Genomic DNA, 72,089 nt, shown 5'->3' with positions numbered 1-72,089 from the left:
AAAGAACAACTCGGCCAATCATCAGATACCACTTAGTTCCTTGGAATCTTCTTAGAATGTTGGGGGGAAGAACCAAAAAAAAACCAACAAAAACATACCAACAACAAAAAAAACCCCACACACCCCCAAACAAAAAAAAACCAAACAAAAACCACAAACCCAAAACCCAAACCAACCAAAAAAAAAAAAACACCAGCAAATGACCACACACACATATCAACAAAAACACACCAACCTCCCCCCCAAAAAATAACCCAGAGAAAAAGATGGCTTTCTAAACAAGCCTGTAGAGGTTCTGAGTAAGCGTGGAACTAGATAATTTAAAATTCAAGAATATATGCTATCAGTTCCTTCTTATTTAAATATAGAATCTATAGATAAGTAAGTCTGCTCATCAGTGGATAAGAAAATGTTAAAAATTAAAATTAACAAATTGAGAGTTTGTATGACTGCCACGAGACAGCTTAATGCTGCATTTGCTCTACTACACTTGAAAATCTGACTTCTCTCAGTAGAAAAAAATAAGACATATGTGGATGGTTTCCTGTTCTAAGAGAAGAACACAAGAATAGCTGTGCTCGGTCAAACCAAAGGTACACAGAGCGCGATGTCCAATTTCCAGCTCTGACCAACATCAGATGCCTCAGCAAGGCTAAGAACATGGCAAGCACATAGTGATACTTCCACAGAAATCTCTCTTGGCCACAAGCATTTTGTGGCTCAGAAACCAGAGGTAGTGACTCTACTTAACAGCTCTGTATGTCTCTCCAAACTTCTTCAGTAATCTTTGAAAATTTTTAAAATTTAGTACCTACAGTGTCCTTTCGTGCTTAATAATATTGCATGAATAGCCATTTTTATTTTAGTTTAGTCTAATCTGATGTTCTGCTAGCCTTGCTTGCTTGAAAATTAGGGAATAGCCAGAGAACTTCTTGTAAGATATATATTCTTGCTATAGACAGCTGAAAAGTTCTGTATATTAAGACATCTTGTGAACAGACAGCTCTTCTCTCAATACAGGTTTCTTTTCCCGATTCTGCGCATTTGATATTTCCAAACTAATGGAGAAGAATTTCCATTTTCTGGATTCAATATTTGCAAGTTCTCATACTATAACCAAAACTTTTAATAGCACTTTTATCACATATTTTGATGTTAGACTATACTTTTCTGAGAGATGATTTAACAATACCATTTAGCCAAACAAAAATCCCCTGTCCTACCTTTCTATATATCACCATAATAAAGAGCTTTGCCTGCAGACCAAGATACAGAGATGCACATTTTAAGTGCATCTCACTTATCTCAGTCCTTCAACAAAGCAATCACACCTCACTTAAACTCAGTCCTTAAGCAAAACAAACAGCTCAGAGGTTAAAGCAAATAGCTTTTCTCAGTAGCTGTTCACTCTGAGGCACTGTCAGAATACAGCAATTTAAATTCAGCTCTTCACAGCAGCCCTAGTGGGAGGAACACAGGCAGAAAGGTCAAATAAACCCGTCAGAGAAGCAGAGCAGCTCTGATCCACAGCCATTTTTCAGGATTCACCTAGGCCTCTTAGCAGAACTATTCCTTTTCTCATTGGGATGGACTGCTAGATTTACACACACGTTCTCTTAAAAAAACTTGGACATTCACAATTCTGTCTAGAAAAACTAGAGAATAAATTGTATAGAAATGAATCATCCTGAAAACAAAGGTCATTTAATGGAGTGACAAAGTGTTCTGCTGCCCGAGGTGCACAGACATGGTCAGTGTGTTACCTGCCATGCAGGGAGGTTCAATCAACTAGTAATCAAATACCATTAGAATGTTCTGGTGCAAGTCAACTACCACAATATAATATCTTCCTGCTGCTACCACTGCTGCCCAGACTTCTGCTCTACAGAACCAATATTGGTGCTATCAGCAGAAGGATTTATTCCCTCCTTGATTACTTAGTTTCTTAGAATCCATATTTTACTGTACAACACATAATAGAAAAACCACTTGGAGTTAGATGGTCACCTTGATCCTTGAAAAATAATTCTGCCTCCCAGCAAGCGTGGGAAATCTTTCACACCAGGTTACTTTAGATATGTCACTTCTCAGTGGCACAGTTACTGCACTGCTCCCAAACACCAGAGTGGATTCAGGAACAGGGTTCTTTAAGTCTGAAGTATTCGAGCCCACCACAAATTATATGCTGCATATGAGCAAAAGGTATCACCTGAGCAATATATACACCTTGCCTCATGAACCAATGTCTAAGTAACCACGTATTAGTGCCTGTTGGTATTCTCATCACATCTGAAATATCAACAATAACTAGAAGTGCATATAAAGTTTGTAGCTGGCATCCAGTACTTTGAATCGGCTGCTTCCAGTGAACAAGCGACTGGGACTTGTTTTCAACATCGTTACTTTTCTATCACCCTTGGTGTTATCTCCCCCACACAACTAGGAAGTAGTACAGAAACTTGACAAACAGTTATATTATAAACTAACAAAATATGACAGTAAGAGTAAAAGCTTAAAACTAATCTGATTGTATTAACTGAGAGAGTGTCTTTCTCGATATCTTACCCATATCTTGTCTCACCAATATCTTAATGTGTGGTGGGAAGGAATGAAATGTGTTGCCAGCTGAATGACCTGAAAGTGTTGTGAGCAATATTTGGACTAGATCAGTCAAACAGAAGACATGCAGCCCACCCAGAAAGACCAAATATCAAGACTGGCCTCCAGAATATTCTTTCTCTTTTGTGGTGCAAGGTAATAATTGGATCAGAGTTTGGCTTTAACATCTGCTGCTGGTTGAGATCTCTGACTGGCCTTTCCAGCTTCAATCTGAGATACATTTTGAACATTATTAATTCCCGTGACCTAGTGTCAAAGTCTGATAGAGAAAGTGATCTGGTTGTGTTATCTTCCAGTATTTAATATTGGTTCTGGATAGAAACAGCTGGAAACAATATCACTTTTGCTACAATAAATTTTCAGAGGAATTTGTTGAAAATATCTCATATCTATAAAGAGCTGGTTTCGAAAATAGACTTATAAATCGAAGGTGTGTAGAGGAAAAGCCACATGAGCAAACTGCTTGAGATGAGTATCTGACCACATTATACAGGACACACTCAGAAGTAAATTCTCAGCTTAAAAACTCATGTGGAAGTCTTGAGTACAATTTCATCCCAAACTCTGAACCCACGTTTTCTAATTAAAATGAAGTAGAGTCAGATTATCTCATACTTACTATTTATTACTCATTAATCTGTGGATGGGTTCTGCAATATCTCTTCATGTGCAGCTGTCATTGATTTCAGTAGATGCTTAGCATGCAGAAACTTAGAATGAACTCTGAGTCTGCTCTAGTATTATGCACAAATTGTACTATATAAGCTTTTACTCTGCTGGGATTTTTCCAACTTAAGTGAAAGCATTTAACTCTTAAAACTGTTTTTGATTTAGAACCCGGAGTACCTAGGCTGTCATTAGTTATTGCAGCATGCCATGAAATAACCGCAAATGAAAGTAAGAAATGAAGAATTACTAACAACTGAAAGCGAGGCTTTATTTATAATTACCTAGTCAAAAAAGTATGACACGGTTTTGATGGGTCAAGTCCCCCCTGCTCCTTTGATGAGATGAGGCAAAGGACTGTTGCCCGCAGCTCTCGGAAATCCCCCCGCAGTGTGTGCACTGTCAGAGATTACACGGTGCGTGAACGCTTCCAGAACCTCCCCGAGCTGCACTTGCATGCTGGAGAAAAAAGTCTCTCTTTATTTTCAGCTAGGGAGGTACTAACAAAATATTGCAACAATCTAAAGCAGCAGATTTTAGGGTATAGAAATGGACAAAGTCCAAACAAATAAATTTGGAAAATAAATTTGCTCTTTTTTTTTTATTATTGGCCGTGAAATAACCTATATAAAGTGCTTTGCATATTTTTGCATGATAGAAGAATAAAAGCAGTGAAGATATGTGTATTCTTTCTTTCTGATTAAACACTGCATGTAACCCTGTGACTAACAGCAGGAATGGTACTGGCAAAAAGCTGATGCATTTTTTACACGGTGGCAAACTTTTTTATATGGGAGACTTGGAAAAAGGTGAGTGATATCTTGGTCATTCAAATTTGTGCATATATGCAAAAACCCCACACCTCTAAATACAGGTACAGAAATTCTGTTCCCCATTACTGCCACTCATATCTCAAGAGACTTTTGAGTGAAAGTGCAACTTCCAAGAGGCTTCAGGAATTCAGCTTGCTTCCATTTTTTCAATAAACGATGAAACACTCCGAGGCCTTTCTATTCTCTGAGGCTATTTGAGGCGTAGAAAGAGGAAGGAGCTAAGATTCTGGTTCTAATTATTACAGTAATTTTGAATGAACAGCTATCAGGTGATGAGGACCTGGTAGCACTTCAATACATTCCCTGATTTTTGAAGATGGAAGCAGAAGAGAACTGGTGCCATAGCTGGAAGTCAAATCTTTCTAAGGTATATTTTTCTTAGTCAGTGTAAACACCTAAAACTACTTAAAACTGTTTCTTTCCAGAAAGTGTTGATATATAAGATCAGTTTTTCCAGACTTTATAGAATTTCCTCTTTCACAGTAATGGAAAGTCTGCTTTTCTTTTTTTTCTCCCCATCTGCTTGAATGCCAGAAGATAGTTTATCATTCCTAATCCTTAATTTATTAATTACTGCTCTAATACAGCAGTCCGAGCGCTTTTAGAAGATCACCATCAGAGGAAGAGTTTGTTAAAAATATGCACTCCTGGGATGCATCCAAGTTGAACACAAACCCAGCCACAGTATTTTGAGGGTCTGACACTTTGGTTCATAAGCAATTACTTTCTGAATACAGACTCAGCATTTGAGCAAAGACAACGTGTACTTGGTTGTCAGTTACTGGTTCTTATGCTTGAATCTAAGACTAGGTGTCAAACAAAATATGGATTGTACTTGTCTTCAGAGTAAAGGAAAAACATTTATTATAAAGTTAATGAGCAAAGATTTACATTCCTGCACATGACAGTATCTCTGGCAGCAGCTTTGTTAGTGCAGTCCTATAGTTATTGCTGCTTCTAAGTGGAGCGGAAAGTTAGAACTGCAATACTGCCAAAGACAAACAAAAAACCACCTATCCCCTCTTCTAAATGTAAAGCTGCATCTTGCTTTTGATCACTTGAAATACAGAAACCTGGTTTTGCTTAATAGAAATTACTGTCGTGAATGAGGGTTATGAATGGAATATCATTTGAGTTTTACTCCTTATCTCTAGTACTGCTCCCCAAACTGTACCATCAATTGATGGATTAGAACACCCAAATTCCCAAAACCTTTTAGTCCAAAATTGCAGTAACAGCAGAGAAGGAAAGAATGATTGACTTTTTTTTTTTTTCTTCAATGAATGGTGGTTGGGAAAGCACCACGCAATCCCAGTCGCTCAATACACTGGTCCCTGTTGCCCCGAGGCACTGGAAATCCATCTCCATTTAAAAAGCAGCCTCGTTGCCACACACACAAATGTATTCTCAGAATAGCAGAAAGCTGGAACAGGTGCAGTCAGACAGGGAGCTGCATGTGAACACAGGCATGTGGCAGAGGATCCAGCAAGAGTCCAGCTCTGTGGCATCAGGACTCCCCTATAGTTGGAAACTTGATCTCCAAATATTTCATTTACACATCATCTGTTTGCAATTAAAAATAATAATTAAAAAAAAAAAAAGAGATTAAGTCAAACTCCTAAACTGATTCATCTCTTCAAGAAGATGCCAGAAAAATTTAATCTGTCAAGGAATACAACTGACTGAAGTCATATCAGCCCTAATTCCTTTGTCACTCTTGTGAATAGATTAAAACAACCAGAAAAAATCAAATAGAAAAGCTGCATTACAGAGTCTTTAAATTGTGAGCAAAGAAAAATGTAACATTTTAACTTAGATTTCCCTTGTTAGAAAATATGGTCTAAATATACAATGAATTCTGAATTAACTTGAATTTCCTTGGATTGAGTAAGAAAACAATGCACTGATTTTAGAAGGTCATTCTGTGATAGTGTTCAATTTTAAAGCAAATCTGGACTACTCCAAGAGTAGTTAATCTAAAGGGATTGATTTCTGACAGCTGTTATTGTTTGAAAAGTTAATATCGAGGAATTTTGTATTGGTTTGAAAAGGCATCTGTTTCTAGAACGTGTAAAGCTTTGATAAATCAGAGATAATTTATCTGCTTTCACTTTGTACAATTAAGCTGCTTTTAATATTCTTATCTTATAATATTAGATGCTAAACAGAGTGACTTTATCATGCCATCAGTTTTTAAGCAAAATCATTGAAGTCAGGTGGGTTTTCTGTTCCAGAATGGAGGAATTATGTGACCCACTATCATCTTACTTGTAGTGAGAAAGAAACCCAATGAAACAGAAAAGGCTGCATTGTGCCACCAATTTATTAAGTTTGCCCACTGAGAAAATGAGAAATTTTACTTTATAAACTATACCTAAATTTGTATTTCATTGTATCTAACTACTTGGAGAAAGTGAGTTCACACCAAATATTTCTTTCAGCTTCTCTCCTACCCACCATGCAACTCCTCTACTCGTTTATTCAGCAAAATTCCAAATTGGCGTTATGCACACAGAAAGAACAATTTTAGGAAACCAGACATTTCTTAAGCCAAAGGAAAAAGTGAACTGGCTTCCATAAACAAGACAGTAGCATCTTCCAAAATAGAAGGTGGAGCTAATGATTTTTATTGCGGAGAAAGGGAGGGGAAGTATTCTTATAAAATTTGGCAAAAAAAAAAAATCTGCTCTAGTATTGAAGTCAAGGAGAGAGTTGTGAAAAAATACATGCTTGAGCTGCAAGTAACTGGGCAATATGTTGGGGGCGAGGAGGGACATAAAAGTAGTTCCTAAAAGTCACAGAAATTCCATGACTTCATCATTTACTGAGCCTTTATCCCATTCTAGGAATGTGTTTTATTTAACAACATATACACTGTTCCTAAGTACATATACACAGCAAACTGAACAGGTATGTTCTTTTGGAAATAGTACCCAAAAAAAAGGAAAAGTATAGTGACAAGAGGGGAAAACTGGAAAGTGAAATGCACACTCCAGACACAGCCTCAGCAGTTGCTCTCATTCTGAAAGCTCTCACAGTGAGCTTTTCTATGGCTGCATCATTTCACAGCCATGGAAAATGTGCATCTCTGCTTTGTACCTCACTTTCCCCAGCTCTGATAGTGATATTTCCATTTATCTACCCCTGAGACGAGTCCATATCTACCAGGAATGCAGCATCAGTACAAACAAGAGCAAGGAATAGCACTTGACAATGTTATGGAGAGTTTCTCTTGTAAATAGGTAGCTGAAAATATAACATTTCACCAGTCTAACTAACCCCATGTTTCAAGATGCTGGAATAAAATTATTCAAAACATCCCATCTGCCAGCACAAGGTATATATATATATATATATATATATATATATATATATATATATATGTATATATACACACACACTATATATACACCCTGCACTTGTTCTTGGTTTATTTAAAAATGCAAACCAAAAACTTTAGTGATGAGAGATATTGTAGCTCCCCTGCTTTAAAGCACAGTCATTGGATATCCCTGACCTGATATTCTGACCTTGAGCACAGATTATTTACAGAAGTTCAGACACAGCATTTTAAAAGCTGAGCTCCTCTGAAATTTGCATTGCTTTGCTCTGGTGTTTTACATAATCTGCTCTTTTGGAACTGTGAGAAAAATAGCTTATTTTATTCCAAAGGATGAAATCATGGAAGTGTTAAGATATTAATCCATTCATCAGTTGTCTTCAGATAGGAAAGTGAGCTGATAAAACAAATTAAGAGCAGAGTTTCTTAGAGAACTAGAGAAACCTACTGCTGAGGTAATTTGTACACCTCCTCCACACTCTCCTACCAAGAACACAGACCTTCAGGAGAATTTCACTAACAGTGACTGCAGTTACCACGCTCTAGAGCATAACCATTCCTACTTGAAAATTGAATTTGCAAAATTTTAATCATCCTGCTAAGAACGCCAGTCCTAATTTGACCATATCAATGTTAAATTTGACCATACCAATATTAAATTTAAAATATGCCACAACCTACTTCTGTGAGAAACTTTGCTGAACCAGAGTTAAGGGAGAAGCAGGTATATATTAAAGAGACTGTCCCAAGAAATATTTTGAAGGCTGAATAAAAAGTTTAGATAGACTACTCTGTTATCAGAGCTGTCTCAGTAAATAGGAGTGTGTTCTCCTCACCTCTCAAAGTTATTTCTAAAGGACAGCTTCTTCAGTTGTTCTGTAATAGTGTGGAAGCCTAGTCTGGAGATGGCATTACTATGACGTACTTTAAGTGGCAATGCACATATGAACGTGACTGAGTTTCACTTTTACAGAACTGCTAAATATGTGTTAGTTAAACAATAGCAGCCTCTCCTCTTTGTTGCTGGCTCAGACCAAGGAAAGAAATATAGAAAACAAGTCCTACCACTTGAAGGCTGTTTGGCAACCCATCTCAGTTCAGCTGCTAGCACACAGCTCTGTAATAAAACAACCACTGTTGCTTTCTGGCGCTCTCACCGTACAGGCCAAGTCCTGAATCAACCAACAAAGTACAGAAAAACAAGGGAAAGACCTCCAGCCCTGTCACCTCCAGATGCAGAACTGCATCAAATAAAAGGCAGAACAAGTTTACATGTAAACTAGCACCGGGGTTGTTTTACCAAGTCTTTGTCTGCTGATTGCTTCAGTTTGCACAACTGTCAGTTTTGCACTTTCCACAAGTACTGAAATGCTCAGACACTTCAGAAAACACAGGAATTCCTGACAGTTCCAAGGGTTCGCCTACGTGGATGTCAGAGATTTCTGTTATGAGGACCCAGGGTGAGTTTAATCTACAAAGAGATCAGTTGGCCGACATCATTAACACACTTCTACAAACAGTGGATAAAACAGTTTTAAATTACCAGAAGTTGCATCATTATGGATTATTATTTTAGCATTGTTAGCCTTCTATAATATGATGTTGCTCCCACTGGAATACTGATTAAAATAGGAACCAGATGTGCTTTTCATGACCAGATTGAAAAAGATAAACAACCAGAAAATCAATTCAAATAAAAAGGATGCCCTGGGGGTGTTTCTCGAAACTGAAGAAGGAGAGTATATGTATCTTTTAGAAGGGTGGAGTAAAAACTGAAAAACATTCAAAACCAGAAATCTCCTTTTTCACAAAAAAAATCCCTAAGAAACATGAAACAATCTAATTCTTCAGACACCTATTTTGATTATATTCCAATCCATCACTATATTAAAATTGTGTGTACCAGCCAACACTAAAACAAAGAAAAATCAGTATTTTTAGTTTTGCTCATAAATCCATAAGAAATAAAGCTCATAGGAAAAAGACTAATTTACATTTAGACCTCAGTGTTTTATGAGAATATCACTTTGGTTTATTGGCCTGTAAGTATGATATGAAAGTTCAAAAAAAATTATCTATCTTCTACTCCAGAGAGCTACGAAACGGAAGTGTTATCTTTGTGCCACTCCTGAGGGAGCTGGTTTTGTGCTAAACACAGACCAGTGTCTGCAATCTTGAAGATCGAGTATGACTGAATGTTTTGCAGCATAGACCATCTGTTTCATTACATGGAATAGAAAAGAGCAAAATTTCTAGTCACAGAGGAACAGAGATCACAAACCACAAAGGAAATTACAGGACCAGTCCTTAACACCACAGCCTCTACTGCAGATATCAGGGTGGACCTATTGAAGCCAGATTTTTTTCCCTTGCTTCTGTACATCTAGGCCAGGAACCAGACCACTGAAGAGGGTGGCAGTCTCCTTTGGCCGGCATGGAGAAGAGTGGATTTCTTCATTAGGTAGATCAAATAATAATGTAAAAAATAGGAAAAAAAAAAAAAGTCTCACATATCTACCTTAATTTTAGAAGAGCTAGAAGAGAGACTAGGTTAGCCCTGCTCAGCACCAACTCTAATGACTACTGACCCAGTTGCATCAGGTCATTTTGCTGCAGTTGAGTGTCACTTACAATGGGAAAAGCATAAGCCACACAATCAGGCTGCAAAACCTGAAATAGCACACCATATAAAGGCAGAAGAGATAACTTACTTCCAGTTTTCACAAACTAACACTTTTAGATATCAGCATCTGATTTTTTAGGTGAACAAAGCTTTGTCACCATGTGGTACAGCAATCACTCCATCTCTAGAAGTCCTTCATTGCAGACTACCAAAGCCAAAACACAAACTTAGAAATTTAAGATTACATGCAGTACAGCCTAATACACATTTGACTTGCCAAATGATATTATTTTTCTTAGATATATTTTGAAAAAGCATTAGACAGAAGAAGAGGGGATTAATATGAGAAACTCCTCTATCTCTTCCTTCTTAAAATGACTTCCAGGGGTCCCCTATTTTCTAGCTCCTATTTCTTCTGACATACTGCTTACATTAGGAACCTCATTACTTTCCTCTGTTCTGTCTCATATCCCTCTCCCTCTGTCTGGGAGTTTGCCAATTTTTTTCCATTATTTCTTGTCTCCCACAGTTTATAATGCTCCTAATTTTCCTCTTCCCATAGCTGGTTCTCCTTTCTCTTCCATACGCCAGCACCTGCTTGTACATTTACAGGCCTCTTGGGATACTTCAGGAAACATATCACTATCTTCATGCAAAAGTTTACTGAGCTTGGACACTCAGACAATGACCTGCCTGAGAAACAGCATTTGTGGATGTTGAGAGGCTGGTATTGGATCAAAGTTCCATTCTTTGAGACATCCTCTGCTGCATTTGAGATACTGGTGCCAGCTGCGTAAATCAACAGTTACAACTATAAATTACTCCAATATCAGAAGAAAATTAAGATCATGAAGCCAAACGCTCTGTACTTTGGAAACACCAGAATGAATGCTGTTCATGAAACATTACTTCAACTTGTGTGTGTACATAGGTGATCTTTCTTTGCATTATCACTTTTTTATTCACAGCTGTACAACTTGAGACTGCTATAAGAGATATTTTCTTACTGCTGTTGAAGTAATGACTATCAAAATCACACTGGTATTGGGAGTTAACTGATAAAACCTCACAGAAGAGTCTCAGAATTGTAACAAACCCCCAGATTTCAGGATACTTTAGGAGAGCCATCTTTTCTTCCATAGGGAACTCAATCAAGAAAAGATACAAAAAGCTTTAGTCACCATCAGGAACAATCAGGAAGGGCACAGCAGATTAACTCAAGAAAAAAAAACCTAATTTGTAATTTAAGATTATAGAATACATGTTCAATTTGATAAACTATTCACCAGAGACCTTTTAGTGACCAAGAATTCATAGCAGGCACTGCCAACACATTGTTCCTGTCTAACAACACTACGAAACAAACAAACAATGGCGTGATCTTCAGAGAGGAATTTTATTGAAATGTGGTTAACTAGCAAAAAACTGCCTGTCAAAATTCTTTAAAAAAATTGCTTTTCAGTAACTTCCCCTAAATATTTATATCTTCTTTTTCTGGGGCTTTCAGTCAACTGGATTGAAAACACCCACAGAAAGTTGTTCAGTTGAGTGCCGTGTCAAGGGGCTGCCACATTCTGTACCTCAGCACGATGCAGTTTAGCACAGTAACTTCAGCACTGGAGCCAATACACAGACTCAGTGTGAAAAAAGTTTTCACAAAGTCACATCAAGAAAAGTTTTCTACAACAGAAAAGGATTCTCTTGCAGTAACACACTGTCAAGTATGGCAGAGATGCAAGAGGTACACAAACTAGACAGATGCTACAGATGCACTCAACCCAATATCATAAAAGGCTGATAAGGAGAATTTACCACTTCACTAGGCAAATTCCTATCAGGGAATCAAATTTTTCCTCCTCTTTTATGGGGAGAAAGGAATATACAGATCTTTAGTCCCAGCTTTTCCCTCCCTCTTTCTTTCTACCACCTCCCAAATGTTCTGCATTCCAGTTTCACCAAACAGTAATATTTAGGTTTGTGTGAAGAATACTTTAGTTGCAATGGACAGTCTTTGTCAAAGGTGTGAAAAACTAGCAACTGGAATTGCTGTTAAAAGGGTAGTAATGTGATAGTTATGATAAGCAAAGTAATGCAGGAGTAAGGAGGCAGATCAGAACAACATCAAGTTTGATAACAATCTGTTCCAATGCTTGACCCTCATCAGTCGCTGACAAAATTCAATCCTTGCTGATGCCACAAGCCAGGCAAATGATCATCCAACAAAGCAACAGCTGCAGAGACATTTAGACTCTTGGAAGCACAGCTGTTCACAGAGAGAAGGGATCACTCCTTCAATCTGCAGAACTATACATACAGAGCAGCAGGAGAGTTTATATTGCAAATAAATAGCACAGTCTGGTAATTCTCAGTCTAGGCATCTTTAAATCACAGCCAGTTTGAAATCAATAGTGTCCCATCTTGCTTAACTTTTACAGGAGCTCTGAAAGAAACTGGAGTTTTCACATAGTCTCAATTTGCCCTGCTGCTTTGAATGTAAAGGTATTTTGACACTTTCTTTCCTTCTTTTTATAATTAGAAAAACTGGCTCACCAGTCCATGCCCACATCAGATGCCTCAGGAATGATGTTGACATGCTAATTCTAACCCTGCACTTGATATGGTGAACTGCACTCCAATCCTTAGCACTTTACATCCTTCTTTCACACCCTCCCCAGATTATCAAATGACTATTCTGGCCTGAATTTACATAGGATTTAGTAGGATATCATGGACTTCATTATCAGTAAGTGAGGGAATGGAAAAAGTGAGGAAATGTAGTGGAGCTCGCTCTGAAAGCCGATTACTAACACAGATTCTCTGCTAACAACACCCTTTTATTAGATTTCCTCAGTTCAGCCAATGCTTACCTACCATTCAAATGGTCAACAGCTGGAAAACCTTACATTTTTGTGACTAAGTGGTGTCCCTGTTTCTGACAGATGGGTAATAAATAATGCAATCATTACAGGGAATTGCTCTTACTCTGAATCTACTGGTGAGTTCTGAACTCTACAAGGAGCACGGCTTTACAGGGGAATAGGGCAATTTTCCCCTACATTATTTTGCTTTTAAAACACATGTAACAATAGCCCATATAACTAGATGGAGGTTAGGAAAGGTCTTACTCCAGCTGCTTCCCAAAATCAAATATTAAATACGCAGTAGTAACCCAGTAGCATTTCTGCCATACACGGTCCCACATTTTGTTATTTTGCATTTGTTTGCACTGATTATACCAACCTGCTTTATTGCCTGCTTTGTACAGAAAAGAAAAGCCACCGAAAAAATGTCTAGTTAAATCTCAAGACTTAAGATGCTTGTAAATAACACAGAACCAGGAATCTACATTAAACCCTGGGTGAAATCCTGGACTTGCTAAATTTATACAGAGATGCCAAGAGCTTTGTTTGATAAACATTGGTTTGGGTGACTCTGTGACTATGTACTGTGATAAAGACCTTAAGTTTTATCATCACTGTGTTCTTCACAATTTCCCTCCCTGACTGAATGCATGAGATGGATAACTAGAATTTGTGCCTTTTGCATATTTTACCTTACATCATTAATAATGTTTCAATGTATAGTGTGTATATATGTGAGCCTAGGTTTTTAGAATCAATCACAGGAGCATTTTGACATCTACAGTATGCTAGAGGGGCAGTAAATATTGGATGTATCACACCTATTTAACTGGATAAGCTCACAGGTGTAGAAGGTGGATCTAAGCAAACACATTCCACAAATCCAGGTCTTAAAGCTGATTCTTATTCAAGACCTGTGTATATACAAAGATGCTACACATCTTTTATTTTGTAAAAAGAATATATTTAAAATCAGGCAGAAGAAATGACTGCATGGTGAATATTTTGGTAAAACAAAAATTTGACTACAAACAGATGGATCACTTCAGAAAGAGAGACCTCTGAATGTCATACCTGGTAATAAATGAGATAAATCAAATGGCTCTCCTCAGTATTTTCTCATATCAGCTCTCTATTTTTCATATCTCCAGCAAAAATATACTGTTACAATTCTGCAACATCTTATGATAAACACAGCCTGAGTGTCCTGATGTCATCACAAGTAGGATCACCTAAACCTGAGGGTTATCAAGCTATATATTAATTATAACAAGGAAATCTATCATAACCATATACAGTGTAAACTCCATTTAGAAAAGAAGGGTTCCTCTGATGGCCATTGCATTCTTTTCTGTCTCCTTTCAAAGTCAGTATCATGATACTCCACTGTCCTAGTGAATCAAGCCTGGATGAGTTTATCTCTGAAGTTTACTACTGATTGAACTAAGGCACTCCCAGTCTTTGTTTTCCCTAAAATAAGCTAAATAAAACACATTTGCTGTAGTTAATTAGCAAAAAATGAAGTAGTTATGCAGTTGTCAACTATTTGATAGTTTTAGGGGGTGTTTTTCAGTATCTACTGCATCCCATTCAAATTTTCCTGTAGAATTAAATCAGCTCAATATGATCCTGATGAATAGGAGGAAACAAAGAAATTAATGATGTTGAAGAGATCTGTTTTGAAAATTGCTAGGAAAAAATTATTGTTGTCTTTTCAATATGATTTTAATAACCCACACCAGTTACCAAAATAACATTCTGATAGTCAAGGAGACAAAAGATCCATAATTATGGTTTTTAATCTTAGGTTTACAACCTGAAAAGATAAATCCAAACTGAGGTGCAATATTCCTCATCTCTCTTGTTTTCTGCCTCGCTATACATTTATTTTCCATGCATTTTGCAGCCTTTTTCAGATACTGCAATGCTGCCCAAAGATTTGCACAAACTGTAGCACCTTTCTCGGATCTTTTTCACATAGCAAAAGTCAACCTTGAACTAATCCTGATTTCCAAGATCTGGAAACTACGGACAAGGATTTAACCAAAGCAAGATTTAGCACCTTCACATCTACAGCATTTTTTCCATAGGCCCTTCCAATCTCATTTTAGCTCTTGCTGCAGGGCATTAAAGCCCAACAACTTGAGTTTAGAGTCTGATACAGAGATTATTATCTTCCTACTGTCTTAAACTCTGGAAGTTCTGGAAGATGTTCTAAAGCAAATTCAAAATGGATCAGGGAACAAGGAGGAACACAGTGATAGTTTCTTAGCAGGTCTGTGTTGCCCTAAGGGTAAACTGGACAAAAAGGAGGGTTTTTTAAGTCACACTCATGACCCAGTGCCAGACCTGGGCAGTAGATATTACAGCAGGCCAGCCTGGAGGTGAGGAAAGCACGGATCCTTAGTCATGTTTTCGTCTGAAAGGACAGAAAGTAATTTCCTATGTAAGGAAAAAGGGAATAAACTTTATTAAACTGTTTCTATTTGAGCTGGAGGCCTATGTACAGAATTCATAATCACAAGCAAAGTGCTCACAATTTATTTCCACTTTTCAGCACTTTGTGCACTGCAGCAATGCTATGGAAAACTGTCCTATCAACCAGGAAGCAGGAACCAAAGCATAGGCTAACATAAAGGGGGCAGGGTTAAGCACTGAAGGATGGCTTACAGCATATGTGTTTTGCACATTTTCCTATTTCCTGTGTTCCTGATACCTGAACACATTCATTCAAATACAATATTGCCAAAGAAACAGGAAATCACAAGCATTTTAGGTGGACAATTTCTATATATCATTCAGGATTTTCTTGGGACTGTATTTGCATAGCTCTGGTCATGCACGTAAGCAGATAGAGGACGAAGCGCCAGACAAGCTAAATCTTCTCTAAACCTAAACCAGTTCAATTTGAGAGAGATATTAGTTATGCTTGGTTTAAACAGGTGCACGTTGGATCATTCCAAGGATCAGAGATATGTGCAGAGAAGCCTGATGTGCACATGCAGACCAAGCTGGCATCCTCCCACTAAAAAATATCCAGTTGTACTTGTTGTATAGCAAGACATAAAACTGTGTGATTAAGGAAAACTGCAGTTAAACCATGGTGGAAAGACATTATTCTATAATTATAAAATACGAGGATATTAAAGTAACCAACAATAATAAAAGAATAACTGCGTTGTTCACCAACTAAACTTAGAGCTCATGCCTTATTTAAGCTGCTTTGCATTTATTCTTAAATACAAAACTTCACAGAAATTTGAACTGAGGCACCACTTAAAAAACACACTTACAGCAAGTGATTTATTTTTTCAGAGCCAAGAGAAATACATGCCTATGCCTGGACCATGAATAGCTCCAGCTTTCTGTAACTGAAACCTCAGGTATGTATTTTTTCTCCTGTTACTAACTGTCAGAAACAATAAGTTAGCAAGGAAAACGAAAAATTAAAACCAGTATGGATCTGAAAGTGCAAGTTGTTATTGCACATAAAAGACCCAGAATATTTACAAAAACATTTCTACTTGCATCCTATTTTGCTGCGTAAAGCACAGATTACCTTTTATCCTTGATTGCTTTCTCTATAATACACAACAGATAAGCCTTTTGAATACCACACATTTTTTTCATTGCTATCATTCTGAATTGAGACTGTGGAATGGGCCAGAGAACATACTGATACAAATCCAGCCAATGTACTGGCAAAAACCGCAGCGGGGATAAATCACTTCAGTCCCCACTTCTTGTCAGAACGGTGGTCACGGGTTGGCAAGATACAAGTCAAACTGGAAATAGCCATAATCACAGTTCACAAGAGTTAACCTAATGAAAACCACTTCTTGGTGTATCAACTGCAGGCATCCAGCCTTTGAAAGCCCTAAGCACCATACCTTTCATATCAGAAAGGTGCATATATTGAGTCTTTTGCTGAAACAGAAAATTAGGCTGAGCTCCAGAATATGGGAAACAGCCCAATGTGCTGAAAGAGCAATAATGACAAGAAAAATTGATCAACTTTGGACTTTGAGTGAAAACAGTTAAAAAAAGAATGCAAAGCAAGTGACAAATGGGATCAATCCACAGGAACGCTGAGGAGGAAGCCGACAATGTCAAGGAAGGAAATTGCTCATTCTCTTTGTCTGTGCATAGGAAGGGCTGAGCACTACAGGCTTGCCTGGTGCCATACGCCTTTTTGCTCTTTTGGATCACTGCAGGGAAACACTCTGATTTAGTTCTGTCCCCCCTCACCACAAGGTGGCACATATGTACTCCCTGGGATTTTTAATTGCCCCTACAGTTCGTTTTAAAGAAGTAACTGTTATCCAGTTGTAGAGTGAGGAAAGGAGTGCAAGTGGGATAAAAGCAGGGAATGATAATCCGTGTTATATTATCAAGAATAAACAAGTAAATGTAAGTAAACTATTCTTAATAAGTGGATTAATTCCAAATTCTCCTTGTTAGTATTATTTACTAAAGGGACTGAGGTGTACTCACATCAACAGTCTGGCAATTAAACAGGATGAGGAGCTATTGAAAAGTTTGCTTCAGTATGTTTTACAAATACATTCACCAGAAACTAGGCAGAATTTACAGATGAAATGCAACATGGACAGACTGGTGCCGGAGATGGAAATAGGCACAGAAAACCAGGTGTATGTGCCCATGATTTTGATTTTTCAGACTTTAAGCCTGCTGTCCACCATTGGCTGTTATACCGTATTAGGGGTGTTCTTACATTGCTGCCACTTTTCATTCTCGCTCTGTGAGTTTCAAGAACCAACCACACGTGCTAAGGAAGGCTGTTCCCTACGAGCAATTTTTCCTTTCTGCTGATAAAGGCTGTGTTTGAATGTCAGACTTTGAAACCTCCAAATATACATCCTCATTTTCACCTAGCGGCCGATGAAATAAAAATCTCAGCGCAGTACTCCCTCTTTTCAAATTCATGATATGAAAATATACTGTGTGATCTACAAGGGCCACAGCACACCCTTCTCCACAGCACATAACAGACCCATGTTTCATGTATCCTTTAGAAAGGCACTAAGCAGACTGTGAATACACCAAACTGCAGAAGAGATCTGAAAGCAAACTGAGATAAGCATGTGAGTACGAAAGAGAGGAGGAGGAATTTTTTAAGGACAGCAAAATACTAACCTAAACCAAAGCACAGAAACACTGGCTGGCACACGAAGCAATTCTATCCACGCACCACGAAATATATGTTTTTAGAAAGTAGATTCTTGGAGATTTAAAGCATAAACTATGTACATAGCTCCCTCTGATGACCATTGGACACGATACAATGCAAGTCTCCTTTTACTTTTGTTCGTGCACTCAACTGACAGCTGACTGGTTAAATTCTAATTGCTTCCAAGTGAGGTCAGCAAAGGTATTTATCGAAAAGGACTGAACAACAGGCTCAACACACACATGCACGCGCACGCACAAGCACATACACACCATCGCTCCAGCCTGTTGATTTATGGAAACAATTACAACTCTGGTGGAGCCTTTCTGAGCTGAGAAAGTTTGTAGCTACAGTAGAGTGTCTCATGTTGCAAAAAGCAGACAACAGAAATGGAGTACTTGGGCATCCAGCTCTTATCAACAGGAACAAGTAAGTTATCTGTCCTTTACAAGAACAGTTTCTAACAGCTGATAGCTTTTATCTTCATTTGTATACGCTCGATGCTAAAAAAAGAATTAAGAAAACGATTTCTACTAATAATCTGAAAAGGGTAGGAGTGAAAATACAGGGCTAAAGCTATGAGGTCTGTTTTGAAATCTCAACTAGCGAAAAGTTAAATGATAGATTGTGCTAATAGTGACTATATAGATATGAAGTAACAAGGAGAATTTTATCATGCATGAGAAAGTAGTCGAAGTGAATCAATAGGAGATTTTTGGAAGGACTTTAAACTGAAGACAGAACTCTATTTACAACCAGGGGAAATGTCTGTTTGTGTAAAAAGTTGTATGAGATATCTGTTGTATATACATTTGTATATTGTTAAAAATCAGCTCAGATGTCATACGTTTGTGTGCAGTACTTTTCATTAGCATAACGTAACCTTGCGTGTTTGTAACAATTGAGCATAAAGACTTACACATGCACCTTTTCTCACAGATCTTTTATTTTCAGTGCAAGCAGCAAATTCAAGTAGTAAAGAAGGTCACGACAACAGAGGTTTTTATAACTTGTGTCTTTAAAGGATATTCTGACTGAAGAGATATTTAAGAAGCTCTTCTATTTCGCCATTAACTATTAAGGAATAACGATCAGAATTCTAGAAGAGGGAGCAATCTCATTTAAATGAATCTGTAACTCATAAAGACAGAAGGCAGGTCGGTGACCTAAGAGCAACAGTCTACTTGAGATTTAATTTTCATTATGTTGTTCATGAACACCCAGAACACTGCACTATAATGCACAAATGGATACTGACATGGATCCTGCCAATTTTGCTCTACAGATCATACTTTTACATTATCTTTCTAATGGGCACTATATCTTTAGCTTGCAATGACATGACTCCAGAGCAAATGGCTACAAATGTGAACTGTTCCAGCCCTGAGCGACACACCAGAAGCTATGATTATATGGAAGGGGGGGATGTAAGAGTGAGAAGACTTTTCTGTCGAACTCAGTGGTATATGAGGATTGATAAGCGAGGCAAAGTAAAAGGGACAAGAGAAGCAAACAACAACTACAGTAAGTAATACTTTTGCATTTCCTATTTCTAAGGTTTCAGAAATCTACACATCATTGTTTCCCATTCCTTGATTTATCGTCATTTCAGAGGAATTTTGTATAGTGAACTGACCATTGTGTAGAACAAGTTTGCCAATTAATCGTACAGCAGGACATTTGTTATTGATTTTGAAATGCGTCATTTTAAATACTACATTGTAGATCTGCTAATGTATTAGTTACAGCTGGAAACTATTAGCAAACAGAGAGCCTATTTTAACAAGTGAACTAAGGTTGTAAGTATGAAAATGTATAACCACCAACTTTGCTCATAAAATACCTCTGAAACATTAAACCACGTTTATATAGTCCACAAACTACCTAAAGGTTTGGTTTGTTTGAGTTAACAATTAAAACATATGCAATACTAGAAAGTTCAATGGAAAGAATTATGTAAACTCTCTTGCAAAATCTTTTAGATAGTTTGCCAAGCCAGGAACAAAATCTATTATAGTTTCTGCAGTTCATTATTACAATGATCATGATGCTGAAAAAATATTCTCTCCCCTTTCTTCCAAAACCATGACTCATCTAGAGAGAATGGACATATAATATTTTACAAAGCTCTACCCAATACAATTTCTGGACTGGAAAAATAATTGGTGCACTAATCTGTGTTTTTCACACAAATACCCATATATGTTTGATTTACACTTGAAGGCATCAATTTTTGCAGCCACTATTTTGCCACATTTTCTTTCATGTTGTTGGAAATATATTGTTTATTTAGAGAAACATGGCATCTACTTGAAAGGACATTACTTTATTAAGATACAACAGGAAAATACATAGGATTATATTGCATATTTCAAAATAAAATCATAAGCAAAAGGGGCCAGGGACAAATAAAAGGACAAACATATTTCCAAGGATGCTGTTAAATACAGTTTTAATGTAGGTTGTATGTAGTATTGTGCTTTTTATAACGGCAGCAGCAGCAAAAGAAACCAATAAATCAACCTTCAAGAACCGTTGGTGTGATTCAGCTTTTAGCTGAAGCTGCCTGCTTGTTTTCTATAAGAACAGCACTTTCCATGCTATAAGTGCCTGCCTAGTGGGCTGCATCATTTATTTCTTTACTTCAGGACTACATTAAGTGCTTGGCAACTTGTGTGGCTAAAACTGCATTGACTAATGTGACTGTTTCTTTTAAAATTTGTTTCCATATGTCTCCTTTCTTCCTACACTATTACACAGTGAATAACCATATTCCTCTGAAAGACAACACATGGCCAGCAGCCAACTAAGTTATTTGGTCCATATTCAAGAAGACTCCCTTTGAGTTTCAGGACATTGCTACAATACAGATCCATAGGGCTAGTTTTGAAGTGAAATGTTGTTCCCACAAAAATCACTGAAAAAAAACGTTACTGAGCATTGAAACAGAATCTTCTAAATTAATGTAGATCAGTGAATATCCACAGTACCCAATTTTTTCTTTTGTTATTTACAAACACCTTAAAGAAATTATGACAGCATATGAGTTGAATAATTATATACATTTGTGCTTTTTTTTAGTTGAATGATGCTGAAGTAAAAGCTGTGTGAGCAATTTAGCATTATTTCAAATTCAAGTAAAGGTTCTCAGTTCTCTGCAGGATTTCATGCTGCTGAAGCACATTAATGACACCTTGAAACATTCTTAGTGAGACCACTAGAGAATAATAGATCATCTTGTGCTAATGATGTTCAGAAAACTACAAGAGACTACATTTTATGATTATTTAGTGATGGTAACTAACTATTACAAACTCCAGAAAGGCAAACTTGAGCCACTAAACCCTTACATTTGTATTGCAGTGAAAAAAAATTTAATCCTTTTTCTGGTAAATTAAACGAGTATCAGGAGAAAAACCAATCAAAAATCGAATGGTTATTTGGTGACTGATGTGTGTTTTGATGAACTGGCTCCACTAAATTTGACTGAAGTATGCAAGAAGTCTCCCACCATCTTAAGTTTAGGTCTCTTACTGTAATTTATCTATTGTATCCCAGGGAATAACATCCAAATGCTTTTGTTGGACAAGTAGAATAGGCAAAAATAGACAAAGACGACTGGAAAAATGTGAACACTTATAACTTGGATTGTCTGAGAAACTAAAAAAATTAGTGTTGTAGTATTATTATAGAAACACTTCTTTTGTCATATCCTCTGCTCAACAAAAGATGCAAGCAGCCTTTTTGAAGATGTGCTTATGGTTCTCTACTAAAATACCTATAAAGAAAATAATATTTTATAAGGGGGGATACAAACAAACAAAACAAAACAAAAGCAAAACCAACCAACCAAAATAATACAGGAATAAAAATCCCCACCTGGACTAACACCCTTTCCCTTTTTAACATCAGGAGACTTAAAAGGCTATTTTTATCCAGGGTCTCTGAAAAACATGATTTTAAAATCATACCCATGACAAAGATGTATTAATGTGTGTGTTCAAATATTCTCGTTCCATGATTTCCAGTTCTGAAAGTTAGTAAAAGGTAGATCAGACCTGTTTCTTAGGGTGCAATCCCAGAACAGCTGCAGTCAAACTAATCAATGGATATGAAAAGCGTTGCTCCAAGACATTTCTTCTTCTTTTGTCCTAATTTTCCACTTACATAATAAATAAAAGGAATTCTTTTCCCTTTTGAATTCACTAATATGTGCTACTAAAATAAAAATAAGAAAAAAATCATATTTTTACCTGTCATAACTTAGCTTCATAAAGGAAGCTGCCCTGACAGTTTCATAGACAGAATCAACTATTTGCTTTCAGCCCATGAATAGGGAAGCATGAAAATTGTTAAAAGCAAACTTCACTGAGAAATGTCTGTAGAATGATAACTTCATCACCACTTTGGCAAGTGCCAAAATTCACAGAGGTTTTCTCATCAGTTGGAACTATGAATGCCAGAATGCCAGGATGGTGAGGAATTAGGGTCTTTGCATTTCAAACTTCTCTAATTACAGAGTAAAAATATATAATAACATACTATGAAAGCAACAGCAAAAATAATGAAAGTGTTAAAATTTCCTAAGGTTTTAACTTAACAGCCACTGTATTAAATGTATGTGGATCCAAATTTCATGAATGCTGAACCAAATCCTCATTCGCCAACTATAATTAATCTGTATTTATCATTCACTTGCTTCAAGACACATCAGAAGTTAACTGCTTAGTTCAAGAAATCTGTGTGTGCTGCCCCAGTGAAAGGGAATTGTTGAATCCTGTTTACAACAGTGATGACCTTGTTAGGTACCCAAAGAACATGGTTCTGTGCACATTTCAGAAAGCAGCAGAGCCTTCTGGTGGACATAAAGGTGATAACTCAAGAGTGAACTAATCAAATCAGAGGACAGTGATCTCCACTAAGCACAGGAAATCACTTTGCACCTGACAGCTTTGCTTTCAATCTGAAGGCTAAAAGGCAGAGTGAGAACTGAGAGTCACACACTGAAAAACTAAAGCAAGAATTAGGAAGCAGCCAAGGGATTAGGTCACCCAGAAAAATCTGTCATTATTCATAGAAAAATTTCTCTTTGACAAAAACTTATTATACTTTGTCCAAGCCTAAACCATATGGTTTATATTGAAAAATAATTTTTTATCTTGTTCATGGAAAAGAATCTAATTGGGCACACAGAACACACTCTTTGAATTCTTGATTGTAAAATGTGAGATTGACTGAACAAGTCTTGGAGATAACATGGCAATTTGTTAACTCAATCTCTGATAGAAAAATAAGCCTCTCGTTATCACTGTTTACTCTTTCCTTCAGTTCAGTTTGTGTTTATTAATTTTGCCATATTTTACTTCATTTTGTTCAGAAAAAAATGCAGCAAAAAATCAGTTTATTTTGACTCTATCCAAGAGGATTTATAACTACCACTGGATGATGCTTTAGGACTTTCCACGCTCTGTTGCCTTTGGAATCTCATTTTAAAGACTTCAAAGGGTCTCTTAGTTACTAGAAAAGCCTTCCCGGAACCTGAATCCTAAGATGTCTGATCCTATCATATTCCATGTGTGCTCTAAACCCAGAAAGTGCCAATTTCCTCTTCTTTTCAGTGGGTAAAACAAAGCAAACAAAAAAAAAGTAGAAAAAATAATCTAGTGAGATCTTGACACAAAATGGCTGAAACCTAGATTAAAACTTTTATCTTGGAAAACTACTTCTATTTTGACCAAAATCTAACAAGTCATAGTTTTCAGCAATATTAAATGAACTCTAACTCAGTTTTGTTCAAACCTAAACCCTAACTGATGGCAAAATACACTTTAAATCCATCTTAGTGGTGAAACACTCAAACTTGCTTAGAAATCAGAATTATTTCCAATAGCATTTTATATATGCTTCTTAGCATAAAACAAATGCTGGACTATGTATGCTGTGCCACCATATAAATTTTATTTCTGTTGATTAAATACATATTACATAGAGACCCAAGAAGATTTGGTTCCTGAAAATCAGATGTTTCAAGGCAGGTATTGATGTACCAGATTCAGTTAAGGGTTATGTGTGTTTCAAACAAACAGAAAGTCTGTCTTTGCAACTGCAGTCTTGATTTTTCAAGAGGTTGTTTGTTCAACCAAGATTTTGGTGTCAGGAGAAGACAAACCTTTCAACCAAGATTTTGGTGTCAGGAGAAGACAAACCTTTCCTAACCTGAAAGTGCTCTTGTTTTACATTAGTACTCTGCTACACTTTTTAATTATAACAGAAAGAAATTTAATTTAAATGGAAATATATATGTATCCCCTCAAAACCTAGCCTACAGTGCCAAGGATGACTTTCTCTCCTACAGCAATTAATCAGACCTAAATAACAGATTTCCCTTCTCCCTCTCCAGTTCTTTGTCTAGCACTAGTTGTACAAACCACCCCCCAGGTTTCAACTAGCAGAAAGTCTCCTTGGCTATACCTCAGCCTATACTTTATCACAAATCCCAGGTTTTCACTCTCAGCTGTGGATGAAGATGGGTTTTAGCAAAGATTCAGATATCAGAAGCAGCTGTACTTGTCTCACAGATTCTAATGACTTTTTGGAACTTTGTGGAAGTGAGGAGAAAGCAGGGAATAAAGTCCTGAATCACTGCAGCAAGATTCTTCAGATCTCATGTCCAGATCAGTGCTCAACTGACACAGGATGACAGGGGTGCCACAAAGCACAATTAAAACTGTTTATTACTTCTGAATATACCTCCTGACTCTTCATCACCTTGTCTATTCTGAGGCATTTACCAGCTGAAAAGTATGTGGAAAGCCAGACAGTAGCAGTTTATACTCACTTTCTTCTCCCTCTGAACAAAAATGATTGCATAAGCTCTGTGAGGAGAGAATCAAACCTCTGGGCTCAGACCCAGGCAGCAGCTTCACAAGCTAATATACACCAACAGGGCTCTGTCTGCCAGGGTGAGCTTCAAAACTGAGCTAAAATCAGTATAAGCAGTGAAAGTCACCTAAGCTGAGTCTAAACACGTTGTCCTTAAACTGAGTCATTTGACCTTGATACACCCTCATAATTCAGCTGTGGCAGTTTTTCTGACTCTCTCAATACTGAGATTTATCAGAAATGAGAAACAGTGCATTTTTATGGAACCATCACTCAAATTGAGCAGCCAACTGTGGAAGCAGTTACAGGACACATTTCAAAGATAAATTGCAGCCCCTTCTCCCCCACAGCTTATCCCCCCTCAATTGTTTACAATTTCTGAATGTTCAAAAAATTCAGTGTTGTATCATTAAGCATGTTATTGCTCCATCCCAAAGAAAATGTGCTGAAGTGGCCCTGACCTGAGACTCAAGAGACTTGAGGCTAATCCAAACTTTTAAGAAATTTGCTTACAGACTTTGGGAAAATTCTTCAGACTCCCTGTGTCTCTATGAAAAGAATTATTCACCTCTCTGTAAAGAGCTTTAAAAGTATTAGTGGAAAAAACTTCCAAATCTCAAAAGAATTGTGTGTTACTGCTACAAATATTAAATAATTTTACTATAGAATATTGACTAATAGAAAATGAACTAAAATAACTGAAGTCAGTAGCTAGACAGAAAAACACTGAGCTCAGATGAATCTTAAAGAAGTAATTTCCATATAGGCACAGAGAATTTGGTAGAAAATTTAATGCCTTATACAGTGAGTCTTGCAAAAAAAACCCTAAATCCAGATATCCCCCTTCACAGCTTCCAGCTTTCTGTATTGTTTGAGTATCTCAAAGAGATTGGTTTAGATTTCTAGGATCCTGGAGTACAGAGCAAAGCTGGTTTTCTCCTCCATCTTCCTTAAAGCTCAGGAAGACCGAGACATCCCAGAGCATACAATTATACTGTTCCACACTACAAGATCTATCAACTAGTAGTATATTTTGGAATGCTTTTCTCATCAAAACAGAAGAAGTTTAGGCAAATGAAGGCTGTTACTCTTCGTGGGTGGCACAGTGCTTTCATTGCATAATTGACTGTCTATGACTATATTTGGCAACTGCATTTCAATTGTCTTCTTTGACCTTTGACTTTATTTTTAATTTTTAATTCTGGATATGAGCTGACAGAAAGGTCAAGTTAGCCTTCTGGTGTATGTAGTTTAGAAACATGATTATTAAAAAGTTAATAGTGAAAATTCTTATGGTAGAAGCATAATAGAGGTTAACAATCCTAGCACTGAATTGTCACACTCTAAAACTTTCATAACACATGACATCATTTATACAAATGGAAAAAGTTCTTTGTTACAACTGGTGTTGAAAAGTTAGAAGTGGATAATCACAGATGTGGCCCACAACTTCATGAAAACACACCAAAAAAAGCAATAAAAATACCGATGCAATCAATACGCTCTCTTGACTGTTATTTAGCTTTTAAAACAAAGAATGAAACCAGGATGAAGTTATTAAAAGGTCTTTTTCTATTAAAAGGACAGATATTCTGTTAAAAACAGAATCCTTCAGCATCCAGACTTTCAAAACTACGCCCGGTCAGAACATGGATAGATCAACTCAAAACTATAAATGACAACAGCAAAAATGACCATTTCGTGGCATTGTTAACCACAATAACTTCAAATGGGATCAACAAACACCACTCATCTCCATCACTCCAATAATAACACTTTCTGAATACCCCCATTACCAGTGGGATTTTCCTGAAGGAGTTTCCTAGCATTAATACTTCCATCTTTGGTAAACCCGCTTGCTTCCTTTTAAATGGGTCAATAGACACTGGGAGGTGCTATAGACTATAAAAAGAAGGTGATCAGACTTGTTCTTGGCAATTTTGATACCTTGGAATTTTGATATTTGTCTTACTAGCAGGTAATGTGTTTCAAAACAGAAAAAATATCACCACCTGTTAACAAGAAGCTTTTTTTCATTAATAACCTGTGCTAATTTTATACATTTTATTATAACCTTTAAATGTCATGTGGGATTTGATATTTCAATCAAAAATGAATGTTTACAGTAAAAAGAAGTACACAGAGAAGTTCATGATTGTTAAACAGAGAAATTATTATAGATGAACATACATATTATCTAGAGCTGAAAAACACTGGGGGGGGGAATAATTACAATCAGCATCCCATTTGGAGAAGGTTGTATGTGAAACTGTGCTGCAGTCCCAGAGCTGCTCAGGTGAACTGGTGGAATCCTTCTGGGGGGGTTTTTGTGCACAGCTGTGAACAGTGTAGTGGCAAACGGGGAGTTTTACATGCCAGGTGTGTGGGAAGGCTCACAAGAGCTGTCTGGTTTCTTACATAACATGTGCCCAGCACTGCATGGTGACCAGATTTGCCCCTGGAGTGTTCTTTATGAACTCTGAGGGGGGCAATGTTCAGGCTCTCTAACTGACCATCAAGCAGACGGATTTGGGAGAAAATGCAGATCTAGTCCAGGGAAGAAGGCAGTGGAGAACAGACTGATTCCATCCAGTGCTTGTGTAGCTTCTTGTGAAAACAAGAGTTGTTCTCCCTGACAGAAATTCTGAAGCAAAATAGAAAGGATAACTGAATCCTGAGAGTGCAGCCAGTACTGACACAGTTGGAAAGTGCAACTTTCACCAGCTTTCAAAACCAACTTTAACTTCTCCATGCTAATTTATTTCCTTAGGAAGAGCCTGGGCAGCCTGGGGACTGCACATAATGTGCAAGATGATATGTAGAAATCCAAGCAGTCCTTGAGTGCTTATTGGTGAAATTTTACAAGGATTTAGGGAATCAGCTATGTAAATCCAGCACATAACGATTCAAATAATGAGACTTGCTTGTTAGTGCTGCCTTGCAACAAGAGACAGACTTACACTGTGGGAAAGGCCAGCACAAGATCTTCCTCAGCAGCATTCCTTTATGTTTGCTTGTGTGAGGCAACTGCACCTGAGAAGCCTTGAAATCATCACAGTCATGTCACTTTGCAATGCTACCACAAAACACTGGAGTGTTACCTTTACAAAAGGCCAGGGACAAATACCTGTCCCCAAAGTGAGATTCATCCCAACTGAATTCCCCACCCAGCACTATTGCCTGCATTAGTTTAGCACCATCTTACCCATGCAATGCAATAACACAGCACACAAAGAAACCTCTGCCGTGTACTAAGCCCATCTCTGACCACGCGTGAACCGCAAGCGTGACAAAACTCAGTGCTCTGCCTACAAATATTGCTACTAATCAAAACCTGAATTGTATACAAATACAAGTACTTTCAAACTAACTGGTGACAAAAAGCCATTCTTTCAACAAAGACTGAGAATCAAAACCAAATAACAAGGTATATAATTTCCAGGGCAAGCAATTTCCTTTGAGCGCTCTAAAATACTGCATAAAAGTCAGAAAAAAAGAAACTTTCTCATGTCCAAATTACGATTCCAGAAAGACCATTCAGGAAAGAAATACTACCACCTACCTCATCAGGGACATCATAAGAACTGTGGAGAAAACCACAATGGGAAACACATGGAAAGCCTCTTCCCTGCAAGGAATCCTCCTTTCACACTACTGAGCAGCTACAAAGGCCTGGCTATGCCCTCCTTCCTTTCACTTAACAAGGGAAGCAGGTACACAGGTGCTTTGAGTCTCTTGCTCTGCTGTGCATCCTGCCTCCCCTGCAGCACTGGCACTGGGTTTCCAAGTGCTGAGCATTCTGTCTGAGCATCTGTTTCAGCAGCCAAGAAGGAAGTTTTCTTATGAGGGTGTAGAAGACAAATGGTCTGGCACGTTTTCCTACCTTACTAGCAGTGTAACAGCCATATATTTGGGTGAATTGGTATTGGACTTCATAGCAAATATTTATTAGTTCAAAGGAAATCAAATGTTACATCAATTTTGAGAGTAGCCTTAGGAGAGTCTGCTCAAATTATAAAGTAAATGGCAAGAGTCCTAGGCCACTTATACTTGTCCCTTTAAATGCCTTTTAAGTTGAGCAATGAAAATAATACAGCTATTAATAAAGCCAAGCTTTGAGATTATTATAAACCAATTTCAATCAGAATGTTCATATTAGCAAACTGGTGCCCAGGCTACTCGATTATAAATAGCAAACTAAAATTATTTAATATGCCTTCATTTCTGATTGTATCCTTATGGGACTTGGAAAATTCAGTCTATATTACTGAAGATTAATGTCATGCAACTAAATTAAAGCAAAAAAAAAATTACCACATCTTTCTAGGAAACTATTACCACATATTTCACGGAAATCATGCTCTGTTAATTTTTAGCTAAGTAATCCAGTGTCTAGAATTTGAATTACTCTATTTTAATAACATTCTTCAAGGACACACTCGGATGAGAACTTATGAAAGGGCACTTTCATCCAGAAGGAACACTGGAAGCAAAACTGGTCTATATCAAAATCACTGAGTTATCATTAGACCAAATCAGACCAAAAGCAGGATTTTTCAGATAATTCATAACATATAAAGCAGACCCCCTAATTCAGTACAGAGATTAACTGCCTAGCTCTGATCCAAGCAGATTATTTAAGAGAATGTGATGAGTTCCAATGGCTATATCATTTAAGCAGAAAATGATCAAGTGATAGAAGGTATATTTATCATAATTACAGTGAGAAATTATTGGAGAAATTATCCAGAACTGTTTAACATCAGAAATGTAATAAATACCTATCTTTGCCAAAATAAGACTTTTTCCTTCCTATATAACAAAATATTTCATAAACACAAGTAGGTATCTGTAGACTGTCCTGTTCAGATAGGATCTGCAGACAACCCAGAGACAATTTTCTATAAGTGCTGACAAGTACTCAAGGGACATTTCAGTTACCTTCACAAAGGGCAATACTTAAGCCTAAGCCCCATAGCGTATGTATGGTACTTCCATTTCTACATAACTTCAGGTGATGCAAAAATGTGCAAGTAGCCACTGTTAGGCAACTGTGTGAGACAAAACCATGAGAACTCATGTTTCCTGACTTGGTCCTAATCATTGTAACTGATAATCTTGCATGCATAAAACATAGACACTTTTCTCCTGCTAGGGCTCAATTAAAATGTACGACTGCCACTATAAAAATACTTTTTCCCTTTCTTCCTCTTCACATCAGTTGTTCACCTTTTGGTGCCTGTGATAACAATTTTCTTTGGGGCATCCTTATCCATATATGACAAAATTTAACAAATATAAGTTTTGTACAAATTATTTCCCCGACAAACTGCCTGGGTTCCAAAATGAGAATGCAGGTGCTCACCCCTTTTTAGGTGATGCAGGAAAACGCAGAATATTTCGGTCTGTATACAGCACTGTAAATATTGAAGATTTTGGATCACAATCTCTTATATTGTCTTCTTGTCCAAACTTCAACTATGCATTTATGGATGTTTTCAGCTGAACTGAGCTGAGCAAGCAGAATTGCCAGTTATAGCACACGCTTCCATGGGTTTACTCTTTTCCAACACCAGACCTGTCACAGTTGGATGGTTTCTTTCTTTGTTTTCCCCTAAAGAGCTGTCTGGCAGCTGCACCCCAAACCAGCCTCTGTCAGTGGATTCCTAAAGAATTATACATACATCATCTAATGGAATCACATGTGCTGCAATCTACAGGTGGCACTGTACAAAAGAGTCTGATCTGATCCCTGTCAGACTGTGCCATATTTGTTTCATTAACACAGATTTCTACATGAAAAAAAATAATTCCCACTCTCTGTGCATGGCATTTGACTGAAATGCACTCTCAACAACACAGAGAGGTAATCACCATGAGAAAGTAATGGTTGAGAAGTATAGCATTGGCTCTTTTCAACATACAGTCAAAATATGGCTTTTCTATTCCTATTGACTTAGGGATCAACTGTGGCAAACTATCATTAATAGTCTAAGTAGTTGCTGTTGAAAGCAAAAATACTGCACAGCTGTGGAGGAGTTAAGTTACTGACTAGTGGAAAAGCTATCTAACCCTGTGATTCATTAGGAAAAGTTTGCTCAAGAGTTGAAAGACCCATATTAGGAAAGAAACAAATACATGCCATTTGTAGAAGTCTGGCTCTACTGCAATCAGTAAAAGTTTTGTTGTGATGCCTATCCATGGCTTGAGTTTACTTAAAAAAATGCCAGATAATAACTACTGCTTCTGCAAATCCATGTGCTTTTACTTTAAGATACAGTTTCATAACATTGGTAATAAATACTGGATGTAAAGAAGAATGAAATTCCTGTTCCACCATTAATCTCTTCCTGACTTTCAAGTCAAAATGACTTATCTATCATAACAATATCAATGTAGGAGTAATGTTTCTATCTCTATTCTACTCAATACATGGGCTTAAGAGTCCAGTACAGCAGAATATACCCAATTCAGGATACTCAACTTGAAAAATAGTTAGCTATTACTTTTCCAATATATGTGCAAATTTATATTTCCATATGAAAGATATAAATGGAGGTTTATTCTAAGTTTTTCTGACCTATATTAAAACCACAGACCCAGATTTCTATACTAAAAACTGATAGCATTTTTTTATAGTGAATATATATTTAATAGTAAAAGTGTAGTCTCATTTTGTAATTTTTTTTTTGACATTTGCATTTACATATGAATCAAGAATACCTTGATAGTCATGGGAGAATTAAGGTGGCACAGAAAGATCTAGTTAACAACAGCAGAATTACTTTGTCTCATTTTGTGTGGTAAAAAACAATTACTATCTCAGTCAACTTTGGTACTGTTTCTCCAGCTCCTTGCTGCAACACAGCTGAAGTCACAGATATTCCATGCAAAGAAAGAAAAGGTTTCTTTACCACTTTAAGTACTTGGAATAGCCATAATTGTTTCAGTCAGAGCAAAAAGCATAGCAAATCCTTTACCAGGAACAGGTTTTCCATATACATTTTAGAACACACCCCTATGGGTACAGCCAAGCCCTGTGCTGGTTTAACTACACGGTTTTCAAGGCAGTTTAAAAATTTCCTGCTCAGTTCAATGTTACACAGTCACTTTTATGTTACAAACACTAGGAGAGAACAGTACCATACAGAGCAGAAATGATCATAAATACAATGCAGAATCAAAAAAGGCTGTCAAACTGAGTCTGCCAATCACAAAATTACACAAACTTAATGCTAATCCTCCACAAAAAAAAAAAAAAAAAAAAAAAAAAAAGAATGGAAGAGCTGCAACCCCTTTACTTGCACATGCAGCTTCTGCTACCCAGTCCAGAGTCTAACCTTAAAAGCCCACTAACCTTTTCCCAAGCCCTCTGCCTGTATAAACCTATGGAAGAAATCTCTTCCGTGTTACTCTGCTTCCTTAAAGTGAACATTTTACTCTCCCCTGCTTGAACAAGGTCCTTGTTTAAGCCCATTAGCTGAAATGCATGTTTTCAAACATCAGCAATTCATAGACCAGCTGTTTTCCAGATTTTAAAGGGGTCTTTCTGCTACAGATTGCTTATGCATTCTGTAGAGCTCATCAAAATTTCATGACAATACATATAAAAGCAAACTGCAGCAGAAAAATTGAAAAGTGGAACATTACCAAAGGCTAAAAGACTGAAGCTGTTATCAAATGACTGAGTGGAATGAAATCTTCCATTTGTTTCAAGATCAAGAGAAAAAGTATGTCTTTAGGCTTATGCCAATGCACTGCACTGTCATCTATCAAACAGGTTGGTTGATTATTGTCAGAGATGGAAATCTGGAATACTACCAATACTACCAATAATATGGCTGCTGGGATGGATCTGAATGTAAGGTATCAGATCCTTTAACAGGCTGGTCACAGACATCTTTGTTACAAACAGTCCCTGTACAGTGGTACAGCAGTACCTGTGTGCTGGGAGAGCCAAGCAAACGAAGCACTGCAGTTTGCAGGCCCAGGAGAGCTCCCAGCCCTCCTGAGGCAGCTCAGGGCCACGGGAAACTTCTCTTAGTTGGTAAAGAAAGTGAAGTGATTTCTATCACATTTTATGTATTTTCCTCTGGTTAATTGAGAGAATACTACAGGTGGGGTTCTTGGTGATAATGCAAAGTGGATACACAGCTCTAACTTCATAGTTGCCCTTTTATATGTCCCCTTTAGGTATCTTTAGCTGACAGAAGCTAGTAATTTTAATATATTGAAAGATTTATTTTAATATAAACTGAAATAAATACAACTGCACCAATTCACATATGGGAATATAAAAATTAGAACAAGACCAATGGGAAACTGGGTTGTGTACAACCAAAACCATACTAAAAATGCGTTAAAGTTAACAAAAACTTTTAAAGAAATATAATATAATTTGGCTAATCCAATGCTCTATTAACTGTTTAGTACTGATTAGTCATTTCATGACTTTTTACATTTTAGCTATGACTGATAACTTCTTTTCATAAGATAACATCACACTCTTCCAGCACAACACACTGGAATGTGCAGCCCTTAGTTCTAGAGCCCTGACATCTACTTTTAGGGTACAAGCAACTTTCACCAAAAAACTGGGCGCTATTTCTATGTAATACTTGCAAAAAGCAAAGCACAGAAAGGCTGTAGACTCTAGAAAATATTTACATTATTCCAGTTGCAATAGTTTTCTCACTGACTTCCCGATATTATGCAACGGACAGAACTACAAGCGTGCACGGATACTTTTACCACCATGGTTAACACCTGATTTCCTCTACATCCTGCATTTCCTCTACATCCTGGCATTTGCAGTCAAAACTGAAAAAAACCCCAGATCTTCCAACAGGTCAATTCAGCTGAATTTAAAAAGGCAGATTAAAAATCACACAAACAAATACAGACTAGGCTGCAGCTCCCATGGTATCTTTGCTCTGGTAATGGCAATTGGTCCTGTAGCCAGGAACAATTTTCTCCACTGGTGCTGAGGCTTCTGTTTTTCTCAGTTTTGATATGGGCTTGTAAATCTAGATAATGACTAAAGATAACAACTGGGTGACAGTAACACATTTATAAATAACTGGTCATGTAAAAAAAGAGGGAGGTTCCAAAGTGCTGCCTGTGTGTAATGGCAAACATTCGATTGATTTCCCTAAAGTCAGGCTTCCAGTCAGGCTTAAAATTTTAGTCACGTAAAACCAGTGTGTTATTAGAAGGAAATTAATTACATTAGGCAAAATTAAGACAAGGAATTCTTAAGCTATTTGAAAAAAAAATTTGTTGGATATTTTACACACATTTTGATCCATATACTGAGCAATACAGGAGAAACATCTGGTATGAAAATCCTAATTTATTTATCAGGATTGGATCAAATTTTTAGATTGCTTTTGATTTGGAGAGGTTTTTAATTTCTGCCTTTTATTAGTTTATATTTTAGTCTTTGGACTTCTACAGATTTTGAAAGTTCAACTAAATCTAAATTATTTGTCAGCAACAAACTAGAACAATTTGAGAGACCATATCATATAAATATATGTCCAGTGGGGTTTTGAAGGCAGCAGGAGTGAGCCAGATGGTTTCTATCAATCCCCACTCTGCGATGCAGTGAGGGGTTAGTGAGATTTTCCCAGCAGCTTCTTGCATTTTGTACCTTGACAGGAATTACGTGGTGCCTGCTTGTGTTCCTCTAGACACTGTAATTGGTATATTTACATGTCCAGCTTCAGCTGATCCTGCACCAAACAGCAGATCCGACTTGGAAATGGAACTAAAATGTATCCAGTTGGGCTGTGCTTGCCCTGCATTTTACAGAACGACTCCGAGTGGGAAAAGATGTCTATCTCTTGCAATAGGATGGCAGCGTTTACGACTGAAAAGAGCTCTTAACTATGTGAAACAAAATTTTACTGTCTAAAGCTTCAGACCATTTAAAACTATTTGCTTCTATGCCATAGGCCCCTGTGTATACATTCAAGCTCTGGAATCCTGCAGCCACCTTCTTTCTTATGCATCCACTTTCTGAATTTTACATATTTGAAATAATTTCGGTTACTAGCCACATCTGGGAGCATTTTCACTAATAAAAATGCATTGTACTATATATTTAAACTGATAACACATTGCAGAATGTCATGGTCATTCTACAAGCATTTAATAATAGCTTTTAGTAATTTTTCTCAGCAATGTATAATATGAAATTTTCCTGAAAGAACACAGGAGGGCAGTCCTTAGGTCATCTTTGTGACAGCCTGCAGCCAGTTTACCCAGGTGATAAGCCATAACAACACAGGAAACGCACATGGAATTAAAGTTCCTCAGAACACAATTCAGATAATGGATAATTTGTTTTCTTACATACAGAAAAGGTGTGTGAATATGCACTCCTGTTTTTCTTTGAAAACCAGAAAAGGTCTTCATGGGAATGACATGACTAATTTAATGTTAACTGTGATCACTAATTCTACCCAGGAAGGGGGCAAGGAGAACACCAGCTCTTTACTAGATGAAAACACAAAACAGCAGAGTAACAAAAATAAACACAAATGAATCTGTTTTAAAACTTTTGCATTATGGAAGAATTTGAAGAGACAGAAGTCCGTGGGATTTTCCAGATTCAGATAATCAAAGTAGCTGTAGGCATTGAAACTGAATTTGGGAAGTCTTGCACCTCTAGGTGGTTTATCATATTTTGCTGTGAAAAGGTTAATAAGCAACATTTTACGTTTACTATTGCTGTTTTGAAGATATATTCTGAAAGTCTACAAAGCTTGAAAAGATCATGTAACCCAGTGAAATTGGCAGAAAAGATTTAAATACTAGAAATATCCTTTCTTTGAGCTGTAGGGAAAGTATTTTTTGTACAAGTTCAGCTCTGAACTATTAAATCATTACTTTTCTTAAGTGCTTGGAAACAATTACATTTTGTAAACAGTCATTCAACTATTTTTTTTTCCATTTTTCATATCAGTAAATTATTAATGCTGTAATAAGAGAGCACTTTTTCAGACTGAGGATTAAGACTTGGATTTTACATGACAGTATTAACTCTAAAAAATAATATTATTCTTCATTATAACCATATGTTTAGCTTCAAGGCAATTTTTATTGAAGGGAAATGTAGTTTCCTGCAAAAATGAGAAATGACTACATGCTGTATAAGAGGCTGATCAAGAAAATATTTATATAAAGCACAGAGGAGATCAGCAAAGTGAGGGGGTCTAATAAGTTTAAGGAGACATTCACAAGAGAATGACTGCCTGGGGCAGCATGTTGTTCACTTGTTACTGTATACTGCTATTCACAAGTCACACCTCTAAATTGAAAAGTTCCATAGTTTTATGATCTACTTCAGTGAAAAATGCCACAGCCTTTGGTCTTGACGATCAAGTCAAGAGAAATATTGGAAAGACAGTGGCCTGAAGTGCTAATGTTTGACAGAGACCTACTCAGGAGAAGGCAATTTAGAGTCAGAATGTCCTAGACCAATTCTTACTATACTACCATTTTCAAGTAAGAATGAAGCATTTGATTTATAAACCCATCTAACCCAAAAACATTAGCAGAGAGTTAATACAAAACTGAGGCCAAAGAGGTTGGACAATAAAGAAAAATACTTGGAAATTCTAAGCTATTTCTCTTCAGCAATTATTAACTGCCATATGGTGGCTGAAATCCCCACTCCAGTGATTAGGGGAGGGAATCTTTACTACGTGTTGCAAACTGACAAGCACAGTTTTACATTTATTCACTTTGAAAAATAACTAAAAACCAAAGGTATTATGGCTCTTAATATTTCCCGCTGCAGATCAAATTAAATTTGTAAGTGAAAATGAAGGTGTATTTCCAAACATCAGCCTGGAAGTTCAAACCAGACTCTGCACCTCTCGCTGTGGTACCAGCAATGCATAGTTGGAGGAGCAGATCATACATCTGATGATGCACGAGAGACTGTGTAAACACTTTGACCAGTGCAGACTTGACAGTGGCACTTGGCTTACCCCTTCCCTTTCTGTCATGAAGGTAAACACCCACAAGTCCAAGTACACATGCAAAGAACAGATCTAGTTAGTAAAATAACAGCATTTCCAAACAGTCATTTTAGTCCCTGTTGTACCTTCCCTCCTATATTTGGTTCCTGTCTTGCATTTTTCATGCTACCTTCACAGAGATATCAAGTCAGCAGTGTCTTTCAGAAACCTTGACATGGCTCAACTTCCTTAACTAACTTATCTGTCAACTGTTGAGTATCACCAGGACAATGGTTTATCAGAAAGCTGTTCTATCTAGCAATGCATGTATTAATCAGTTTGTAGGACTGAAAATTAGTGAAGAAATTTATGGAAAATGTAATGTCAAATAAGGAATACTTAAAATTATCAATAAATGAGAACCCAACAGAGTACAAAAAATTCTTTGATGGATTTCTGTTTAGCCATTAGTTGATTTTCTTTTTAATTCTATATGCCCACTGTTTTTATGTCCAGTGAATTGCAAAAAGGCAATTAAACATCAGCTATTTGTGCTTAATCAAACATTTTCTGCACATGGACTAAATCTTATAAGCAAATCCTGCTACTTGAGGATGTTTAACAAAATGCTGCACTGAGTCCTCAAGAAATATCTCCCTACCTTTAATCGTGTTTCCTCAGACAACTACAATTCCTGCTTGGAAATTACACACAGGACAAACACAGGAGTTTTGAGTGCTTTGAATATTTATCCATGATATCCAGATGTCTGGCACCTTGCTGAAGCAGTAGCTTCAACTCTTCTCCTGAAAATCTTTGACAGATCCATTGTTTATGTGCAGATCATTTTTACAGCCATATTCACATCTACAGTGCCTCAGATATTCTACACATGCACAGCAAATGCACACATGGATACAGCACAAAGCCCCTAAATAAAAGCTTTTTTTAGCCTTCCATATTGGTCCATGCTGTAAACAACAACATATATGTGGTTAAGCCATTAATCAAAATTCTGAGTATCTCAAGGAGAAGCTAAAAGAACAAAGTGATAGTGAATCTATGTACCAACTTGTTTTCTGTTACCATAATTAATTGTTCGTTAAAATCATATCCATAGACAGAAAATTCCTGGGGAGAAGAAAATTTCATCTCTGCTTTGAAAACCATTAAAACATACACTTGTGTATCCCTTTCTGCTTATAAAGCTTATAAACATAAGTTCTCTCAGGTACCGTCCAGGAAACTCCTTCATGCTCTTGCTAAGGAAAGTACACAACACAAATGCAAATTCTACTTTCTATCAGTTTTAATTTAACAATAGGAAGGGTAAAAATTAAGTCATATTACAAAATATCTTAAATTAATACTTTAATTCACAGTAAATTCTTTACCATTAGATTTTATATTTGAGAGAGAATGAGCACGCAAATTGTTGCACCGACATTTAAAAATATTATTAAGAATCAAAATAACTTAAACACATACAAGTACTTCACAATATAGCCACTATTTTTAAAAATGAGATAGAAAGAGGTAATGTTTCCTGAAAGCAATGACTTTACAAAACTGTCCAATGAAAGCATTCCTTTTACTGATAGACTTTTCCAGAAAAACTAATAAGCCAGCTAATGAAGGTATTTACAGTGCTGGCTCACCAAATGCACACACACACTAAGACTGTGAAAGTTTTCCAAGACACTGTATGATTGACCATTGAGATTTGCATTTTCTTGCTTTAAGAGGCACAGACATTAACTTATTAAATCCCAGAGCAAAAGAACAAATTACATTAAATACCATTCAATGGTGTAAGCAACAATGAGATCATTTTTCTTGGCCTTGAACCATCTGCAAAGGTCACTTGAATTCATAAATATGTGCTCTAAATTCAATTAATTAAAAACACAAGTTAGTGAAAAATAGAGGTTTCATTTTGTTTTGACTTATTCTCCATCCAAGTCCTTTCTGCCTCCTCCTTCCCTATTTGAGATTCCACATACTTTATCTTAAGACAATTCTGCCTAGGAAAGGGTGTTGCACAAACACATTCTTCACAAGTGCTGAACTGTCAGTGCCCTAAAACTACCATCAACCTCCCTACCCCTAAAAATCAGCAACAGACTGTTTTTTATTACTTCAGTGCAGAAAGAGGCCACAAGAAATAAAGTGCTGTACATATCACACAAAATTTGGTTTTGTAAAGAATTTAGATTATATTAAAAATCAGTATTAAATATATTATCTGTTACTTATTTTTTAAAAAGAAAATAATAACAACTAGCTTCTATACTAGCTTTTGCTTTCCTGTCCTTAAAAAACATACTTTTCCTTTCCTTCTTTCCAGCATTTAGAAGACTATCGAAGTCTTCTTAGTGGTTTCTACCTTATCCTTAAACATTTTCTTGTAACAAATGCACCTGACAGAATAGAAAAGCACTGGGATGAAACTGCTGAAAAATGTAATGGATGTCCAAATTTCTCTTTAAATTAGTATCTACAGAAACTCTAACGAATCGAGGAGCAGTGACCAGGAATGACAGACATTGAGGGGATACCTGCAACACGGGAAATGTCTGCAGAAAGAGCAGATGAGGGACTGAACACAATGTGTACTTCAAAATTTCTGCCAGAATCTTCCCGAACAATCTTACCTGGCCTAGTGGGGCAGATCCCTGACATGTGAAAAGATCCCTAGCTCGGTGGTTTTGCTCCCTCTTTTCTTCCAAAACCCCTCTGGACAGGTTAGAGCTGCCTGCTAGATCTTCAGCCATGAGCAGCACTCACTGGTTTCCTTACAGCTCTCAGGAGCAAGAATTTCAATTGCTCTTTCAGCCCCTTGGCTGCAAAATGATTAAAGACAAAATGCCCCAGTTTTGCTAAATCACAAGGCTCTCACTACTTTGTGATAGATATTTTTATTTGAGGATATTATGGGTAAACACAAAGAGACTCTGCCTATTGACCTTTAGCTGCATACTGATAGAAATTACTCCAATATAATCTGTAAATGGATTGTGTAGCAATAAAAGCACAGATTCGTTAAAACAAATAAAATGTCCCAGTGTGTTGTAAAAGCAAAAAAAAAAGTTAGCAAATAAAAGGAAGATGAAAATGTTAATGTGAACACGTTACTCAAATCAAAAAATTATTAATATGTGATTAATAGGTGATTAAAAACAAACAAAATTATCAAATACTGCTTATCAGGAAAGAATTATCTCCCATGTGAATGCTCAAATCTGTATCAGTGATACAGCTAAACGCCCATTTTTCTCCATAAATATCCAGCCTGAGGTACTATGGAATAAGTCCAAACATAAAAATGTCTGCTTGTAAAGCACTGAGCAACTGCCATTCCAGACCACAATACCAGGAAACTCACCTCATTTGTGATGTAAATTTTATCCAAACCCCAATATATTTTTCACCCACTAAAACTGCTGTGTCAGCCTAAAGGGTTGTTTTATGTCTTTTTTTTGTCTTTTTTTTTTTTTCCTCCCTACTGGATATCAACTGTCTGCTATTTAATTTGCACCAAGTGGTTAAAAAGAATGCTGCCATCATCCACAGTCATCTTTTCTAAAGACAAACTGTAGCCCATCTCAGCTCAGTGTCTTTTACGCACACCAGACAGAATTTCAGCTCCGCAGGAAAGTTCACTCACTACAGGAATTTTAAGCTACATTTGATACACTGACCGTGCAACCATATAAAATTGTTTGGAATTTCATGCTGATTTTATAGAAATTACAGTTGTTTTCAATTTTGTATGCCCATCTCTAGGTCGTTGTTTTTTTCTTTCTGGCTTTAATCTGATTTCTTTCCCAGTTACTTTGTGGTATATTCAAGTCTACTCTTAAACCTCTTCCGAACTTCTATGGGGATGCTTTAGATAAAGTTACCGAAAAACACAGTTTACATTTTCATTTTTACATCAGGGGTATTTAAGACCTTGTTGAAGTTTGGCCTTCTGAATTTCTCATCAACTTCTTATCAATTTAAGCACGCCTCTAAAGCAATTTTGGTTATTAGAGCATGAAAAGAGTATTTCAATGAAACAATCTACATATAACAATTTTCTATTTCCCATCCTAGCTTGATGACTTTTTTCTTTTCATGAATAGAGGCTGAAAGGATTAAAACTCTTTACTTCAAAAGGAAGCACCTAAGAATGGAATTGCTAATGTAAGACAAGGAATGGTGCAGTATTAGACTGAGGAGAAGAGGCTTTCCTTAGTAGAACTTCTGACTGTAGATTTTAGTTCTTTATCATTTTTCTGAAGTATCTGGTGCTACATAAAATAACACTTAGAAACTGGCACAGACAAATCTCACATGTGTGCCTGTTCGTTTTTTCCTATTTCTGTGCGGAGTTTTTTTCTGAAAAGATTTTAACTTACTGTACCTCTCCTGCTGCTCTGAGGAAACCACCTTAGGGATAAAATCCTGCCTCCACTGAGTTAGCTGAAATCTTATAATTCTCTTGCATAAATTTTTGTCTTTATGTATAAAATGGCCTATAAACATAACACAGCATAGAGAGTTTACTTCTATTACCATTTTTCTACTAATAAAGAGATTTACCTCCTTCCAATGAATCTCCTGAAAAGAATCAGCATGAACACTGAAGGTCAGCTACACAGTAGAGGAGCAATGAAACAAAGACATTTTAATTCAGTTCATGTCTTAAAGGCAGTGAAAAATGGAATACCAGAACAATCTTTAGCTTTGGTGAGTTTTGCTGAACTCATGTTCCCATCCTTACAAAGCTAATCTTTAGACTATATTACAGTGATGTTGAATTTAATTACCTTCAATTACTCAGCAGCAAAGCTCTTTCCAGCAAGAAAAATGAGATTATTGGGTTAGTTTCCAGTACACAAATGTTGTTCCTGCCTAGTCTCAAAGACATTGCAGTGATAGAGAACTTCAAAACGAAGGAGAAGAGCAAAAAGAAGAGGGTTTGTTTTTTTTTAAAAAAAAAGCTACCTAAAGAGATCACATTCACAGACTTGGCTGGATCTAACAGTCCTGACTGTGTAACAGACCATGGACACACAGAGCATAAGGATAACCATATCTGCTCCAAATTTAATTTAGCCCAACATCCTGTTGGCAAGAACCTCCAGTAGCAGATGATTACAGACAGTATAGAAGAAACAGGAAATATCTGCAGTTGGCCAAAATTCTGGTTGAACAGTTTTATTCCCTTGACACCTACTGATGGATTAGGTTCCTACCTGCAAGGACATATCCTAGTGTCTATTTACCATCCTGTAACTTCTCTTACAGGGATTGAGTACCAAGAATATACAAAATAAACAAAGACCAATATGACTACACTGTCATATAGTGAATACAATGTGAAACCTTGACTTAATAGGAATACTGAAAGGAAATGAAACAAAGAGGGAAAAATACAACTTACATTCTCTATTTTATGGATTTGTTCTTTGGTATATTCTTTAGTAATTTCCTGCTTTGGTAATATAATTATGATATAATATAAAAGATAATTTTATTAAATAAATATAATGTATAAAATTATAATTGGAAGAGACAGTGATTGCCATTATCCACGTCTCTTTAACCTCAAAGTTTGTGTTAAGTATTTATATATCAAGCTGAGAATTAAAAAAATAGAAAAGTAGTTTAGATGTTTTCATAGAGAGATTATGTTGTTCATAAGTGTTAAATAGTCCATTAACTAGATCATCAAAGAACTTGTGCTTTGAGAATTATGCTGAGCATAACAGGTGTGCAGGGAAAAGGTGGACATCTTATAAATTTGTATATTCAGAAGCACCTTGTAAAACTGTTAAAGTACTGAAATTTCTGTCTATATTATATTGAATATTACTCAAAATCATTCTTCCTGGTCTGTGAGAGACCTCTGATATTTAGTGTGGATACTAAATTTAACCACGTGATACAACTGCAATGATGACACTGATAAACTAATAAACTTTCAATGTATGATTTCTCAACCTTAATAGCCTCTTTCCATAGTTTATGTACATAAAGGAAGAAACGTGACTAAAGTAGAAAAACAAGTACCCCAAACCAAAATAAAATAACTCCAACAAGTCAGTATGAATGTCACCACCTACTTCAGAAAAAAGAAATCTAAAAAAAAAAATGTAAAAATTGTAACAATAATAATATTGCCTTGGACAAAACCTTTTGGCATTTCCTTTTTAAAAGTAGAAGGATTTCATACCACTGTAACTTCAGCCAACATCAGCTTACTCAAAGAAATCTCCATTCCGATTAGCATGACTCGTTTTAAAAAGTCATTTTGGAGCTTTCATTTTTTTAAAATTCTGTATAAATAGAAAACTCTAACATAGATTTTTTTTTGAATAAACCTCTCCTTAAGTTAACGGCCAGCACAGGCAAAAGAGCAAATGGATAGAAGCTGTCACTGAAAAAACACGGATTGCAAATTACTAGGAAGTCTGCAGCCATTAAAATAAATCAAACTCTGGAACAGCCCTCGGCAGAAACACTGGGGGCAAAGAAATAACAATTCCAATTTAGTATTGGCAAAGTTTATGAAAAGAGAATTATCTGATGCAATTCCCAGGCTAGCAGAACACTGGACTTGATGACCCAGAGATCCCTTCCACTGTTATGTTCTTTGTTTGGCTAAATGCAGATGTTCATCTGTTTTTCAGCCTCGCTGTGGTTTTTCTAAAGTGAAATTTAAATGAAAGTTAACATAATTTTTGTTAGTTTCAGTTACAAATTGCCCTTTGTAAGAATTGTTCCTAGGCCTGCAGCAGGGTGGAACTTGTCAAAGAAGTCTAAAAGCTTTACTTAAAGCTGGCTTAGCATTATGGAGAAGTACAGAAGTGTAAGTGCTCCAAGACAAATGCCCAGCACTGCACACACCATGAGAAGAGGTAACTGTTCTGGTAAGGAAAATAGGAAATAAAAATCAACAATACAGACTAGGACTGATACATGAGTAATATCAAGGAGGAAAGCAAAGCAGAACAGGGAAGAAAGCAAAGGACATCACGATATAAAGAAGTATAGGAAAGGAAAAATATCACATATATTTAATGTCTTCCAAAAAAAAACCAAACACCAATTATTGAAAAATTATTAGTATGTGTGATGGCTGTGAAAAGTCAATGCAAACTTGGAAGGGAAAAAATGAAATTTTTTTTAAAGAGGAAAGTCATCGTTCAGGTGACAATCTAACATGTGCCTCTGTCTCCCTCTCTCTCACTTGCCTCCACACTGTTGGAATTTGCCTGGAGTTGCTGCCTTTGAAAGATCCCATTTTGGAGAACAAGTCACAGGACAGTTGCTGTGGCAGAGTTCTGTCAGTGACTCAGTGTGAAAGGAAATGGCTCAAACTCAGATGTATAGCTTTAAACTATTGCTTAAGAGAACATTAATAATATTTAATCTTGAAAACAACCTGGTGTTCCTTAATAACTTGCACCATCCTCTCGCCTTTGCTAATTTTTTTCTTTTTTACTAACATGAGAATATTTTTTATGTTGCAGGTAACTTAAATGTATCATAGTGACCACAGAGATATATACCAGGGAGATGAAAATAAAACAGTTTATAGAAAACAACACTAAATGTTTTCTGGGTTTGAATAACTAAGTTCTCAGAGCAGCCTTTAATGATTTTCAAATACACGTATCTTTACAGCTCCAATCAGTCATAAAAGCACACAAAGGTCAGGCAAATACTTTATCTTATTTAAGACACTGTGTGGTCTGTTTTCTATCACTCACAAGTTCTAAGGTTTAAACTCTTTCAAGGAGATGATACTGCTACACAAGACTTCAAAATAAAGGCTTTACACAAATTCTGTGAACCTTGACGGCTGAGTATATATTCCAAATGAAACCAAGAGGCTGATACATTCTAAGATACACTGATTCTTTGAAAATAGAAAAATTTTATACTGACATCACAACTGCAGAATGTACTCAAAAATTATCACCATTCGGTTTTTTAAGCAGTTTTTGCAGACACGATCACATACAGGGATTTTTGAAAGTCTAGCCCTTTTTGCACATGAATACACGTAATTTTTCCATTTTTCAAGAACAATTGCTTCAGATTCTCAATAAACACGGAAATATTACTGAATATGAGTTCAGCTAAACCTTCTGAGTTGACTGGAGAACAACCAACCATTTTACAGCCCTTGCCATGTGCCTTTGCAGGTATTCTAGAAATCCGAACGGTGGCAGTTGGAATAGTGGCAATCAAAGGAGTGGAAAGTGAATACTTTCTGGCAATGAACAAGTCAGGAAGACTCTATGGAAAGGTATGGATGCAAACTTCTCTTATGTGTACAGTCACCCTGCAAAATCTTAAAGATACACATTTTCAGATGTAGCATCAGCATGGTTTTTTATAAAACAGATTCCTAACAAAGTAAAACGTATCCTGTACTTATCTCATACATCCCACACTAGACTTTTACGCCCATTTAATATATTCAATTATTAGAGCTTATACATTCCTTCAAAATATTCAACATTCAGATTTCAGAAGTCAAATTTATTTATTAAAATATTAATAATACACAGGGTTTATAATGCATCTCCCATTTTCCCTAAATATTTAAGAACACTTGCACTTATCTTACTCTATCTTATTATTTGCTCTCAACAGAAAGTCTGCAACGAGGACTGCAACTTCATAGAACTGATTGAAGAAAACCACTATAACACATATGCTTCTGCAAAATGGACACACAAAGGAAAGGAGATGTTTGTTACACTAAACCACAAAGGGGTTCCAATGAAAGGTAAAAAAACAAAGAAAGAACACAGAGCATCCCACTTTCTTCCTCTGGCAATATCCTAATCCCAAATGATCTATAAAGAACTAGTTCCAGCAGGAAGATTAATTTTAAGAAGACTATTTGACAAGATATCAAGAGAGGCTGGAATACTACTGAGAAACTGAACAAGCTGGACTTGCGCATTTATGTTTATTTTTAAGAGACTACATGAAAAGATTTGAAAATATACACAAAACCAGATTTAGTAACTAAAAGTTGTAAAAAATTCTAAAGAGTTGTACAATCATTATCTTAGTCATTGTAACTGGGTAGTTTCTTAAATTAATTTACCCTGAAGAATAAGTCATTACTTGATTATCTGATAATATTTTATTTAAAAAACCTATCTGCTTCTTAAATATGGCTGCTATAATAATAATAAGCAGATGATAATGTTGTGTAAAATATGTCAGACTTTAAGGCTGCTGGAATGAGTTGTCAGATTATCAAGTCAATAGAAAATGTGGAGGCTGAGCAGTATTTTAAATACTTCCCCCAAGAAACTGATATCCTATACATAAACTATATGATCAGAAAAAAAAATATAATCTTGTAAATGTTTATTGTTGTATTCAGATAAAAGAGTTAGTTTGGAAAAATTAAGTTTACTCTAACACAAAATGTTCCTATCTATTAATGAAACAAATACCTAATGCTGCTCTAAAAGATGTTTCAAATAGTGTATGTAAAATAAAAATAGGAATAAATAACGTACTTCATCTCACTTTTCACAAATTAACATTTTATATAACGATGAAGCAAAAATTCAGACATATTAAGGTTTTTTATGTAACATATCCTATCTTTTGTATAATTCCTGTTAGGGCATACAGCTTTCAATATTATTTTTCCATCCTTATACATGCTTTTTCTGTTGTTACAGCATTAAACTTTATTTTAAGTTGTATTTGAACTTTATTGTTTTAAGTTATTTAAATGTTATTTATAAAAAAAGATACTTATTAAGCTGCATCTGTTTCATATGCTTTTAATTCTAAAGGAATAACAAAATGGTCTGGCTGAGATGCATGAATTTTTTTCTGTGACCAGACACAAAGACTAGTACACAACCCTCCTGCCAACATACATTGGATGGCAGACAAAAATGACAGCCTGCAGCAAACCACACAATAGACATCTCAAAAGAAACAATGCAAAAATCTTAAAAATCTTTGCCACATACTCTTGCTGATTAAAGGCTCAGAGTTATGCCAGGTAAAAGAAGGTTACAGTTCCAGCAGGTAATGGAAATAACTCTCAGATGGTAGAACCAAAACTCACAGAAATAGCCTGTAGGACTAGTTTGAAACTGCAGCTACAATCAGTGTAACCTGCTGAAGAAAAGACATCTTAGTTTTCCAGCTATTAAAGTGTTCAACTAAGCCCTACATGACTAATGCATTATATCATTTCATTCTGCTCAGTTTTCCCCACATGTTTTCTTGGTAGTGTGATAACTGCACTTAGATAAAGATCACCAAAAAATGAGCTGAAGCAGCTGCCAGATGACTGGGATACAGTCAAGTTAATTAATAATGGTCTTATATGCCCTATGCTGCATTACAAGTGTTTAGAGTCTACCACTTTTTCCTACAGGAAAAACTTTCTTTTTAAGAGCACTCACAGAAAACAGCAAAAATTCTCTTTAACAAATATCTCTCTTTCCAAAGAAATACTTGTCTAACAAATAGTGTCATTTGAAAATTGATTATGTTATTAGCAAGTCAAAAATCAAAGAAGATATAAAGAGATCCTTGCAGGAAAATGTGTCACTACAGCTGTATCAGTAAACCTTCCCTGTGCTCTTGCTGGTTTATCTATCACATGTTCCATGATCACAACAGACTGTACTATGAAAAGCTTTTTTGCTGATAATTGTCTGCACTCCTTTCTGTGAATATATAAACATGAAACCAAGTTCACACTCATGATCAACAGTAACACACCAGCAGAAGTTTCTATACCTAAACTAGGATAGTTGAAACTTTGAAATAAAAATGAAAATAACATCTCATTAAGATTGTGCTTAAAAGCTCTACCGAAGTTTGAATGAAAATGTCAGTACACGTTAATATATGAATATATATGTAAAAAACCCTTAAAATTAAAACCAGATGTAGACAAGCTCTTTTAAAAGATCTTTTGATTATGTAATTGAAGGATATAGAAACACAGTCATACAATTCCTGAGCCCCAGCTTTAATTAGCCTTTACTGCTGACTGCTTTCTCTAATGAATCCCTAAGTTACCATCATTACCAGGTAAGCCAAGGCTGCTTTATGTTTTACAGCTGTCATAACTGAAATGTGTCCTGTGAGGGAACTGTTCACAGAAAGACACCTGACTGCAAACGATGCAATTCTTCAGTACCACAGTCATATGGCCTTAAAACTGAGCAATTTTCAACGTAGCTTTCTCTCAGAAAATCTCTTCTGAAATACTTATTTTTAACTCAGGAAAAAAATCAGTTTAGTGCTAAAAGTAGAAAATAATAATTGGAAAATGTAAAGTGATGATCCACAGCAGCGAACTATTAAAAGACAAGGATAATAAAAAGAAGCTACTAGGATTTAACAGATATTCAAATAGATGTCAGAAATCCTCACAAAAGCCTATTACAGCAATTACATCACAATCTAATGTTAACATCAACATATAATATACCATGTGGGAGGAAAACACGTTTGTATGAAAAGAAACAGATATTCCTTTCTAGATATGGCCCATTAGTAACCTTTATAATACTAAAGGTTCAAGCAAACCCAAACAAAATGGTTATAAAAGCCAACCTCAGTTGTAATTTCTTTGCTTTTCCTTCAGAGGCATTGGCTTTCATGCAGCTTTTTATTTTGTTTACCACCAGCACGACACAGTGTGCACAGGCTGGGGTTTAGGAGTGAAACACAAGCTCTGAGGGTTAAGTAGCACCTCTGACAGCCACTCACGTTTCGTGGGAACTGCTGCACTACACAGGCTCTTTAAATTTAATTAGCAAGGTTCTACTTAATTACTTATCTTTTGCATTAGTGCTGATAAACACTCTGGGGCACAGCAGTGGGCAAATCTCATCTGAGGAATCTCACAGAAGGCTGGAGGATATCCATCCTTGGAGGTTTTCCAGGTCTGACTGGACAAAGCCCTACACAATCAGTGTGGGCTCTACTTTGAGCAGGAGATTGGACAAGAGACCTGCAGCACTCTGCCAACCTAAATGAGTCTAGGTTCCATAGGAAAGTTATTTGTCTTGAAACAACGACACAAAACACATCTTCCATGTTAGGGGGATAATTACACATTTGTCTCATCACTTGTGTGTCATTAAATGTATGCAAAATGGTGTAAATACACAATAAAAAATGACAATTGGACAATTTCCATGACTTTTTCAAACACCTGATATGGTACAACATGGCCTCACTGTTAGTTCTGTTGCAAGTACTTTAAAACACTGCTCTGCACAGCATCTGTAATAATCAGATTACTACATGATCCATTAATTATTAAAATACACTTGTCTGTGTTTTAAATTACTTTTTGAAGAAAACATGTATATTCTCTTTGAATAAGCTGAAGCAAAATGTAAGTTAATATTAAATCAATAAAGTAATGAGAACCACAGTATTTCATTGCACTCAACGACCAGTATCTGAGTAGTCTAAATATTTCTAAGTCTAAATAAATAAGCCTAGGATATCTATCTCCTCACTACCAACTTTTCAAAAACCATAGTAATTTCATAACATATAATATGTAGAAAATAAAAATCCAGTTTAGACGATTTTCCCCAAATTAGGAAAACAGGCATCCTCAGAGTTGAGATCCATACTTAGAAATAATAATGTACTTTTTTTAAACTAAGCAAAAAAAAAAAGGAAATTCAACTGTTTACATCACTGGATGATTTTTAAAAGGTAACAGTTATTTAAATCATGTTTACTTAAAACAGTGGAGAAGGTGAGTTTGTTAGCAGAAAAAAAAGCTAAATTCTTTCTGCTATTAGTAGAATAATGCTGAGAATCAGGACTGTATTTAAAGCAGAAACTCAGATGGGAAAATATTCAAGAAGTTCCACAGGGTTTTTAACATGACATTTATATTAACTTTAATAATACCCCCACAACAAAATTACTTAAAAAGCTTTTTAACACCATACATTGAAATTCATAGTCTTACATAAAATAAAACTTCAGAATTTAATTATAAATATTTGGGAGGTGAGGGGGGGTTAACATAGTATTAAAGCTACCAAGTGTTAAGTCTTGAGCTCTGTAAATAACTTCACAATAAATACCTGGCTGAGGAAAGCTGGCTTGTAAATCTCAAGCATTCCAGACACTGAAATTCCATAACTGCTTACATTCCAGACCTAAAATGGGAGATTTCCTTCAATTCTGTTTGGAAGGCAGATCCTAGCTTACCAAGATTCATTGTTTCATTGAGGAAACTCTTTTATTTAGAGGCCTGGCACTTCAAAAGGATCTCTCTTGACACAGAGGGGAAAAAAATACTCACTTCAGATGAAATGACTTCCTCATGAGAATAACTATTTACCTCCAGTGCTAAGCAGAAAAGCAGAGGAGTTAGAATGAAGATGCATAAACTCGTCACACAAAGGTTACAGTGTATTCAAGCTGAAGTCCAATATCAAATAACAATCCTCACTTCTACAATCATTTCTCAAACAGTGTTCTAGAGAAGATGGGGAAAGACCTGAACACTGAGCTTGATTCAGTGTAATCCAGATCTTGGGGGACACCAGGTACCCAGGGGGTGGCTGTTGGCACCTAGTGACAACTTGAAGGGTCAGGTTAAGTAGGCTGCTGAAATTCAATGTATTTCAATAGAAAGTACATACCTAATGTACTCAGCTCCAGGAGGAGAGTAGGGATCTGTGTTACCTAGTACCCAGACAGCTTTGTGAAACTCATTACAAGTTCACTTTACATAAAGTAACAGCTTCCTCATCTTTGAGGAGTTAGGCTGGTCAGTTTTAAGGGCTCAGTCCTCTGCAGGCTAAGCTTTCTGGAGCTAACAAAGTGTGCCAAATTAGGAAATATTTGTGTTACTTGGGTGTTCAGAATAGTGTAAGACTAAAACACAAAAACATCTTTTTTGACCTTTGCAAAGTAAACACTGAAAACAGCTCATTCTACAGACCAGTCTTCAGTGGTTTGCATCTCAGTTTTGTGACCATGTGCCATCACTGCACTGACACAGGCATGGTGTGATGTTCACTGAGCAACTCCTGCAAGTCCTTATGGAGTGTCTTATTTCCATATTGTTGTTTTATACAGGAGCAAAGGCATTACTTCCAGCCTATATCTCCAACCACAGTTCTTTCATTCTCCCACCTTTATTTGAAAGAATTTGTCTCACTTTATCCACAGAATCACAGACTGGTTGAGGTTGGAAGGGACCTCTGGAGGTCATCTGGTTCAACCCCTCTGCTCAAGCAGAGGAGCCAAGACCACATCCAGACATTTTTTTTAATATCTCCAAAGAGAGAGACCCTACAACCTCTTTGCACAACCTGTGCCAGTGCTCGGTCACCCTCACAAGAAAAAGATGTTCTTTTAGCTGGTGCCCATTGTCTCTTGACCTATCACTGGGAAACACTGGAAAGAGCCTGGCTCAGTTCTCTTTTGAACCTTCCTTTCAGGAACTTATTACATTGATAAGTTTTCCCCTGAGCCTTCTCTTCTCCAGGCTAAACAGTCCCAGTACTCCCAGACTTTACTCATGGGGGAGATGCATCAGTCCCTTAATCACCCTTGTGGCCCTTCATTGGACTCTCTCCAGTATGTCCACGTCTCTCCAGTAACTAAGGAGCCCAAAACTGAACACTCCAGGTGTGGTGTCACCAGTCCTGAGTAGAGCAGAATGACTTCCCTATTCTTCCAACTAAACCAGTAATATCTTTAATACCACTAGAAATGGTTTTTATAATGTTACATTGTATAATTTTAATTAGAATTCAGGACCAAGTCTCTTTACAATTACAACTGGCTGTCTAAGCATAAACACAACTCACTATTACCTTGGACAGCACCAGTTTGGATGGTCAAGAATCTAGTCATCAGCTACTCACTGCTGAGTTTTCAGGGCTCATCTACTGGCCTTTGCTACAGATTTCTCATATAGCTTTAAGCAAGCCATTTTCAATGTCCTATTTGATAAGTAAGAAAAACAAGTTTGAGCCTGGTACACGCTGCTAAAACATCAAACACACACCCACAGTGGCTTTAAATTACCTGACTCATTACACCAGGGCAGCAGAGGAGCTGGAGCTGTTTCTACCCACACTCACAGTGACTTCTGTTGCTACAAAGGACACCACACTGTCCCAGTTAGGTTGTTGTCTCTGTTCAAGGTGACAAACAGGGTTGGCAGCCTGTTTATGTCTGCTGTGATATTACAGCACAGCACAGGAAAACTGGATGAGAACTGCAGAAAAAAGGGAACATTTGAAAACCACGGACACTCAATTCAATGTAAGACACATTAATATGACAGCCAACCTGCCTATGCACCCTATTCCTAGGGATTTCACAAAAAAACTAGACACCAAAGAGGATCTGATCTCAGTGGTCATACAAGAGAATAAGTGATTATTGAACAAAACTGAGAACACCGTGAAAGCCTAAAGCAATAAGGTGGATCACTGAACAGGGTATTAACAGGGAGGGCTAAAACAGTGAGGCTTCTCCCTTTTATTTTTGTCACAGGAAAAACCAAGTCATTATATCTTGGCAAGAAACATGAAGAAATAACAGCTTTAGTGACTTCAAAATTACTGTCATTAAAGACTCCCTATGGTTTGAAGTGTTATTGAACCTGCTTCAAGAATAATCACTTTCTACTCGGTTTCATATTCTTGTTTTCATATACTGGTAAAGTAATACAATGACCAATATCTAAAAGTAAATATGATTATATCAGAACAAAACCATTTGAATGTATAAAAATTACACAAATGTTTCCACTGGGTTTAGGCTTTGAGATTTAAAAAAATACCCAAATGTTCCCCTGTTCAAAAACATGTATACATTTCTGTTTCTAAAAACTGTACTGCAAAGTGAGCAACACACAAAAAATGGATTCTGTAAACAAGAATTTCCTTTCAAGACCATAACTTGAGAGCAACACTGACTTTCACTTTTAAAGAAGCCATGTTAATTGTACTTGTAAGGAAACACTAAAGTAAAAAAGAAAATTTATTCTGGAAAGCTAACAGGCAACACATAATGACAATTTATTAAGCCACAGCTGTGCATAGGCAATCCATACCAAGATTCTACAAAGCTGTATCCATTTGCAGAGACTAAATCCTTCAGCTGGGTCTCAAAAGGAACTCTCCTCTTTGCTTAGAAAGCCCCACACAGTTCTTTTACCTCCACTTTAGAAGAGAAAGTTTTATGGGACTCATGGCACGTGACAGAACACTTCCCTTCCTGTGACATGTCTGCAGTACTTAGTGCATTCAGGGTTTCCTGAGCACAGCATGTTCCAAAACTTCTCTCCTTAGCATTAACAGGCAAAAGAGACAACCTTCTATCTTTTCCTAAGCACTGAATATAACTATAGAGAAAATCAGAGTGATACCGTTGAAAATGGCAGGGGCTGGCCAGTGGGAATGCACATTTATGAGCCTTCACTCAGATGTTTTCCTCTCAATTGTTTTGCAACACAAATAAGGTTTTCCTACCTTGACAACTGGGGAATGATCTAAAACAAGAAAAGCATTATGAGCACATGAAAAAAAAAATGGGGGGGGAAGGCAAGGATGAGAAAAATTATGGTTGGTGAAGGAGGACAAAAAGGATTAAGAGAAGACTGGTAGCATAAAATTATGGCTGTAGATGATTGAAGGAAAACAGTAATTTCAGGGAGGGGGAAAAGAGAAGAAACTGGCTCCCCTGAAGAAACAAAATGCTGGGTAACATTCAGAAAGGGAGGAAGTTAGAAGCAACACGAGCACAAGAAGCTTGAAAAAAGAAGTTAAAATAGTGGCCATGAGGAAGTACAGTAGGTTAGTATGAAACAATAAAAGGCAAGGTCTGATCCATCAGGACAGTGAAGACAGAGGTGTAAATGTTAGAGGCTGGAATGCAAGACACTGAAAATGGGAGCCAGATACCAGAGAAAGGAGTAGAAAAAAGATTAGCTGTCATTAGTATTAGAAAATCAAACCAATACTAATTAGAAAATTAGTATTTGATAAATCAAACCAATCAGATTTTACTAGATGGAACATGAGCAGATCCTTTAAATACTTTGTAATATTGTTTACAGCTTAATCAAATAGAAGTATCAGTATATTGGCAGGATATATGTTTAGAGCTGACCAAAATTCACAATTCATTTTTAATTGCTTTAACATTTTGATTTTGTGCAAAACAAACTGAAAATATTACTAATCATTTCCGTTGACAATTAAGATTTTGCAGTGTACTCTAAGTTCTATTCCAAAATGTACAGTCACGTGCATTATGTGTTTAAAAATATTTACAAGACTTACTGGCTGCTGCAGAACTGGCAGATGCAGCAGCTTGTGTGTTAGCAGTAGCATCTTTACTGTATGATTTACTGTGACAGCCTTAAAGCTTTTGAGATTCCATTTCTTCCACACCCATTTCCTTGGTTTTAGATCTGAAAAGAAAAAACTTAATTTAGAAAAATGTTTATGTTAATTTTGAAAATCACTCTGTGAATATTCCCAAATGAAATTAAAATTGCTTTGTTTCCTGCCTAAAATGGGCAAATTTTTATGCCCACGGTCAACTTTCAGGCGTGGGTTCCAAGCCTGTTAACTGAAATAATTATATTCATATAGTTAAAGTTAACCAGAACAGTTTTTGCTATCTCCCTTCTGCTTCTGCTTGGTTTTGCACATGGCTGAATATCCTTACTTTGTGGTTGTTCCAATTCTGGTAATTCAATACATTTGCATATGTTTTGTTGAGGTTGTGAATTATTCTCACAGCAATACTTAATTGACTTTATTCCTTGGTTTTCAGTATTCATTCCACTAGAATTTTACACAGCTCCCATAAGTCTCATGCAGATACAGAATTTCTGCCATAGCAGTGGTCTCCCAGAGTCTTGGGATTTTTTCTGGTCTGACTAAATTTCAGTTAAATCTGTCCATTATCTATTTATAGTGGTTACACATTACAGAGAATACTGTGGGCTTACCCAGCTCTTCCAAGTTAAAGACCCATTAGGAGTTTGGAGCATATATAACTTTGATGTATGTAAACCTTCTCTAAATTAAATTTTCAGGGTGATCTTTTTCTACATACAATTTTCTCTGTCTGTAACTAAAAAGAAAATTCTGCCCAACAAACAGTGACTGACAGAGAGAAAGGTTTTGAGAAAAATATTTCTGTATTTTATGTCTACTTCAAAAACATATTTCTATTGCATTTGTCAATCAGCTTCAACATACAAGATAATGAAATCCACATTGTCATGAAATCTAAATAAATGAGCAGTAAAGATAGAAATCTGCTCTAAATCTAAGTTTTGGAATGGATATCAAATGACATATGCAATCTAAAAATCATAAACTTTTACTGTCAAAACATGCAGATATTTAATGGTAATATAATACTACTTCCAGAAGAAATTTCTAGGACAGGTACAGTCTGAATCCTGTAAGGATATTTATAAAAAGTGGCCATTTTTTATAGAGAGACACCTTCAGGGCCACCTAAAAATAGGTGTTTTTGCCAAAAACATTTTGAGATGTTAGATCCAGTTTTATTTTTCTTAAAGAGAAATAAAGCCATGGATAGTCAGCTCAGATTCCCTTCCAGGTTATGGTTTAAACTATTTATCCATATTTATATACCAACAACCAGTATTAAGAAATCATAATCATCATTATTACTGAGCTGAGAAAGCCAGTTTTGACAATAGTATTGCTAGTTCTGAATTTTCTCTGTGTGTACATATGTACACAATTACCAGGGGAAAAAGCAATAGATTCTCATTGAAATGCAGACCTGGTAGAAGGAAAAAAACCTACTAATACCTGATAGCCACTGAAAAACTAAGTCTGCCAATGCCTCCTTAAAATCATCATCAAAACATTTAACAGATTCAGGAAATACTTCACAGAAAGCAACATAAATGACTTGCAACGAGCAATCAGGATATACCTGACAAATATCTAAAAAGTCTACAAAAGAGATTTTGATATTACAATTTTTTTACTTAATGTAAAAATGTTCAAGTGAACTGTAGCAGTTGCAAAGACTTTCTGCCAAAGAAAAAAAATTATAACCTTTTGCTATTTGTGTGAGACATTAGGCAACTGTACAAACAAGAGGGGAATTCACTTCTCAAAAACTTACTTTATCAATGTAAAAGTCAAAGTTCCCAGTTATGCCTGAACTGGAGGATGCTGATTTCAACAAATTACATAGTCTTTAGGGTTAAAATTAGGATGCAGAATAAGTAATAGTTGTTAATATTTAACTAATTATTATATTTAATGAAAATCAAGTAATTCTTAAAAGAACCTAATTTAATATTATAATTTAATTTTATTATTCATACATTAGATCAGCCCCAAAAAAATCCCTTTACTGACTGCCCATGATAATTTCTAGCTTTTCCTCACCAGTTCTGGTTGCTCTCTCTGGTTCCTAAATGCATGTGCTTCCAGCTCTCTTCTGCAGCCCAAGGCTGCCAGTCTGGATGCATGTAAATTGGCTCATGTGTCATGTTAATACTTTTATGAGCTGAAATGCAGCATCTACCCATATACCACTGAAAATGCTATTTGTACTCTTACCTGAGAAAAAGCATCTTTAGCATCCCCAGGAACAAGTAGAAAATATGCCACAAAATATTGCAATTCTGTCAAACAAGGGGTCCTGGTCAGGCTTCAAAGGGGGAAAAAATCAGGACAAAGGTCTCAGCCTAAATTCAGCTGTAGCTGTGTGCTGTGTGATGCACAGCATTACTAAAGCTCATGCTTATGTACCCTGTGAGGAGAGGCTTTGACAACACAAAGGAATAGCTCTGAAACACACATTTGTGTTCCATCTCTTACTTCAATATGTTGTTCCTCTAAATGCTTAATTTTTTTGAGTATATTGCAGTAGTTCCTGATTCAGAATAGCACTTAAAAACACTCATTATTTGAAGCATATGTTAAGTTTATCAGCCAACAATTAAGACAGAATCTAAGTGATGTGCTGAATCAAAGCCAGTGGACATCACCACAGTGTCCTGCCACAGCAATATTTTCCTTCTCTTCTTAATAAAGAACATAGAGATCACCTGAGGTAACAGAACCCATACACTTTTAATTTATTCTCTTAACCTAAATATTCCAAACTCATACCTTTTATAAATTTTAGCACCATCACACAAAGTAAGCAAAGTAAAACAGACAGACAGTTTCATCTAAAAGTTTAAGATTCATGATATAAAGCTGCTAACTAAACTAGTTCTTCATATGTTCCACTACAGCTCTTTAAAGTTACATGAAAAGTTAATCTTGGGTCTCCAGCTGATGCAGTTGAGCTTCATTAGTAAAACACTTGCAGTTTTGTACTTGGGGAATATGCAGCTTATTTGATAATAACAGATCTAAGAATACTTGATTTAATTTATATATTAACCTTTGGGAGAAACCATGATCAAGAAGAACCTTGAAACACTGCAATAGATTATTTTGAGAGAAAGAAACGTCTCCAAACTTTGAGAACAATTTTCTGTCAAAACAACAAAAAAATATTCGAGACGCTGAATGAAGGGATTTAAAAAATCCTAAACCCATAAAGCAAATCAAAACTAGACAGAAGTAAAAGGTATAAGGATTTTAATTTGAAACACAATCCACAAGCACAGAGGAACTTCTTTCAGTTTGCAAAAATACTGAAGGGAAAAAACCTGCAGGGGAAATGCTTGGCTTTTCCTGAGAAGAGCAAAAGAGCTTCTTTGGGTATTTCAACATTAGGTTGTCAAAATACAGGGACTGATGTGAATATGCCAGGTACCTGCAAAGCTCTCAATCTTTTACTGGTTTTGTTTTGTTATTAATTTTCCATAAACCTAGGACTGAAAGTCGAAACATCTAAAGTTTAAAACACAAAAATGAAGGTACACAAAATTAGTGAGGCATCAAGTCACACCCGTGACATTAAATTTACTACATAATTAAAAATACGTAAGAAGAAAATGTTGTAAATAATCACAATGACAAAGAAGAGGAAGACACTGGACTAACATTTCCTTCTACTTTAGGAGGCAAGAACTGAGTCTAAGCTGTGCCAGAACTGTGTCAAGAAGTGCCAATAGGATGTTAATATTTCTTGCATCTTGCTTATCTGGGTATATTTGCACCTATTTAAGCACAAATAAACAAAAATTTTTAATCAGTCCTCCAAAGGTGTGTGGCATTTCAGAAAGCAGCATCAGCTTCTGGCAGTGTATTATAAATATCTCTAACAGGAAGAGCTGTAGATTATAAACTCATATAAAATTTTTATCCAGTGCAAGTAATAAGATCTCCAGCCATTCTTTGGATATCAAGGCATTAGGCTTTGCTTAAAAAAAAAAAAGACATTTTATATTTTGTAGGACTAGTGATTACTTTTGTACATTGTCAGCTTCAACTAACATGCTTCTCTGTGTGTGTTTTTAACACTTTTTCTCAAAAATCTTGCATTTGTGCACATGTTTTGTGGCAAGTGCTATCGACAGGTCACTCTTTAGACACAGAGTTTATCAAGGCTGCTCAAGAATCTGAATTTTAAATCTCTCCTTCACTATGCACAACTTGTTTTTATCAGCTTGACAGTATTTGGACTTGGATAAATGACAGGAATTAGGTTTCCTTCATTTATAAATGTGAAGCAGTCAAAATTCACTCAGAATATTTACAATATTCTTCAGTCTGATCAGGTAGTAACTATCTTAAAATAGATTGTGACATTCAGCCAGTGCAATACTAATTAATGACAGGTTAATGTGTAAAAAATTATTTTTATTAATAATAACAACTTAATATGCAAAATGGGTCAAAAGTCAGGATTGCAGACTATGAATTCTCACTTGTCTGCAAGGGAAGTAACTAAAGTATTTAAAGCCATACCTAATTCCCACTGAAGTGAGTAAAAGATAAAACCAGAGAGGTCAGGGTTGCAATAACACTCTAAACTGCTGTTTACAATTTTTGTGGCTAAGTCAGTCATCATATTTACACAGTGTTTAGAATTTCCATTACCCAATATATCTGAATTCATGTAGCCTTAGAAAAATTGACTGACTCAGTTTGGTGTCAGAGACATTTCTTCGACTTCCAAGTCAAACCATAGTCATTAGACAGAATCCTGTGTACCTTTTTACATGTAAGGCAAAAAAAAAATCACCTATTTATTCCTAACATTTGACTTCTCAGCAATATATTTGGCAACCTGAAAAATGTTTAAATACTCAATTCATAATTAATGTTATTTCACACAATGATATAAACAATATTTTCAGCCAATTCATACTATGAACTGTGAAGGTACTTCAGATAAGGAGCACTGGTCTAAAACTGATACTTCAGGTGACTACAGATACCTTTGGAGATATAAAGATATAAAAAGGACTTTTTCAAGTTGTTTTTTTTTTCTCCCCCAACAAACATACAGAGAGAGGTGTAATCCCATTTCTGGATCCAATAAAAAAAAGTGATAATTTAATCTTTCTTGTTTTATCCATAAAAAGAATTAAAAATATGTAACACTCCTGTGCTTTCCCCATCTCACTCATCTGAGTCAGAATTTCCTCTGCAGCAATTTGCTCTGTAACACTGTCTTTAAAAAATTAGCAAGGTTTAGGTAGAAATAGAGGCTGGCTTGGTAATTTTATTGATTAAAAGCTCTAATCAGGCAAAGACTTTACACAGATCTGGATCTACATCTAAATGTGTCTGCACACAAAACTTATCACACTGTACAGTGCTGCTGCATCACTGGAATGATTGGAAGGCTTCAAAGTCACCATTTTGATCTTTCTATATGACTCATCTTTCCTTCACAACGCCAAGAGCTGTGGAGAACAACATGTTTGCACGGACTTTTGCCTGCACTTTATTTAGGTCTGAAGAAAAATGCTCCTAAAACCCAGGCAGAACTGGGACTTTGGCTTATTAGACTTTTTTAAATTCTAAACTTGACTCTTGCAACCTGAGGGAAAGCTGTAAACACTTATCTGGGCCAATGTCTTTCAGGTACTCTTTTCAAGGATGTTCCTCTAGATAAGCTGGGCCACTGTAACAAAAATACTTTTTCAGCACAATTCTCTAGTTCAGTGACATGGGTCAAATCTGAGAGTGGACTGATGTTCAGTGGAACATGTTCATATGCACATTTACACATGACACTGAAGGAATAATCTTTTTGTAGCTTACCCACCAAAGAGAAAGGTTCATCGAGAGAGAGACAACTCAGCCAATCCTTCTGCAGTCAGTCCATTGTAAAAAGTTATTTCTGAAAATTACACAAATGCAAAGATTAAGTAATCTGTGAACTCTATTTTGCATAAAGAATTGTAATAGGAGTGTAAATGCATATAACATCTAAGAATCTCTAATTTTGGCACCACTGTAAGGAGACTGTGATTTCCCCCTGTCCCACGTACTGCATTCAGAGGTGATTACATCATCTCCAGGAGACAGAACAACTGAAATAGGCCAGGGAGGCCCATTAGAGCAGACACAGAGTAATTAAAAAGACTATAACGTTTTAGTTAGACAAGGAGATAACTCAAGAAAAAAGGGTCATTATGTTTCTGAAGAGACAAATAAAATCATGTGCAATTTAAGTTCTCAGAAAGGCCAGTAATGCCTTCCATCTGTTGAGCACAGCTTTGGAAGCACAGGAGGAAAGTCTGTTCCTTGATCTAGCACAGAATTCAAACAAGCAGCCCAAATATTTGAGCAAATTGTTGAAACCAAAGGTAGTTGTTTGAAGTTAACCATCAAATTGATCACTTTCCTGAAATAACTTAGTAAGTGTTAATATCGAGTAATTCATGTGTTTTTAAGCCCTCTGGTAGAGCTGAAAGACATCAACATGTTCTATCCTAATAGCAGGGCAGCAAGACAAATTATTTCTTTAAAAAAAAAATCAGTGAAATGCTATTGAATGTAAGGAAGCTATTGATACACATATGTTCATTCTGTGATTCTGTGACTTCAGGGTAAAAAGGAAAAAGGTAATAATAGCAATTAGAAATTAAAAAAAAATAATATTTTGTTCTTACATTATCCCTAATTAAATGTTTCCATTTTTATGTCAAGTTGTTCTTTACACTGGAATGTTCCATCCACCAAAATATTTTCACACATTTTTTGTTTCTTTGTTCCAGTGAGAGTAGTAGTTCTGGGTCAAAGCAAAATGCAAAAAATATGTAAGGGCACTTAATCAGAAAGGTAGAACCTCCATTTCCTTCGCAGTACCTCCATAACATTTATACTATTATTATTTATGCACTTCTAAAATACACACTGAAGAAAAAGCAACAAATCTGGCACTGTTCTTACAGATTTAGTTTTTAGTTTAGAAGTGGGAAGCAATGGGAGAGTTTCAGATTAGCCAAAGTGTTCACTGAAATCAATCAATTGGTATCTTCTGAGTTCAGTATAATTAAAAAATCAAACTTTAGAGTTGCAACTGAGTAGAAATCAAGTGTGAGGAATTCTGGTTTAGAAAAGATAATATTTTTTAGTATATTCTGAAATTAAGAGCCCCAAACAAAAGCGATACAGCATCCATTCCTAAAATATTATTTCAGTATTGCAGTTTTTGGGTAAATAACTGTATAGAATAAAAGTATACAAAGGAGTAATTCAGCTTTCAGAGCCTGATTTTAAATTACGAGGAAGCTCAGTTTATTCCCAAACAAATTCTGCACTAAGCACCCAAAGAAATAATTCAAAGAGATGGTAAACTTAGCAAAACCTACTAAAATTAAGTTTGTCAAGAAAGAGTTTTAGAAACCATTATAAAAGTCTTCTTTTGTCTAATAAACATTTTTATTTTGACATCATTAACTACTGAACATCACAAGGTATTGTCACAGCGTAAGGTAGCAAAAAATATGGATGGAGAAATGTAGCTCTTTTTCCCTACTACTGCAATGTGTGACATGCTGCCAGCATGAAGAACTGATCAAGTCAAAACAAAACAAGTAATAACAGAATGCTGGTAGGCATTCTCTGCCACTGGATGTAATACCACTGAAGTCAGTGAGGTTTTTGGGGTGTAACTGAGATCAAAGTTTGGCATAAAATCTGCCTATAATGTCAACTTTTCCCCCTAAAGCTACTGCAACTAATACATCACAGACTTCATTTCACTGAGAGAAATATTCTCTATACCAAAATTACTGTTTTAGTTTAGTCACTTCAACCTAAAAATGCAGTTACTAAAGACTGAATATTGGGTAAATGCTACTGTGGGGCAGCATCCTCAACCAGGCCAAGGAATTTCACAGAGCAGATCCCATGTCCTCTTTGGAGAGAGAGATGTAGAACCAGCAGCAGGCACTCGGTATGCTGTAAGTATACTACTAGGTGGAGGAAAAATACAGGTAAAGAAAAATCCAACTGATCCAGGTTTAGAGGAGTTGCCAAGGCAGTGACACAAACCCGCAGCCTCCCGCCCCAGCGGTTTCCAGGCTGTCCCAGGCGGTGCCCTCACGGCGGGGGCAGCGCTGGGCACATGTCACAGGGCGGGAAACACCTGGCACGGACCCCGCTCCCCGGGAACTGCGTGTGTGGTTTCTGGTCAGGTTTTTGCGACACAACACGTCGAAAAAAAATCCCATTCCGGGCGGGAGGCTCCGAACAAACACAAACCCCCGGACAGAGACGGCAGCCGCTCTCAGCCCGGGGCTGCTTCCGCTCCCCGCCTCCCGCCGAGGCAGAGCTCGGCACTTTCGTTCCGGGGCCTGCGAGGGCCGCGGCGGAGCAAAGCCGGGAGGCGGGTGAGGAAGGGCTGCAGCCGGGCAGAGGATGAGGAGAGGAGCGGGGCGGAGGGCAGGACGGAGGAGGCAGCGCTGAGGGGCCGCGCTGTGCGCGGGCGGGCTCGGGCGGCCCGCGGGGGGAAGCGGCTGTGCGGCCGCGGGGCCTGCGGGACAGGGGCCGCTCGGACGTGCCCGAACGGCGGGAGCGCTTTGTTATTCCCGTGGGAGATCCCCGCCCCGAGGTCTGTGCCCTCCGCTGCCCTCAGCCCGCGGTGCTGTGGCCGCTGCGCTCACCTCAGGGAGCAGCAGCAGCAGGGCACGGCGGTGGGGAGCTCATGGCACCCCACACACCCCCAGAGCTTCACACAACCCCCGAGGTGTCCGGACCGAGGTCCGGAGTTGCCCCGGAGTTGCAGCTGGAATGTGGAGAGAACCCTCCAGCAGCAGCGATTTATCCGGGGTTTGGAGATCAGGTGTAGATGGAGTTATTTACAGTCTTAAAAGTATATCTGAAGTGAGATTTGGGTCTTACAAGTTGCATGAACTCTGTCGCTGTCGTTTTCTGCAAAGAATACCGTGTGAACACAGCTGAACGTGGGCACAGCTCTTATTGTGAGGCCGCAGCAGATCCCCCGTCAGTATCGGTAACAAAAGTGCTTCGAGGTGTCACCGTTGAGCACCACAGAGCATAAGACGTCATGCACTGAAAATCGGTTTGCAGGCTGGGAATGCATGTCCAATTCCAGGGCCTCTCGCCCTCTCTGCTGCTTGAGGAAACTTGATAATAGTGTGGCTAGGTCTGAGATGAAATGTATATTTGCTTTATCTCAGAGATCATTGAAAGCAAATTGCAGTATAAATTTTGTGTGCATGTTAGATTTCGTGTTTATTTGAATGGACGTCCCTGACCTTTCAGAAGTTAGACTTTGTCAAAAGGAGAGGGACGGTATCAGAGCATACATGAGTATCTAATTTAACCAGACAATAACAATTTTTTCTGGCATTAATTTTAATTTTTTTATTGGAAAGTTAGCTGAGTTTTTTGGTTTTATTATTTTTCAATTAAATTACACTTGATTTTATTTAAACACTTAATTTTGGATCACATCTCAGGAATTATTGTTTGTTTGTTTTTGTTAAACATGACTGGTTTGTGACATCATTTCGTAAGTGTGATCCCTGACATGAAAAAGTAAACCTAAATTAGCTGAAAGTAAATACTGAGAATGACTTTTTTTCATTTCCAGTGATGCAGCACAAAGTGCTAAAGGCAGTTTGTAACTACTGCAGGCTGTGCAGGCTGCTGACTGGGGGCTGCTTTGAAGATCAGAGAGGACCCTGAGTGATCTGTCAGAAGGGCTTTACTAAAGCCTGGAGTGACTCTGAGCCTGAGCTCACAGAGCACTAATTCTGTCTGCACTGGCTGTGGGCACATGGTCCTGGTTCTGATGCACCGCTCAGAGTACACGGTGAAACTTCTGCACCAGCTGCAGAGGGTGAGACAACACCTGTGTGGAAGAAAGCCTGGAAAAAACCCACCAATGGTACTAAATAAATACAAACTTGCAGAACAAATCTAGGCTGGGTCAGCACTTCCTATCTTGTACATGGAGCACCAAAGCCCTGTTCTAGCTCTTCTGATTTTTCAGCCTCAGGCTTTGCTCTTGGAAGATTTCTTCTATCTCACAAAGTTCTGCCCAGGAGGGATTTCATTCAGGGTGTTTGGTTGGCCCCCACACAATAAGTTTCAGGATAGAGATCTAAATTTGTACAATTAACTTTTCTCTTATGGATTTCTATCCTCTAGGCATGTAATTCATTGTTGGTAGTCATACTGAAGACTAATGGGATTGCTCATCCAGGTAAACACTGTTTAGCAGTGTTTTCATAAACTTTTAGTCCCTGATCCTAACAACAGAAAAAAATATATTTCTGCAGGAATTGAGTGGGCTAACTTAGTAAAATTATGAACGTGCCTATATGTGCATTAAAGAGGCAGATCTCAGATTCTTTCCAGCTGTTTATCTTATGCCCTCCTGAAATCTCTTTGGAGTTCTTGGTGCTATAATAAATGAATCAGATGATTTTATTACTCCTTCTGCTGTAGGAAATACCTTCTCTAATGAGTATTTTTTTGTTAAATAGGATAATACAGAATAATTTTCAATAAATTAATTCATAGTAACTGGATTTTTATTTAACAACATATTGTGTGTTTCAGCTAACCATGTCTTTGGGTTCATCTACACAAGGACCAAAAAGAAGTACTGAGTGTTTGGAAAGCCAAGAACTGCAGACTCCATCATCATTTCAAGATAACCCTCTTCAACAATTACAGTTAGCATCCCAGGAAGTACTGGAAAAGGCAAAAAAGAGTGGCAGATCAAAATGCCCCCGATGCAGTAGTTCAAGGATGTTTTATTGTTATACATGCTTTGTTCCTGTTGAAACTGTCCCTACCAAAGAAATTCCAACTGTGAAGGTTAATATATCTAACGGATTTTTTATAATATTCTTGTGTCTTTTAGTTACTGTGGACAGAGAATAATCTGTCTGCAACCATTTCTTTTCTGACTTACTCTTTATGGACATTCATCTTTAACACAGCTTAAGTATGAATAAACTACAGTTAGATAAAATTATTGTTCTTATTTGAGGAATTGCATGTAGAAATACTGAAAATGGTCCAGCCCTCACATAAACACTCATGTATCTACTAGATGAGAATACAAGCTGAAGTCACTCAGCTTCTCATTCAACCAGGTAGTTCTTGGAAGTTTCTTTACAGTGCTCTTCCTCATTCTTCAGTTTCTCATAACTCTGACCAGAACAGATTATATTGTGAACAAAAAATATGATTTGTCCATAACCAAGAGTGAATTTTACATAAAATGTGAGCTAAAAGGCATTCCTAAATGTAATAGTTATACAATTCAGATAGCCACTCTCAAAATATAAATAAATAGGGCAGTGCCCTTCAGCTAAAATACTTGCAGGAACTACAAAGAGGACTGAGACGTTTTGCAAAATCAGCTGGGAACTAAGATGCATTTCGAAGGTACAAGATTGAAAGCATTGTAAAAATACTTTAGAAGTACTTTGGAAATTTGACCTATTAGATTTAGGTGTATCTTCATTGAAATGGCCATTTTTGCAATTGGATTAATACCTAATAGAGATAAGTATTCATATTTAGAACCATTACATTGCTCAAATTAAGACCCCATCTGACTTACCTTATTGATTCTGTTTCTAGAGATTGTGCCATGCTTCTTCTCAAGTATTTCCAAAAACTGAATGTAAAAGATGCCTCTTGTCACTTGTCTCTACTTTAGTTCCAAGCCTGTTAAAACAAAAATATTATCCAAAATTGTCAGATATGTTTTAATTACACACCCATAGGGATTTCTCCTGAATTTTGCATAAGATTTGTACAAATGTTTATACCTCTATATATGATCATAAATATTGTCCTTTTTTATTTTTTTAACTCCAGTTACCTTTGAAGATTGACATTATCAAGCACCCAAATGAAACAGATGGCAAGAGCACTGCTGTGCATGCAAAGCTCCTGGCACCTGATGATGTTACAATTTATAAATACCCTTGCATTCCAGAATATGAAGAAAAGAGACATGAAGTAAGAAAACTGTAGCACTATCTAATCACCTTGAATTTCCTTTGTTCACCACCTTACATAAGTGGATTCACTGTGTACCATAAGAAATATTTTGCCCACGTATGAACGTGTTCAACTTGCAGTAAGTTAAACAGCAGTTTGTTAAACAGCACAACAGTGTTGTGCTCATCATATTCAGCAGCTGCAGTACTTAAACTTTGAATTAACATGTTTTTAACATAAATTTAACATTGCATTAGAAAATAGAATTTTTTACGAGATACTTTTGAATTTTGTCCTGACTTAAATGTTTTATAAAGTTTATAAAATTTCTGTTCTTTAATGGAAGAATTCTTGATGTTTTATTAGATTTTATTGACATTCAGATCTCTCTCTTCTTTTCATTCAGATAGCACTTATATTTCCTGGCCCCAATTCGGTTTCAGTAAAAGATATTGCTTTCCATCTCCAAAAGTACACTAAAAAAGGTGTCTGTAATAGTGATGATGACTGTTCCAAAGAACCAGTTCTTAAGCAAGCAAAAATAGACCCTAAAGAAGAAAAAAGTCCAAACGAATGCATCCCAAGCAGCAGGAATGAAGGCACTGGACTGAAGAAAATAATATTTATTGACAGTACCTGGAACCAAACCAACAAGATAATAACTGATGAACGACTTCAAGGTAAAAAATACAAGTTGATATTGAGATGTTATTGCTGCAGAAATGTTTAAGGGACATATATCTATAACAGACCTGAGCATGATATAAGTGTATATCTACCCCTGTATCTGAGGGGTACATGAAAGACTTGACAGCCTGTTTCAGGGCTGTAAATACTTCCTGAGCCAAAGACTCCATTACTTTCCATGTCATATAATTTGTTTTGCAAAATGATAATACTGAAGAAAGCATTTACATTTATTTCTCTCACTTCTCTATTGGAACAAATCTTGTCTCACAGAATGGAAGAGCTCATGTTAGAACAGTAGTTTGGGTTATCTCTGAAGAAAGTCAAAAAGGATTCCTTTGCAGGTGGTTCTCTGCTTTTTCAGGAGACCCAGGGGAGCATTTTTGTACACAGTGGTGGCAGACAGGCCACTGAAAGGTGAATGAGGGATTTAGGAGACACAGCACAGGCATGTCATGGCTTGGGTTCTCTTTCTAGTGAAGTTGTTACATTTTGATGATCTCACTACTTTCCAGACTAAAAGGGAATTCCTGCTGGCCCTTTGTACCCTCGCAACTCTGAAAGCAGAAACTGGTAACTCTGCAGAAGTTTTTTGTCTTAGGTTCATTACAAGAAGTTTACATTTAAGAATTCTAATTAAATCCACAAAAGGCAAAACAATTTAGCAATAGCATTCCATTTCCTTGGAGATGAATAGGAGTTTGAAAACACTTTCATTAGTGGAAAAGGTGCACTTAGCTGGGAGGCAGCCTGTCAAGTTTATATGCAATATATATAACTACTAGTGCCTGCTTTACACTGGATCCTACAAGGAATTTCACAGACTGTCTTCCATGGAAGATGAATGTTGTCTTGCTGTCTAGTCAGTTTATTAAAGAATCCCACATGTTAGTATAATGTATTGGCTAATTAAAATCCTGTTACAAGTATTTAGTTTAACACAAAACATGCTCTATCAACTACATTGAAGTATTACTGTAACAATTAGAGTAATTGCATGTTGCAAGTTTCTGTAAAGCATTTGGAACTTATTTTGAGAGGATGAATTCAAGAAAAGTAACAGGCAGCCAGGGGAACTGAAGATTTCCATGGAAGCTTATGCAGTGTTTCAGTAAAAAAGTCATAATTGGTGTTACTTTGGAGCTCTCAAAGGATGGTTTCCAGTTCCCCCATGACAGTGCTGATCTGGTGGACTCTTCCCTCCTTTTTAGAACATCATCTTAGGTCCAGCTGTTTTCCAGTCCTCTGTTTCCCTGAGCACCTTTCGGGATTGCTGTAAGGTTTGATAGTGTCATGGAAGTCAGTTTTTTTCTTACAGGGAGAATTTTACCCCTCCTGCATCAGGTGTAAGAGTTGCACACGTTGCTTTCCTTAGTGCCCCTCATACAGAACATAAATTGCATTATCACTTCTTTTAGAGATTACAGGTCTGACTTCCAAGATGAACAAGGCAGTTTTCTGAGGCATAAACTGATGACATTTTTATGCTGTACACACATGGAAAATAGAGAACTGTTGTCATTTTTCAGTTCAATTGCAAATGAAGTCATCATCCAACAAAATATTCCTGGTATATTAAAGTTCAAAAAGAAGTGATCGTAATTCCAAATAAGTAATTGCCGTACTTATTCAGAAAGATTAAGTTACAAGAAATACTGGATGGAAACATTAATGAAGCCAAGAAAATTTAAAGAAAAATCTTGTGTTTTGTAACCTTGTATTTATATAGAGAGTAAATCTAGCAAATTGTACTGCAAGAGAAAGCAAATGAGTACATCAATCTTTTAAAAAAAGAGCCTTGAGAACTTGGACAAAAAAAGTACTTCTATATCTACTTGTAAAAGTGGTGTAATATATCTTTAGAAAGCAAAACTAAATCAGTTGTGTTAAAGACAGGAAGTATTTGAAAGTTGGTAATGTCTAGGATTGATTACTTCATTAAAAGTGGTCTCTAGATCAGAAAGGAAACAGTTCAATCTAATGTTAATAATTACTTTCTCACATGAGTGATGGAGCTTATTGGCAACATCAACATGGTTGTTAAAGAAACAAATTACTTTGATATTTTTTCCTGTAAATTTGATCCACTTTGTATTAGCTTATACATTAGTATTGTAAGCTTTCATATTTGTAATAAAACATTGCCTTTGGCTCAGTAAACTCTAACCCTTAACTCCCTCTGGTTTTTATTTTTTATAAAAAACTACTAAAATTTTTTGTTTGAAATGAGCTGATCCTGCAGTTGTGGTAGGCTCAGTAGTGTCCATGGTCTTGCCTTCAATGAACTTTTGGTTGTATTCAAGCCACACCTATGTGGGAGTTTATGTTGGAGGAATCGTCCCTTGGATTTACTTCACTGCTGTTCAGGTGGAAGTGTCTCTGAATTTGATGGAACTTTTCACTTTGGTTATGGCTGAGAATTCAGGTGTTGAAAACTTGTGAGGGAAACAAGCTCAATGCAGTTTCCTACTGCTGTTTTAACTTTCACATGTATAGAATTATTAGAGGTAATAATTAGCCTGTTGTTTTGAGTTTTTGTTTCCAAAATGCCAACAATAACATTTAAATTGAGGGACAGAATCTTCTGGTGTTCAGGTTTTTTTAAAACACTGTAGTAGAGACTTGTTTTACTATGCAGGGTATCATACATTGCTAACTGCAAAGCAAACAACTAAATCCAGCTTGTAGTTACACTGGAAAGAATTAACCATAGTTGGAAGGTAAAAAGTATGGGATTACAAGTGCTGGGCTATAGCCCAGTTTGTGCTCCTGAATTTGGACTCTACTGAAACTTCTCTGTCCATAACTTCCAAGCAATTCTTAGACCATATTGTTATTTGTACTATTACTTGTGCTAAACCATCTCATGTGACACAATATCAGATTTTGACATTTAGAAAAAGGTAACTTTACAACCTTTCCCTGATACTATTGACAGGTGTATACACTGTTCTTTATAATCCAACTATCCATCCTGTTTGCAAAGGAGGCTTTAGTTTTGAATAGTTTGTGCATCTTAAGGAACATAACAACCAAGATACACACTTAAAATTCATCTGTATAATAGAACAGTTACAGAGACTGTGGTAGATAAAAGATTTTCATGTGCCATACAGACACCAAGTTCCTTCTTTCATCTCAAGTGGGAATGCTTTTAGTTTCTAATAAAGTTAATTACCAGATTCTGTCATACTTACTCCTGAGTAATCTCAGTGAGATTTCAGTTACTTAACAAGCATAAATGAAAAGTTTCTGGCTTTTGCAAATAGTCCTCAGTCAGGAACACTAACAGTCTGAAGGATTCTGTTTTACACTTGGAAGTTATTAACTTTGCAAAAGATGAAGTAATAATTTTAAGAACCTTGATGAGTCTTGGTAGATGTGGGTTTCACTCTTGCCATCTGAAGAGACCCTGCAGTTTACTGAGGGTTGTGAGGCTGTTGGAATGAAAGGATAACCTGTAATTAGTTGTAAATATGAGGATTGTATCCTTGTACTTACAGCATTTTTTCATCAAATTTCATAGTGGTCCACAAAGAAGGATAAAATTATTGCCTCAGGTTTACAGATGAAAAACGGAGGTACAGGAAGAGAAATGATTTGCATGCAGGCAGCCAGCAGGGCAGCAGCACAGCTAGAAAACAAAACTAAAGTCTTGTTTGGCATCCTGGCCACCAATCCTCATTGTCTAATCTGTGTCATCTTTTTGTCATGACAGGGTTGCTACAAGTTGAGTTGAAGACAAGGAAAACTTGTTTTTGGCGTCATCAGAAGGGAAAGCCAGACACGTACCTCTCCACAATAGAAGCCATTTATTATTTCCTTGTGGACTATCATCAGGAAATTTTGAAAGAGAACTACAAAGGACAATATGATAACCTGCTTTTTTTCTTTTCATTTATGTACACATTGATTAAAAATGCCAAGTGTTGTGCAGGAAAAGAATAAGATGTCTGTCTATAGGTGCATGACACAACTTTTTTTTGTAGTGATAAACTGCACAGACATAACTAGTTTTGTCTGACTGAAATCTGGAAATAGATTGTACAGTGGCTACAGTGTTTGTCCAGAAGTAACTGCAGACCTCATCCTTCACACTTGAGGTTGTAGAACTACTCAGATGAGCACTCCAGTCAGAGTTACTTTTTTTGAAAACGGTTACACTTTGCTAGATCTTGCTGGATTTCATCCTACAGGTGTGATGTGCTCACTGTGATGAGCACCGTTCCTGAGGTGGGGATAGGAGGACTTGCCATAAGGAGTGATCCCTCTAACTGTAAAAATGAATTAACTTGCTAGCTTTTTATTGTTACTAATAGTTCATGTCAGGTGTTTTCTTTTTGTTTTACACAGTAATAAGGATTTCACTTTCATGACATCAAAAGCTTACAGAAATTAATAGGGTGGTATTTAATGAGGAGAGTTGCACCAATACAAAATGAAAGAGCACATTAATTGAATACAAATTCTGTACTTTCAAAATTAAGTCTGGAAAATTATTCTAGTAATAAAAAAAGTGATCTCTTTAAATATGCAGTGTATGATTTCTGTAGTGCCATTCACATACTGTTATATTAAGATTATTCTCAACTTCTTGGATAATTTTAGATTTCTTCAAACAAGTTTATTTAGTGTTTATTACTATTACATAATATTATTCTGGGGAACACTAACTTAATGAATGTCACTATGGCATATTGTAAACAGTAACATTTTGTAGGTGCCACATGCTTGTATTTGAAGCAGCAGAATGGGCTCATTGCACTGCAGGAGCTTCTGAAAATGTAGATCTTTTTGGAGGACTCAAAGTAATTTGCAGTGACGAGAAACAGAGAAGATGGTGATTCTGACCACAACATTTCTGACAAGGCTTCCTTAAATTAGACAGACTGTGAATCTGCTGTTTTTTCTTTTGCAGTAATTGTGTAAATGTGAACAGCACAAGTGAGAATTTCTCTGTGCTGATGAAAGTTTGCTGGTAGGTGTGGCACTGCT

General features: G+C 36.6%; 2 protein-coding genes and 1 long non-coding RNA gene across 11 annotated transcripts; 2 read left to right on the top strand and 1 right to left on the bottom strand.

Moving 5' to 3' along the window:
- The first annotated feature begins 18,367 nt into the window (after positions 1–18,367).
- FGF7 (fibroblast growth factor 7) lies at positions 18,368–46,455 on the top strand. Of its 2 annotated transcripts, none has more exons than XM_017805232.1 (4): positions 18,368–18,562; positions 19,073–19,657; positions 45,186–45,289; positions 45,640–46,455. In XM_017805232.1, the coding sequence occupies exons 2-4, from the start codon at positions 19,372–19,374 to the stop codon at positions 45,832–45,834; spliced, it is 585 nt and encodes a 194-aa protein (XP_017660721.1). In that variant the 5' UTR covers positions 18,368–18,562; positions 19,073–19,371; the 3' UTR covers positions 45,835–46,455. The 2 variants fall into 2 exon arrangements, with proteins under 2 accessions (XP_017660721.1, XP_017660720.1); XM_017805231.1 differs by having other exon boundaries at positions 18,387–18,562; positions 19,463–19,657.
- Positions 46,456–52,071: 5,616 nt separating this feature from the next.
- On the bottom strand, positions 52,072–63,437 carry LOC108492662. Its single transcript, XR_001873186.1, has 4 exons — positions 63,318–63,437; positions 60,232–60,306; positions 54,330–54,460; positions 52,072–52,255 (listed from the first exon to the last, which is right to left on the bottom strand). It is a non-coding gene; the product is annotated as an uncharacterized LOC108492662 (long non-coding RNA).
- DTWD1 (DTW domain containing 1) lies at positions 62,699–71,624 on the top strand. 8 transcript variants are annotated; one of them, XM_017805223.1, is made up of 6 exons: positions 62,699–62,806; positions 64,033–64,329; positions 65,007–65,267; positions 66,282–66,425; positions 66,814–67,087; positions 70,813–71,624. In XM_017805223.1, exons 2-6 carry the CDS (start codon positions 64,219–64,221, stop codon positions 71,040–71,042), a joined length of 1,020 nt encoding a protein of 339 aa, XP_017660712.1. In that variant the 5' UTR covers positions 62,699–62,806; positions 64,033–64,218; the 3' UTR covers positions 71,043–71,624. The 8 variants fall into 8 exon arrangements, with proteins under 8 accessions (XP_017660712.1, XP_017660718.1, XP_017660714.1 ...); XM_017805229.1 differs by lacking the exon at positions 64,033–64,329 and adding an exon at positions 64,593–64,647 and having other exon boundaries at positions 62,758–62,806; XM_017805225.1 differs by lacking the exon at positions 62,699–62,806 and adding an exon at positions 62,930–63,027.
- Positions 71,625–72,089: the final 465 nt, after the last annotated feature.

This window comes from Lepidothrix coronata, unplaced genomic scaffold (genome assembly GCF_001604755.1).
Source record: "Lepidothrix coronata isolate B3197 unplaced genomic scaffold, Lepidothrix_coronata-1.0 Scaffold11, whole genome shotgun sequence".
NCBI classification, from domain to species: Eukaryota; Metazoa; Chordata; class Aves; order Passeriformes; family Pipridae; genus Lepidothrix; species Lepidothrix coronata.
This window is presented reverse-complemented; position numbering and strand designations above follow the sequence as displayed.

Coding starts and splice junctions, on each gene's coding strand:
- FGF7 (XM_017805232.1), top strand. CDS start 19,372: ATGCACAAATGGATACTGACATGGATCCTGCCAATTTTGCTCTACAGA. Junction 19,658..45,185: donor AGAAGCAAACAACAACTACA/GTAAGTAATACT, acceptor GTGCCTTTGCAG/GTATTCTAGAAATCCGAACG. Junction 45,290..45,639: donor CAGGAAGACTCTATGGAAAG/GTATGGATGCAA, acceptor TGCTCTCAACAG/AAAGTCTGCAACGAGGACTG.
- DTWD1 (XM_017805223.1), top strand. CDS start 64,219: ATGGTCCTGGTTCTGATGCACCGCTCAGAGTACACGGTGAAACTTCTG. Junction 64,330..65,006: donor CTGGAAAAAACCCACCAATG/GTACTAAATAAA, acceptor TGTGTGTTTCAG/CTAACCATGTCTTTGGGTTC. Junction 66,426..66,813: donor ATGAAGAAAAGAGACATGAA/GTAAGAAAACTG, acceptor CTTTTCATTCAG/ATAGCACTTATATTTCCTGG.